The sequence below is a fragment of the Palaemon carinicauda genome, chromosome 11 (genome assembly GCF_036898095.1).
Source record: "Palaemon carinicauda isolate YSFRI2023 chromosome 11, ASM3689809v2, whole genome shotgun sequence".
In the NCBI taxonomy this organism is placed as follows: domain Eukaryota; kingdom Metazoa; phylum Arthropoda; class Malacostraca; order Decapoda; family Palaemonidae; genus Palaemon; species Palaemon carinicauda.
Genome location: NC_090735.1, coordinates 34,091,169 through 34,161,985, shown reverse-complemented (window position 1 = coordinate 34,161,985; position 70,817 = coordinate 34,091,169). Strand labels below are relative to the sequence as shown.

The following is a 70,817-nucleotide window of genomic DNA, read 5'->3' as shown; positions in this document are numbered from 1 at the left end:
CAACTTGTAACATCGGTATCTCATCTTGTAGCATCTATAAAAATTGTGCAATATAGGCATCATGCAACATTATGCAACATCAGCATCTTGCAACATTATGCAACATCAGCATCTTGCAACATTATGCAACATCCAAAGCTTGCAACATTCTGCAACATCAGCTGTTTTTAATAATCTGAGACATCAGCATCTTGCAACATTATCTTGCAGCATTTTGAAAATGAGCAACACTAACGTCAGCATCTTGCAACATCATCTTGGAACATTCCACAACATCAGCCTCTTACAACATTCTGCACCATCCACATCTTGTAACCTTCTGCAACATCCACATCGCAACTTTCTGCCACATAGGCATCTTGCAATATTAACACCTTGCGACATCGGTATATTATCTTGCAGCATCTTGAAAAATCTTGCAACAATCTTGCAACATTACCATCATGCAACATTCTGCAACAACAGCATCTTGTATGCAACATTCTGCAACATCAGCATCTTGCAACATATTGCAGCATGCCGATACATCTGCAGATTGTAACATTCTGCACCACCTGTAGCTTGTAAGATTCTGCAACATCTGCATCTTGCAACATTTTGCAACATCGGCATCTTGCAACATCGGCATCTTGCTACATTGGCATCTTATCTTCCACCATCTTGAAAAATCTTGTAACATTCTGTAACATCAGCATCTTGCAACATCGGCATCTTATCTTGCAGCATATTTAATTGAAACATAATCTTGCAACATTATGTAGCTTGCAACAATCTGCAGCTTGCAACAATCCGCAACATCAGCATCTTGCAACATTCTGCAGCATCAGCATCTTATCTTCCAGCATCTTGAAAAATCTTGCAACATCATCATGCAACACTTTGTAACATCCGCATCTTGCAACATCCTGTAACATCAGCATCTTGCAACATTGGCATCTTATCTTAGTGTATTTAATTGCAACATCAGCATCTTGCAACATTTTGCAGCTTGTAACATTCTGCAACATCAGCATCTTACAACATTCTGCAACATCAACATCTTATCTTGCAGCATCTTGAATAAGTGTAACAGCATCTTGCAACATCAGCACCTTGCAACATACTCATCGTAACATTCTGCATTGGTATGTCAGTCATCTTGTAAAATTTGCAACGTCAGTCATCTTGCAAAATTTGCAACGTCAGTCATCTTGCATGTGCAATTTATTCTGCAACTTTAGCCACCTTGCATTTGCAACCATAGCCAACTTGCATTTGCAACATTCTGCATCACCCATCTTGCATCTGCAACTCGCAACATCAGCCATCTTGCATCTGCAACTCCCAACATTAGCCATCTTGCATCTGCAACTCCCAACATTAGCCATCTTGCATCTGCAACCATAGCCAACTTGCATTTGCAACATTGCATCACCCATCTTGCATTTGCAACATTCTGCATCACCCATCTTGCATCTGCAACTCGCAACATCAGCCATCTTGCATCTGCAACTCGCAACATTAGCCATCTTGCATCTGCAACTCGCAACATTAGCCATCTTGCATCTGCAACCATAGCCAACTTGCATTTGCAACATTCTGCATCACCCATCTTGCATCTGCAACTCGCAACATTAGGCATCTTGCATCTGCAACTCGCAACATTAGGCATCTTGCATCTGCAACTCGCAACATTAACCCTCTTGCATCTGCAACTCGCAACATTAACCCTCTTGCATCTGCAACTCGCAACATTAGGCATCTTGCATCTGCAACTCGCAACATTAACCCTCTTGCATCTGCAACTCGCAACATTAACCCTCTTGCATCTGCAACTCGCAACATTAACCCTCTTGCATCTGCAACTCGCAACATTAGGCATCTTGCATCTGCAACTCGCAACATTAGGCATCTTGCATCTGCAACTCGCAACATTAACCCTCTTGCATCTGCAACTCGCAACATTAGGCATCTTGCATCTGCAACTCGCAACATTAGGCATCTTGCATCTGCAACTCGCAACATTAGGCATCTTGCATCTGCAACTCGCAACATTAACCATCTTGCAGAATTTCTGCAATGTCAGCCATCTTGCAGCATTTCGGCAATGTCAGCCATCTTGCAGCATTTCGGCAATGTCAGCCATTTTGCAGCATTTCGGCAATGGCAGCCATCTTGCAGCATTTCGGCAATGGCAGCCATCTTGCAGCATTTCGGCAATGGCAGCCATCTTGCAGCATTTCGGGAATGGCAGCCATCTTGCAGCATTTCGGGAATGGCAGCCATCTTGCAGCATTTCGGCAATGGCAGCCATCTTGCAGCATTTCGGCTATTTCAGTCATCTTGCAGCATTTCGGCAATGGCAGCCATCTTGCAGCATTTCGGCAATGGCAGCCATCTTGCAGCATTTCGGCTATTTCAGCCATCTTGCAGCATTTCAGCTATTTCAGCCATCTTGCAGCATTCTGCATTAACGTCGGCCCTCTTGCAATGTCAGCCATTTTGCATTTGCAATATCAGCCAATTGTAATCTGCAACATCCACACCTTTTATCTTTGCAACATTGAGCAACGTCAGTCACCTCTCACCTCTTTAATACTGTGGAACGTCAGTCACCTTGAATCTCTGCAACATTGTACAATGAGCCTACAACTAGGACAATTATTTATTAGCTTTTTAAACTAAAAAAACATAACTGCTAATTCGAATGCTGTATTTCGAAAATATCCCTCTGGGTGGATAATGTTATGAATTAATCTATTGTCAAGAATATTAAAACCATTGGTAAAATAAAATTCAAAAAATTCTCAAAAAGATTCATTTAAGAGTTTTTCTTTGGCATCCAAAATCGAACGCCATTTAACGCTGATTGTGAAAAAAGTCAAGGTTAAATAGATTTATGTAAAATTCCTAATAAAAAAGTCAGATTCTCTTAGGTTAACTCGATCTATTTTTTTTACCAGTACCACAGCATTTTTTTTAACTTATAAGTGGAAAATGCCTGTTAATTTATCAAACTGTTCATTAAAAAAAAAATATTCTAATTTCTTGCAATTACGAGACAATACCACTTTTTTCAAGTGATTTTTCAAATCACCAGGTAGGGCAGAATTTTTTGGCACTATTGCTATAAATGCATTACGCCTCTATAACAGTTTATTTACACCAAGCTATATTAGTACTCAAAATAATCACAGACAATAGTTGCATAGTAAAATTTCTTATTTCTTCATAAAGTAACAAGTAACTCCCCAAATAATAGTTTAAAGATACACAAATCTATTAAAGCGTCATTGGTCAACGCTGATAGTAACAGTTAGTCATTTATTTTTATAACAAGAATCCAGCACATTACTATCTACTGTCAAGACCTCGACGTATCCACCTGACACTAGGTGTTACCATTAAAATAGTTGGGTAATATACTAAGATCATGTTTGGTTACGTAAGTAACTACTTATGTCAACATGCTGAACGGATTAGAGAAAAAATAGGTTCTGAAGCTTCACAAACTCCTATCTAATCGAGTTAACATTGTGCAATATTCTGAGCTTTACGGAAAAAAAAGCATGGCTATTGTAAATAACTCAGCATCGTAATTAATTTATTTTTTAATTTTATTTGTAAATAAAGAGGATTAATGAATGGGATTAATGCCTGATTTAAATTTAAGAATTTAGGCTATTCGACTGGCGCTCAGGCATTGCCATTTCAATATACAGTAGATTGACTTGGCAATGACTGAAATGGAGAATCCATCAAAGTGCTTATTGTATAATGAAGTAAAATAGTGATGTTGTACAGTAAGACAAGCCAGTGGAAAATACCTAGTACTGCAAGTAGATTCCAAGCCTTATTAGGATGTAAATACAAAGAATGTTTATAATTATGAAAAATCATATAAAACATACAAGAAGAGCTAATGGGATGACCATTTTTGCAGCAAAAAATATTGAAAATTTGTACATGTTAGACGGGACACTCTCTACTCCTAAATCTTAAAAGCGTTTTTCAATATATCCATTTTCATGCAATAAAGAGGAGAAAAATCAGATAAAGGAGAGAGATCAGATAAATTTCATTGAAGTTAATTTTAAATCTATAATCATGACTAGAATTTCAAATATGATTCTTTAACTGAAGGAAACTATCGAAGCAAAATTTAAGTAAAGAACAAACTTGGTCCTTGACCTACTAAAATTCATACTTCTGAGTTTTAATTAAAATTTCAAACCCATTATTTGCACAATACACTACGTATAACTAGATTTTTTTTTCAGGGTATTCAGACATACCTTGGAAACTTATTTTTTCAAAGAATTCCGTTTTCACCATTTGGAAAAAAGTTGGAAAGATGAAATGTCTACGAAGAGTTAACCAGAAGTGTCTGAAAAATAAGACCAAAATTAAGAAATTTCAAACCTACACATTTCCACACAAAAAAAGGAAGATTCTAGAAAGAGAATAGAACATATTGCTGGTATCCCACCAGTCTCGGGCAATTTTCTGTTGTTCAAGCTAATAATAGTGGATTTACAGGCTCGACATTTATTTGAAGAGCTTTTACAACAATAAAAATAACTTCATCCTTCTTTATTACATGTCGACAAGAAAAGTACAAGAGTATAACGGAACCCTTTAGTTCCATGGACTTTCAAGGTTGTCAACAGACTTACGAAATGTTTGTCCAGAAATATTCTTTTACTCGCGTCTATTAGGATTGCCGGTGTACCGATTGGCGCTGGCTAGTAGTCTAAAATTCTAGAGCCTCAAGATTCGTTTGGTTATAAAAAGTTTAATTTCATTAAATCCCTATTTCTCATAATAATTTTTTTAGTGTGTACAATAAACTAAATTATTATATACCAAGCTAGATTTTTTTACACTATAGACATTGTTGAAAATTAAAATGATTTACATCCTAATATATCTATGCAACCAAGATAGATGCCACTAGCTCAGAAAGTGACCAGAAAATACATTAATCTTCATAAATTCTAGAACAAAGCCTAGATGAAATTAATAAGATTTGGGAACAAAACTGCAGTATCTGTACACATTTTTAACCAAAGATTGGGTAAACATTACTTCCTATATAGAAATATGAAGATATAAAGCGCAAGTTACCCTTTGGTAATGAAAACAGCTAAGATCACAGAATTTTCAAAGCCCATAATAGCTATTCATCTTGTAACATACTATTGATACATATCACAGTACAATATGGGGCAATGCCTATATGTTAATGTATGATGTCCTCTCAGAATTTAATATATTTCAATGAGATTTAGATATGCTTACCTTTTATCTTAGCATCACAAAAAGAATTATTATTACTAGCCAAGCTACAACCCTGGTTGGAAACGCAGAATGCTACAAACCCACGGCCTCCAACAGGGAAAGAAGCCTAGTGAGGAGACGTAATAAGGAACTAGAAAATAAACTATTTAAGTAATGAATAAACAAATGAGATATTATACATGATCATTAACAGCGTCAAAATAAGTTACTCTTATATAATCCATAGAAAGAGACAATGAAAAAAAATTGTGGAATAGATTAACATAAGTTTGAACTTCGGAAGCTGGCAAGATCATGCCAAACACAATATGATCTCAACTAGAATAAAAAACTAATAGAATAAAGAGTAGCATTTGTGCCTCATGATGGAGAATTAACTGTATACTTAGTATTACGTAAAGTCTCGAGGATTGGAATTCCAAGGATGATCTGAATTATGAAATATTGAGCTACAAGCTTAAATAAATAACTGAACGACTGTGCTAGAAATTAAAATCCCGATTAGGACTAAGGTACTGAGTAGACCAAGTTTTATTCAACAAATTAAGGCTATAAAGTCACCAGCTGAAAACCAGACAGTAGAAAAATATTCAAAACAAGGTATTAGTGAAAAAACTAATATTACTTTAGGATAGACTGGTAGACAAAAACCTATAGTCTTGATTAATAATTAAATTCTTTATGCAATTGAAGAAGAAAAAGTGCGTTTCTCGATGTGCATGTTTGTTCAACATAATTCTTGCAGCATTGCACCTTTTTATCCTCAAATCCATGCCAAGTTGGATTTAGTGAAAGCTAAAAGGTGTTGAATCATCCATACTCTTAGGAGTCTAAACCTTTGGTTCTTTGCTTGATACTTCAAGGAGAAAACCATCACATGCAAATTAATGTTAATCGATATAAAGATAATCAACATACTAGGATCATGCTAAAGTACGTACCAGACTATTATTGTCTACTAATGTCAATCCGTTGAACATAGATTAGAAAGAAAATGAGCTTCTGAAGGTACACCATCTAATTATGATAAAGTAATTGTAAACACATAGTAAATATTGAGATTTGACAATAAAATACAAGGCTGTTTGGAATAAGTGCATACGTGCTATTGAAATTTGAATCAATTTGATTTGCCAATGAACAGAATTAAAGAAGGAATTGAATTTAGGCTAGTGGACTAGGGCTCGAGTACTGCCGTCTCTATACACTAGACCGACATTGGATGGAGTTGGGCACCCATTCAAGTGTCAATGTGTAACAGAGGAGAATCCCAAAATTTCATAATTAAGTAAAATCTGCATGTTGTACAGTAAGACATGTGGAAAATATCTAGTACTGTAAGCATATGTGATCTATGCTAGGTTGAATTTAATACAAAATGTTTATGATCATGAAAATTCTTAAAGAACATGCAGAAAAAGCTAATGAAAGGACCAGTTACTGAAAAATCCTACATGGTATAAAAATTCTGATACAATATTTTCTATAGGGTAACATTTAACTATTCACAACAAGGCAGTATTTCCAACAAGGCAGAAAACTAAATTTGTACATGTTAAACGGGACTCTCAAAATCTTGGTCTTCCTCGGTATATGAAATATTTGTGTAATAATATATCCTGATAAATATGATATAAGTGAATATACAATCAATAATAAATTCTAGAATTCCAAATGTGATGCTGTAACTTGTGAAAACTTTTGTCAATGAAAATTCTAAGTAGGGGACACGCTTAGACCTTGACCTACTAAAAATCCTACCATTGAGTTTTGCTAAGTAGTTTCATACCCCATTATTTGCACAATTTACTGATTATACCTTTGTCTTTCAATATAGTCAGTCATCAATTAGGAACTTACTTTTTCAAAGAATCACATTGTCACCATTTGGAAGCAAGTTGGAAAAAGGAAATACAGACTAGAGAGTGTTTAAATAGTGGAGTCTGAAATGTAATAAGAAAATAAAGCAATTAAAAACAGAAATTTTGAGAATAAGGAATTAATTTCGAAAGAATGGAATAAACTCCATGTTGTGGATTCTAGGGAGAAAAAAAAAGGCATATCGTTGGGATCCCACTACCAATCCGACCAGTCTCTGACAACTTTGTTGTTCAAATTAATAATTGTGTGTTTACAGGCTTGCCATTGATTTCAAAAGAATCCTTAAATAAAAACAAAAAAGAATTTAGCTCTTCTTTATCAAGATCTGTCTACACGGAAAGTAGACTAGTAAAATAGAAACTTTTAATAACAAGGCTTTCCAAGGTATACAACAGGTTGTTATGAGAAGTCGATCCAGACAACTTTCACTACCCTGTTAATTAAGAATGCCGGTAAACCCATGGGATCTGGATACAGCTTAGAATTCTGGAGCCTCGGGATGCTTTTAGTTATAAAAGTTTTAATTCCATTAGATCCTCGTAGTTCATTACTAAACCTGTCTAAGGTAACATTCACTACTAAAAACACGAAAATACTACGTAATAAGATTAAATTTTAAGACAAAATTCATAAACATTATTGAAACCTGAAATAATTTACATCCTAAATATATCTATGTAACCAAGATGTCATTGTTTCTGAAAATGACCTGAAACTACATTAATTTTCACTAATTTCAGAACATTCAACTTTTATGAAATTAAAAATTTTCTGTGAACAAAATTTCAGTATGTATACATATTGCCAACTAAAAATTAGACATCCCTCATCTCATCCGATAAAATTTTGAAGAGAAGAAGAGAAAGTTACACACTTTGGTAAAGAAAAAGTATAATAAGGAAATTAACAATTTCCAAAGATCGTAATACCTGTAGAATTTATAAAATACTATACTGTACATTATTGGGAGACTTTGGAGTTTATATGCTGTGGTTCTGATAAAGAAATAAAAACCGAATGAAAAGATGCCCAGAATGTGAAGGATTAGCTTTCAAATATCCATATACAAAGAATAACTTTATATAAAAAAATTTCAATAGTTATAGTACAATCAAACTCTTTCCACATACTGTGAAGCTTTGGGAAAGGATTATAGAGCATAGGATAAGGGAAGAGACCGAGTTTGGAGACGAGCAATTTGGATTTATGCCCAGTAGAAGCAATTTTTGTACAAAGGCAGTTGATGGAAAGAATAAAGAAGGCCAAAAGAAATTACATAGTATTTATTGACTCAGAGAAAGCTTTTGATAAGAGTTCCACGGCAGGAGATATGGAGATGTCCGAAACAGAGGGGAACACCAAAGAACTATGTTAAGACGGATCAGAAGTATGTACGGAGGAGCAGGCACACAAATAAGAACGAGTGTATGAAGGAGCAGTGTTGGTTTGACCGAGACGTTTGAAGTAGGGGTTGGGGTATATGTAGTAAAGGATGTAATTACTGAAAAAGAGTGAAGGAACAATTACCATGGACAATGCTATTTGTATATGATATAGTTCTATGCGATGAAACCAGAAAAGGATTGGAGGTTAAGCTGGAGAGATGGAGAGAGGAATTGGTGAGCAGAGGTATAAAGGTCAGTAGAACAAAAACAGAGTGTGTTACACCCCGTAGAATCAATCAGGCGACATACATTTGCTGGGAGAAATAATAAGAACGACAAAAAAATTTAAGTACCTATGGTCATATGTTGAGGAAACAACAGAGACCCGAATGTTAGTAAACAGTAGAATTCAAGCAGGGTGGAATAAGCGGAAAAGAGTGTAAGGAGTATTGTGTGATCGAAGGATAAAAAAGTTGAAGGGAAAGTTTCATAAAACTATAGCGAAACCTGTCATAACATAGTGCAGAGACCTGGGCTATGAAAAGACCTTTAAGAAAATGGATATGCAGAGATGATGATGCCAAGATGGATGGCTGAGATCCAGAGACTGGATAGGGTTAGGAATGATTTCCTACGGGAAACAAGGTTACAGAGGTGTCAAAGAAAATCCAAGAAATGAGACTCCACTGGTTTGAGCATGTAATGAGGAGAGACCAGGGGTATGTTGGGAGGAGGTTGCTGGCGATGAAATGTGCCGGGTAGGAAGAAGATGGAGAGACCAAAGAGAAGGTGGATGAAGAGTGTAACAACAGATCTGGAGGGGAAGGATCTTGCATTGGAGGCCATCAAAGATAGAAGAAATTGGAAACTGCTTTCAAGAAATGGCGACCGTGCATAGCAAGAAAAGGTTAATACAAAGAAAAAAAAAAGAACTGTAGATAAACATTACAGTACAAAATGTAACAATACATATAAATATTAATTTGCAATATACTCCCTAAAAATAATTTTAATTAAAATTCAACTATGTTCAACTTTTATCTTCAAATCATAAAAAATATAATTATTACTAGCCAAGCTGTAACCCTGGTAAGGAAGGCACAAGGCTACAAACTCAATATACAAGGGATCCAACAGGGAAAGCAGTAAGAGTCAAGTGAATAAGGAATTGACGAATAAACTATATATAAAATTAATGAAAAAATTATATTTACCTGTAGGTTTTAAGATCAGTGACAACGTTAAAATATATCAGTCGTATATAATCTAAAGTATTAGACTTCTGTCAAACTTTTCAAGTTTTATTTTCTTACAAATTCTGAACATCGGAAGGTCAACCTACCGCACAGCCAAATTAGGAAGATTATACCATACACAATATAGTCACTGCCTTATGGTGAAGAGTTAACTGTATGCTTAGTATTACGTACAGAATAGTTGAGTCTTGGCAGATTTTATTTCAAAGGATGATTTGAATTATGAAATATTGTGCAACATGCATTAAAAGATAACTGAATGATTTTGCCAGTGATTAAAATTCAGATTAAGAATAATGAATCTAGCAGACTGCAAGTTTTAATCCACAAATTAAGGTTAGTCACCAGCTGAAGACCAGACAGTACAAAATAACTCAAAGCAAGGAAAAAGTGAAAAGATTATAGAAATTCTTTAGGATAGACTGACCGACGAAAATCTCAGATTTTATCAAAATCCTATTTTATGTGCAATTGAAAAAACTGTATGCTTCCCAATGTGCGGTTTTGTTCAATGAAATTCTTGAAGTATTCCCTATTTTTTCCTCAAGTCCACGCCAAGTTGCATTTAGTGAATTCGGGTGTTGAAACATCTAAACCTTTGGTTCTTTGCTTAATACTTGTGAATAGGGGTAGTTTACGTGACCTGCAAATTTATGTTGACTGATATAGAGATAATACAATAGGATCATGCTAACGTACGTAAGTAACAAACTATGAAATATTCCTTTTGGAATCTTGTGGAACAAAGATTAATTAGAAAAAAAAATATATCTTCCGAAGTTACACAAACTCTACTATTTAACTGATTGAGATCACAATAATCTTTAATTTCGTAAAGCTCAATATTCCACAGACCATTAGCAATAATTGCATGCCTAGTGATGAATTTAATTATTTGATTTGTGAATTACTAATATTAATGAGTAGATCAAATTTGTGAATTTAGGCTAGTCGACTGGCGCTCGAGCATTGTTATCTTTTTATATAGATTGGGAATTTGGGACGCCAACGGCTGTAGTGGGCAATACAGACAAGCACCTATGAGCAACAGAAGAAAATACCAAAATTGCACAATTAAGTAAAATTTAGATGCAAGACCAAGTGGAATTTACCTAGGACTGCAAATAGATGCTGTACTCCAGGAATATCTGAATACCAAGTGGTTTATAATTATGAAAAATCGTATAAAACATGTAAAAAGAGCGGAAGGAAAAACTGAAATTACTGAAAATCTTATATGATATAAAATGATGACACGAAGTTTCTAGAAGGTAACATTTAAAAGGAACGCTTTTCATAACATGGGAGAATATTTGAAATTTCTTTTTTAGACGGAACTCGAAATCTTAAAGCCTTCCTCAGTCTATCAATGTTTGTGCAATAATGAAGAGAGAGCCAATAAATTTCATAAAAGTGAATTCAAAATCTATATTATGTCTAGAATTTCATCTCCGATTCTTTTACTTGTGGAAACTTTCTGAATTAAAATTTCAGGTAGGGATTACACTTAGTCCGTGGAGTGCTAAAAATCACATTTTATTAGTTTACTCGAGTGTTTTACTAAAGTTACAATTAACAATTTAATTCCCTGTTATTTGAACAATACACTAATTATAGCTAAATTTCTTTAAGGGAATTTAGGAATAATTTAGGAATTTACTTTATCAAAGAATTCCCTTTCTACCCCTGGGAAACAAGTTCGAAAGAAGAAATTCAATCTACAAAAAGTTTAAACAGTAGAGTTTTAAATATAAGGTTAAAATAAAGAAACTTCAAACCTCGAGTTTTCACTAGAAGAAAATATTTGAAAGAGAATGGAATAAAGTCCATGTTCTTGATTCTAGGAAGATGATTAACACATAGTTGCCATCCAGCTAACAAACCCGCCAGGCTTGTGTAACTTTGTTGTTCTAATTAATAATGAAGTGTTTACAGGATCAACATTTATTTCAAACGCAGGATTTGTGGACAACAAAGTAACACACTACTAAAAATAGAAATACACTACATATCAAGACCGTTTTTAAAAGCACCCTTCATAGATTAATGAAATCTGAAATTATTTACACCCTCAATATATATATGCAACTAAGATAGAAGTCTAAAATTCCAAATGTGAAAAACCTGCCAATGAAAATCTCATGCAAGTATCACTTGTTCCTCCACCTATTAAAATCTTGCGTTTGACTTTTGCTAAAGCACAATTGCATACGCCATTATTTGCACAATCCAGTAATCATAGCGAGAATTCTTTCATAAAACTCACATACTTTTTCAAAGAATACCCTTTTCACCTTTTGGAAAAGTTGGAAAGAGCGAATTCAGTCTACAAAAAGTTTACCCAATAGAGTCAAAATGTAAGTTCAAAAGGAAATTTCTAACCCAATTTAGAATTTTCCCTGGAGGAAAATAATCAAGAGAACTGAATAAAATCAATGTTCTTGATTCTAGGAAGAAAACCAGAGCCCATTGCTGGCACCCTACTATTAATCCCCACCAGTCTCGGGTCCCTTTTTTTCTAACTAATAATGATGTATTTAAAGGCTTGAAATATATTCCAAACGTATTCTAAAAACAAAAAGAAACTGGCACCTTCATTATCGCAATACCTGTCGGCAGGGAAAGTACTTGACTACGATAGATCTTTCTACTTCTATGACTTTAAGGTTTACAAAAAGTAAAAAAACTGCTGGAAACTGCCTAGAATTCTAGAGCTCATGATGTTTTTAATTGTAAAAAGCTTAATTCCCTTCCCTTTGATCTCGTATCTCGTTATTACTACAACTTTGTCTTAATAGATACAGAAAATACAAATACTACATATTAAGCAAATTTCATGTAAGATACGCTTCACAGGCATTGCTGAAATCCAAATTATTTATACCCTTAATATATCCAGGAACCAATTTAGATATCAATAGCTCAGAAAATGACCGGAAAACTACACAAATCCTCACAAATTCCTGATTATTTAAACTTAATGAAGTAAAATTCATCTGATAAAATTTCAGTGTTTGTACCCTACTACTACTACCACTAATACTATTACTACTAACATTACTACTACTACTACTGTCCTGAGGCAGGTCCTTTTATGGATTAATTCTCTACCCATGGCCACCTCCTCCTCCTACCTCTAGGTGTTTGTCTTTAAAATTTACCTTCTATAATGTCCTTCAGTTACTTCTCCTCTCAAAGTGTATCTTATCCAATTTTTCTGCCTTCTATCTGTTGCTGTAATTATAGTTTTCTGTTCAACTATTCTTAGTATTTAATTTGTCTTGTGGTTTCTCCAACTTATTTTCAGCATCCTCCTTCATATCCACATTTCAAATGCTTACAGAAGTTTCTTGTCTGTTGCTTTTATAGTTCATGTTGAGAACCATTCATTGCTACACTGCTTATGAAACTTTAACAAATCTGTTCTTCAGTTCTATTTTAAGGTTTCCCCTTTAATAATCGTCCATCTCTATCTCTAAAAAGCTACCTTACCTTGAGCTATTTTGTTTTTCATCTTTTCATTACAGTTTTCTTCTCGAGTTTGTTATAATACTTCCCAAGTACTTCAAATGACTGACTTCCTTCACAGCATCATCTCTAATTTGCACATTTATTGGAGATCCTAGTCTTCTTGCAATTCTCATTATCCTGGTCTTGGATATCTATCATTCCATATTTTTGTGCTTACCTATTTATCATATTTGTCATCCTCTGTAAACCCTCTCTTGTGGTACAGACAATTGCCTTGTCATCAGTGAACCTCGGTTTTCACATTTTCTCCTCCCACCTTAATGCCATCTTCCGCATAGAGGTTGAACAGTATTGGTGATAGGAAACATCCCTATCTTAATCTTCTTCCAACAGTTCCTAGTTCAGAATCTTCACCTGCAGTGTGTACAGTTACAGATTGATTTAGATTAGGTATATATACACATTCCCAGCTAAAAATTAAGAAGCCTTTACTTGCCTTCTGGAAATATGAAGTGAAAAAGCAAAAGCTACACTTGTTAATGTAAACAGCTAAGGAAAATTACGGTTTCTAATGACCATAATAACCATTGATTTTATATCAGTGTTATACAGTGAAAACTATCTATGGTATCCATAGATTCTTTTTACAATACAATGTGGAGCAATGCCTTATAATGTTGATATTCAATATACTAGAAATTAAATTAAAAATCCAGATATGCGTTTCTATTACCTTCGTATCATAATGATAATGATTATTTTTAATACTACCCAAGCTACAGCACTGATTGGAAGGGCAGAATGCTACAAGTACAAGGGCTCCAACAAGGAATGCTATAATGAAGAAATTAAATAAGGAAACCGAATAAACTATATCAAAGTAATGAATAAAAAATATGAATAGTAATATCAGTGACATTAAAATATATCGATCATTTATAAAATATGCAACTTGATTTGTGTCATTCTGGTAAACAGACAGATTTTACAAAAAGTTTGGACTTGGAAGTTCAACCGATTCCACCGCCAGATTAGGAAGACTATTCATAATCTAGTCACAGCTGGAATTGAAACTAAAATTCTGTGTCGCATTGTGCCTTATTATGGGGGGAAGTCATTAATGATAGAATCAAATACACACCTAGTATGCAGATAGTGTAGTCTTGGAAGATCTGAAGGCAAAGAAAAATCTTGTGTATATTACGTGAACGACTGTGCCAGAGATTAAGGAATAAGTAAGTTACCAAACTAAAAGTTTCATCCAAGAAATAAGGATTAGGAGTTAATAGCTGAAGACCAGATAGATCAATACTCAAAAAAGTTAAAAGTTTAAGAATTAAAACATTTTTTTAGGAAAAACTGATCGCCGAAATTCTAAAAATACTTTCTCAATAAGCCATTTTTTTTTGCAATTGAATATGCAGCAGAAAGAGTTCTTGTTCAAGATTCTCGAAGCATTAATCATTTGGTCTTCAAATCCACTCACAGTTGCATCTAGTGAATTCTGAAAGTGTTGAATCATCCATACTCTTAACAGTCTAAACTTTTGCTTCGTTGCTCGATACTCCTGACAGAGGTAATCTGTGTCACCAACAAATTGATGTCGACTGAAAAATATTTTCTTTAGCACGAGTATAAACAAAAATTAACAGTCTAAATTATTTTATCAACATCATAAGCATTGTAAAAGACCCTTGTTTTTAAAAAATTCTAGAAAATATTTTAACATGAAAATGTATATTTTGAGAGTAGCTTTTGAGTATGTTTTCAATACATCCACATTTTCAATCCGATTATGAGAACCCTGGGTCAACATTATGTGTAAAGGATTCCTGGCCCTCTACGCGCCTCTTTAGAAAAGAAAAAGAAGACGGTAAAAAAATGCCCGCATACCTTTTATTTTCTTTCAATATATGATAATGTACCGAGAATTTAAAAACACCGTTGACAAAAAAAAAAAAAATTCTTGAATGGAATTTTGATTTTTTTTTTCTGTAAAGGACTTTGGAAAACCGAAATATATGGTCTAAATATGTCTGCATGGCTTCTTAGAAAAAGGAATCCATGTGGTTGAGGTCTCTTCCTCACCAGAAAATTAAATTTGAAGTCATCACAACACCTCCTTGTGAGCGCCCTAAATGAATGAAAAAGGCTATTTTTACTAACCCAAAATATGACAAATTCTTAGATAATTTGTATTTTTCCTAACGATACAAACCTTAGCTATTTACATGGGGGTAATTACTTTGGCAACAGCCGATGACGAGCCATAAAGTTTTAACGAGGGTTTCCTACCCCACTGTTAGTTAGCGGGGGGGTAGGGAGGGGTAGCTAGCTACCCCTCCCCCCTCACACACCGGTGAAGATCCACTTTACTTAGGAATAGGACTTATTTTGGGGGACAGGGCTGGCGGGCACATAACTGTAAATAGCTAAGGTTTGTATCGTTAGGAAAAATACAAATTATCTACGAATTTGTCATTTGTTCCGTAACTGAATACAAACAAACGCTATTTACATGGGGTGACTTAACCCTTAGGAAGGGAGGCAAGTCCCCTGCCATACTGGCTTTGGCTTGCCCGGGGGCTCCCAACCTGGGTTCATAAAGGAACTCGAAGGTTGGGGCCCCTGCGCCTCGCAGACAGCTGAGGGGCTGCTGCAGCCTATGTAAGTCGTGTGTGAAGGTGAGCAGTGACTTGTCCTAGGAAGTTGACCTGGAGTTCTCTAGAGGGAAATCTAGGCTAGGACTACCCAATACCACCTCGTTAGGGTATGGGGACATGACAGTATTACAAGTTAATACTAAGAACACAAGGGAGCATGGATTACCTGCAGAGGTTCGAGATCAGCTGTGCAAAGAACCCAGAATGCAGTTTTTCTCCAAGGGAGGACAGGATGAAGAAAAGAAAAGGGCCAGACAGATCTTTTCATTCACACAGACTAAAACAGGGTAACAATGCCCTCAACCCTCTGCTACTTGTCCAATTAGGAGCCCGAGGTTAGACCAGCTGTTGTGCAGCCACCACAGGGCCGATAGAAAACGTATCGAGCCGCCTGTGTGTCACGTCTTGCAGGTAGTGGGCCGTGAAGGTGGTACGACGCTTCCACACCCCAGCTTGCAGGACCTGCGTCACCGAAAAGTTCTTCTTGAAGGCCAGGGACGTAGCAACGCCCCTGACATCATGCGCTCTAGGGCGTCACGACGGAGGAGGGTCAGAACTCAAGGCCAGGAGGATCACTTTGCGGATCCAGGCCGAGATGGTATTTCTGGTAACCTTCCTCTTCGTTTCCTCGGTGCTAACGAACAAGTTCGACACCTGGGGGCGAGCTGCAGCTGTTCTTTTGAGATACAACCTCAGACTCCTGACTGGGCACAGTAGGAGATGGTCTGGGTCATCTGTTACAGAACGAAGACTCGAGACCTGGAAAGAGTCGAACCTAGGGTCCTGCACTCCCGGGTTCTGAGTCTAGCAACGAACTCGGGGACGAAGCCGAACATTACCTCCCCCCATCCCCTTGAATGGGCGACGTCGTAGGAGAGACCATGTAGTTCATTGACTCGCTTGGCCGAGGCTAAAGCTAGCAGGAACACCGTCTTCCAGGTAAGGTGGCGATCAGAAGCCTGGTGTAACGGTTCGTAGGGAGGCCTCTTAAGAGACCTTAGAACCCGACCCACGTTCCAAGGAGGAGGTCTCACTTCCGACTGAGGGCAGGTAAGTTCGTAACTCCGTATGAGAAGGGACAGTTCCAGCGAGGAGGAAATGTCCATTCCTTTGAGCCTGAAGGCAAGACTTAAGGCTGAGCGATAGCCTTTCACTGCCGAGACTGAAAGGCGCATTTCTTCCCGCAGATACTCAAGGAACTCGGCTATTGCTGGTGAAGTGGCATCGAGGGGAGAGATACCCCTTCCCCGGCACCAACCACAGAAAACTCTCCACTTTGCCTGGTAGACTCCTGCGGATGACCTGCGCAGGTGGGCAGACATCCTTTCCGCAACTTGTTGCAAAAATCCTCTCTCTTTGAGGAGATGCTGGATAGTCTCCAGGCGTGAAGTCGGAGCGAAGCTACGGCTTTGTGAAAGATGTTGGAGTGTGGTTGTTTGAGTAGCTCGCGACGTGGAGGGAGCTCCCTCGGGATCTCCGTGAGGAGCTGCAGAAGGTCCGGAAACCACTCTGCGTGATGCCATAGCGGAGCTATCAAGGTCATCGAGAGATTGACCGATGTTTTGGTCTTGTTGAGGACCCTCCTCATCGGGCAGAATGGGGGAAAGGCGTACACATCGACGTTGTCCCACCGTTGTTGGAAGGCTTCTTGCCAGAGGGCCTTGGCGTCCGGGACTGGAGAGCAGTATAGCGGAAGCTTGGTGTTCAATGCTGTAGCGAAAAGGTCCACGGTCGGGGAACCCCACAAAGTCAGGACTCTGCTGGCTATCCGAGGATCCAAAGACCACTCGGTACTCACTATCTGCGTCGCTCTGCTCAGACTGTCAGCGAGCACATTCCTCTTGCCCGGAATGAAGCGACCCGCAAGTGATATCGAGCGGGCTTCGGGCAATCTCAGGACCTCCACCGCAAGATGGGATAGCTGTTCCGAAAAGGTACCTCCCTGCTTGTTGATGTAAGCCACTACCGTAGTGTTGTCGCTCATCACCACGACAGAGTGGCCTGCCAGGACTTGGTGGAACTTTTGAAGGGCCAGGAAGACGGCCTTCATCTCTAGCAGGTTTATGTGAGGGTACTTTTCTGATTCTGACCACAGGCCTGAGGCCCTGTGGTTCAGAACGTGGGCACCCCACCCTTTCTTTGAGGCGTCCGAAAACAGCATCAAATCCGGGGGGAGGACGAAAAGATCCACTTCCTTTCGTAGGTTCTCGTCTGTCACCCACCACTGAAGGTCCATCCGTTCCGCAGGGCCCATAGGAACCCTGACGTCTGGGGAATCGTGTCCTTGATTCCACCGAGACTTGAGTCGCCATTGCAGGGATCTCATCCTGAGGAGACCGTTTGGAACTAGACGGGCCAGGGAAGAAAGGAGACCGAGGAGACATAACCACGATTGGACTGGGAGTTCTTCTTGTCTGAGGAAAGGATCTGCGACCCTCCTCAGCCTTGCTATCCTGTCGTCTGATGGGAAGGCTTTGTGGAGATTGGTGTCCAATATCATGCCTAGATATACCAGTCGCTGAGTTGGAAGCAAAGAAGACTTCTCGAGATTTACCATGATCCCTAGATCTTGGCAAAGTCCCAGAAGCTTGTCTCTGGTGTCGAAGAAGGGTCGACTCCGAGTCTGCTAGGATCAGCCCGTCGTCCAGATAACGGAGAAGATGCCGATCCTGTGTGCCCACGAAGAAATCAGGGTGAACACTCTGGTAAATACCTGAGGTACTATGGAGAGACCGAAACACAGCACCTTGAACTGGTAGATCTTGTTGTGTAGGCAAAATCTCAGGTACTTCCTTGAAGACGGATGGATTGGGATCTGGAAGTACGCGTCCTTCAGGTCCAGTGTGCACATAAAGTCTCGTGGTCTCACTGACAGTCTGACTGTGTCTGCCGTCTCCATACTGAATGGAGTTTGTTTGACAAACCCGTTCAGAGTCGAGAGGTCGATGACTGGTCTCCAGCCTCCAGATGCCTTTCTCACAAGAAAGAGTCGACTGTAGAAGCCTGGGGACCCGTCCACGACCTCCTGGAGAGTGTCCTTCTCCAACATGGTCTGGACTTCGGCCCTAAGGGCCTGCCCTTTAGCCGATCCCATGGCAAAAGAGCTCAACGACACTGGATTTGCTGTCAGGGGAGGGAGAGAAGCTGTGAACGGGACGCGATACCCTAAGGATATCACGGAGACCGTCCAGGCATCCGCTCCGAGTTGCTGCCACCTTGCTGCGCAACTCTGCAAGCATCCCCCCACTGGTGGACACGCGGGGGGAACGCCAACCCTAGCGCTTCCGGCCTCGGCTGGAGCCTCTAGGGCTTTTGCCTTCCCTGGAGGACTTTTTCCCCCTCCAGACCTTAGTAGGAAAGGGCTTAGACACATTGGGCTTCGCTGCTACGGTAGTCTTCTTCGTATCCTTTATGGGACGTGGCTGCTGAACCTCCAGAGGTTTATAGGGCCTCGATGTTAGGGCCCTATGGATGAGGGAATCCTGATTGGATTTCCTCCACCTCTCGGCAGAGAGCTCCACATCCTTAGGCTCAAACAAGCTCTTATCAAGGACGGAAGAGTGTCTGAGCCTGCACGACTCGGCACTGGGAACCTTATGATGGAACCTCTCGACAACAGCGTCCCTACGTTTGAGGATCGTGTTGGCCCACAAGCTTGAGACTTGGTGGGATAGGAACTCGATGGTCCGAGTACCCGAGAGGAGAAAAGTTTCCAGAGCCTTCCTGGTGCTTTCCTTGGAGAGATCCTCGGACCGCACCAGGATACCCAGAGACCCCAGCCAGATGTCGAGCCATGAAGTGGCTTGCATAGCGCACTTGATGACCTCCTTCTGGCTCTGGATCTCAGTGGCCGAGAAGGATACGTGCAGAGTGGAGAACCTCTCGAGAGGAACTCCCCCTGTGAGTCCTTCCACGGAATGGTTTCAAGGGAAGGCTCAGCGCAGACTCCTAAAGGACCTCAAAGTACCTCCTCTGATGGACACGAGGAGGAGGGAGGAGTTTGCTTCCGGCACCGGATCTACTGGAGGAGGCAAGCTCCACGAACTGGCCCTCGACTTCATATCTGTCGCTCTTCATCCCCTGGGACCATGGCAGTGCTGCGCTGGCCCTAGAGGGCTTTTGAGTGCCGAAAATGCGATCCAGGACCGTGTCCTTACCCTTACGAGGCGGGACTTCAGGGTCCGGGATCCCATTGAGGTACCTCATGAGAGTCAGGACCTGCCAGAACGCATGTTCTGAGTCCTGGTGCTCGCCTCCTGACGGACTTGCAGCGAAGTCTCCGGACCCCAGAGGCTCTTCCTGGGGGGAAATGGGGGCATCCTCTACGGCTCTGGGCTGCTACTGTCTGATCCTAGAAGACAATTTTGGGATCGTCTTAGAGTTCTTAGGTTCCCTCCTGGGAGGGATGCAGGACTCTAACAGCGAAGGGGGCAAGTCCTTCTCCACCTCGGGACGAGGAGACCTCTCGGGAAGAGGAGGAACATCCACCACTGGTGCGATGGGGGAGTATTCCTGCTCATCTTTTTCTCTTGAAGAGGGATACTCCTCCGCCGCAGGGGAGGGCGAGAAGGTCTGAGGGGGAGTAGGATCCTTGCGCAAGGATCGACGCGCGGGAAAGCACAAGCCTCCGAGGAGGCTCCACGGGAGAGACGCCTCTCTTCCTCTTCAGAGGGAAGGAAGCTGCCGCTGGTTCGCGACCCGAATCAGAGAGTGTTGGCTTAATAGCCCGCACAAGAGCTCTGAGAAGGGTGTCGAACCAGGCCTGCTGACTGACAGCAGCGCTGTCAGATACTCTCTCTGAAGGGAAAGGGATCGACGGATCCCTAGGAGGAGTCAACACAGAAGGGTTCGCCTGTCGGGCTGTAAGAGAAGAATCCCTAGACCTGTCCGAGGAGCGTTCCCCCTCTGGCGAGAGCGCTGGTCTGCGCTTGCGGGGAGGAGAACGCGACAGAGAGGAAACCGCCTGCCGGCGATCGCGCTGGGGCTTGTAAACCGAGCCCAGATCAGAGTCGCGCGCTAGAGAAGGGCGCGAGGCTGGAAAATTGCTCGCGCGCACATCCGCGCGAGGGGGGGGGGGGGGGGGGGCGCGATGGCGCGTAGGAGGATGGACGGGAGCGATGGCGCGCCGGCGACAGAGCAGGAGCGTGCCCGTGAGGGAGCGCGGAAGCCTGAGCAGGAACATGCCCGCTCGCGAGTGGGCGATGGCGTGGGTGTGCGGCGATCTGGGACTGGAGGAGGCCGAACGCATGGGCGCGCAGTGAGTAGGTGAATCCCCGGAGGGCGAGCGATGACAGAAGCATCCGACCGGGAGTTTTGGAAGGACTGGCCGAGGAAGCGATAGCGCAGGAGCAGGGTCGTGAGCGACCTGAGAGCTTTGATGGCAGTCTGACTGGACCGGTTTACTAGCCTGTGCAACCGCTAGGTGCGCTGGCAATCGTGGCGCGTATCAGGAACAGGTCGCGTTGTAGTCGGCTGCTTCTGAGGTCGCGAGGTGCGAGCCACGTGTGGGCATGCCACCCCTGTTGTCTTAAAGACAGGCACAGGGCGTGAAGCAGGAACAGGAAGTGACAGGGGCGCGTCGGGCGCGATTGTGTCAGCAACAGATTCGCGCGGTTCCAGAAGTGGCCGGGATCGCCCGTGCGCGGGCTTGGCAACCTCCGGGGCGACGACTTGAGTCGTCGCTACGTGCGGTAGCGTTAGAGCTTCCACAGGAACTGCGCGCTTGCGCGCATCGTGAATCTCTCTCGTACTACGAGACTCCCTTGTATCGCGCGCCTCCTTAGATGGGCGCGATGTCCCCGAAGCAGCGCGTGGGCGTGTTGGGGTGCGCGTGGGCGTGTTGGGGTGCGCGTGTGCGCTGGAGCTGGGATCGTGCGTGGACGCGTGTCGTGTTTTTCCCCCGCAGGACGCAACGCGTCCGAAGGAACCTGTGAGCGCCTGTGCGCCAACTCAGGAACCTCCTGGATCGCGCGCGGCGAAACAGGAACCGGGGGCCCTCGAGATGCCGGAGGACGCTTGAGCGCTGAAGGCCACTGGGGCACCGGTGGACACGTGGGCGCCTTAACAGGAATTGCCTGCAAGTGTGCAGGAGAGCGTGGTGGCTTTACAACAGAAACAGGGCGCGTTTGCGCAGTTGAGCGCTTACGCGCAACATCAGGAGCTGCAGGTGGGTGATGAGGGCGCGCAGGGGAACCCTGGCGCGCAACAGGAGCAGTGGCGCGAACGGCCACAGGTGACCGCCGAGGTGCCTTGTCAGGAACGGCAGGAACAGCGGCAACAGAGGGCGTAGGCAGAGCCTTACGCTTAGGGACGGGCTGCGCAGTTGCGCGCTCAAGTCCCAGAGACCCCGAAGGGTCAGGAGGTTGCACAGTGGCAGTCTCCGGTGCGTAAAGCTCATCAGCAGCTTTAGATGTGGATGGTTGAGGAGACAGCTCACATTGTCCCGAAGGACGACCATCCTCCGACGGAGATCGCGAACGATCCCTGGAGAGGTCAAGGGTGGTAGCAGGAAGCTCAGTAGAACGGCGAGTCGTCTCCTCCGCAGAGGACTGTTTTGACGACGAGCCGAAGAGGCACCTCTTAACCCCTTTAACCCTGGATAGGTACGCTCCTCAGACACCCCTTTAAGGGTATACTCGGACGCGAACGACACCGACGCCAAAAAAAATTCTTGAAAAATCAGTTTTTGCAGTAACCTCCTTTTTTCTTTTGCCAAAAAAAACTTCAATGAATGCTTAAAACAACTGTAAAGATAAATACTACTCATCCGCAGAAAAACTATTTATTATAAATATTTTAAAAAATTAAGTAGAAAAAAAAAAGACCTGACATAAAAATTCATAAAAAAAAAGTTTATACATATATACACAAATCCTTTTAGGAATTGATTCTTGAATGTTTCGGACACATCTTGATGTATTTTGGATGAAGTCAGACCCATGGAGGTGAAGATCTGAAATGAGAAAAAAAGGGTAACTTTTTATGGCCAAAAAAATTTGTCCAAATTTCATGAATTTTTTTGGGTACCCAAATGAAATAGGAAGTGGCTAATTTTTTTAGGGAATAAACATATGTTATCCTAAAATAGAAATATGTAAAAAAATCTTCATTATTTTGTAAATTACATTTATATCAGGGGCCATATCTAAAGGTAATTTTTTGAGTACTTAGAAATTTCGTAAAAAAATACATATATCTAATATATAATATGATATTTATGCAGGTAAAAATATACCAAAATATCACAAATTCTATAGGGAACAAGAATATATATAGATAGGGCAGCTTACGCTTCGGATATGTCCACAAAATGGCCGCCAACCACACTGACTCAGACTCCCTAATCTGCCACTTGAAATGTAGGAAGGGTATGTCAATTTCAAGGTGTTATTTACTAATCTAATTATTATTGGATATGCATAAAAATTGTATGGTGGGTTGCTGGATAATTGTCGATTATTTTACGACTATAAAATTAAAATTCTGACCCAAAAAAATTTTTTTGAAGGGAAATAAAATCGAAAAAAAAAATGTAAAACAATATAATATTTTAGCTAAAAAAATTTGATGATATTCAATCAAAAAAAAAGTAAACAAAATTTTCCGACAAATAAACATCTAGAGGAATCATTACTCTGTGATAGTTCCTTAGTACGTAGTAATTTTGAAAGAATTGTGAAAAAACGAAAAAATGGCAATCACCGGAAAATCGAACACATACCTATATATACGCCATATCTGGCTAAAAAAAAGATAGGCATGGGTAGCCAGATCATCTAGAAACACTTTCCAACACTATAAAAATATAAGTTTTGCGACACTACTTGCCAATTCCTTACGGTAACATGACTAAGCGAAAAAATGCAAAACAAATAAAAAGGGGCACTCGCGGAAAAATGGCTAACATTCTAATATACGGCATTTCAGAAAAAAAAAATTCAGCCACGTGCTAGGCAAACCATCAAGGCACATTTTCCGACAAATAAACATATAAATGAATCATTACTCTGTGATAGTTCCTTAGTACGTAGTAATTTTGAAAGAAATGGGAAAAAACGAAAAAATGGCAATCACAGGAAAATCGAACACATACCTATATATACGCCATATCTGGCTAAAAAAAAAAGATAGGCATGGGTAGCCAGATCATCTAGAAACACTTTCCAACACTATAAAATTATAAGTTTTGCGACACTACTTGCCAATTCCTTACGGTAACATGACTAAGCAAAAAAATGCAAAACAAATAAAAAGGGGCACTCGTGGAAAAATGGCCATTCTAATATACGGCATTTCAGAAAAAAAAAATTTCAGCCACGTGCTAGGCAAACCATCAAGGCACATTTTCCGACAAATAAACATATAAATGAATCATTACTCTGTGATAGTTCCTTAGTACGTAGTAATTTTGAAAGAATTGTGAAAAAACGAAAAAATGGCAATCACCGGAAAATCGAACATATACCTATATATACGCCATATCTGGCTAAAAAAAAGATAGGCATGGGTAGCCAGATCATCTAGAAACACTTTCCAACACTATAAAAATATAAGTTTTGCGACACTACTTGCCAATTCCTTACGGTAACATGACTAAGCGAAAAAATGCAAAACAAATAAAAAGGGGCACTCGCGGAAAAATGGCTAACATTCTAATATACGGCATTTCAGAAAAAAAAAATTCAGCCACGTGCTAGGCAAACCATCAAGGCACATTTTCCGACAAATAAACATATAAATGAATCATTACTCTGTGATAGTTCCTTAGTACGTAGTAATTTTGAAAGAAATGGGAAAAAACGAAAAAATGGCAATCACAGGAAAATCGAACACATACCTATATATACGCCATATCTGGCTAAAAAAAAAAGATAGGCATGGGTAGCCAGATCATCTAGAAACACTTTCCAACACTATAAAATTATAAGTTTTGAGACACTACTTGCCAATTCCTTACGGTAACATGACTAAGCAAAAAAATGCAAAACAAATAAAAAGGGGCACTCGTGGAAAAATGGCCATTCTAATATACGGCATTTCAGAAAAAAAAAATTTCAGCCACGTGCTAGGCAAACCATCAAGGCACATTTTCCGACAAATAAACATATAAATGAATCATTACTCTGTGATAGTTCCTTAGTACGTAGTAATTTTGAAAGAAATGGGAAAAAACGAAAAAATGGCAATCACAGGAAAATCGAACACATACTTATATATACGCCATATCTGGCTAAAAAAAAATAGGCATGGGTAGCCAGATCATCTAGAAACACTTTCCAACACTATAAAAATATAAGTTTTGCGACACTACTTGCCAATTCCTTACGGTAACATGACTAAGCAAAAAAATGCAAAACAAATAAAAAGGGGCACTCGCGGAAAAATGCCCAACATTCTAATATACGGCATCTCAGATAAAAAAAAAGACATGCACGTGTTAGCCCAACCATCAAGGCACACTTTCTAACACATAAACATGAAAAAAAAATCAATAATATACGGCAATTCCTTACTACGTAGTAAATTTTTACAAATATTGAAAAAAAAACAGAAATTGGCAACCGCAGTTAAATACCCAATATACCAATAACTACGTCGTATCTGACAAAAACAAAATCACGCATGGGTAGCCAGATCATCTAGACACACTTTCCAACACTAAAAAAGCAAAAGTTTTACGACACTATTTCGCAATATCTTACGGAAAAATGACTTGGCAAAAAAATGAAAAAAAATGAAAAAGGGGTACTCGCGGTAAAATGCCCGACATTCTAATATACGGCATCTCAGATAAAAAAAAGACATGCACGTGTTAGCCCAACCATCAAGGCACACTTTCTAACACATAAACATGAAAAAAAAATGAATAATATACGGCAATTCCTTACTACGTAGTAATTTTTACAAATATTGAAAAAAAACAGAAATTGGTAACCGCAGTTAAATACCCAATATACCAATAACTACGTCGTATATGACAAAAACAAAGTCATGCATGGGTAGCCAGATCATCTAGACACACTTTCCAACACTAAACAAGCAAAAGTTTTACGACACTATTTGGCAATATCTTACGGAAAAATGACTTGGCAAAAAAATGAAAAAAAATGAAAAAGGGGCAATCGCGGTAAAATGGTCCTCGTGGTGATGAACGACATTTTAACTAAAAAAAAAATCATGCACATGGTAGCCAAACAATCCACCAAGACTTTCTACAACTGATAACCTATACAAGTTGCACCATTCTACGACAATTTCATAATACGTAATAACTTTGATAATTATGCAAACTACCTTAGAAGGGTAAACTCAGTCGCGAACGACCCCGACTCGTCTCAGAAATCGGGGAAGGAGTACAGCTACAGCAATGCACATCTGGACACTACTAGAGCGTGTAGGGGAGACACCTCCTGCAGGTCGATCACCCACAAATTCAGTCACGGGGCTGAGTCACGTGAGAAAAACCTGTTTTTTTTTGACGCACGGGGTCGCGAACGACCCACCGTACCTATCCAGGGTTAAAAGGGGAAGGAAGGCCTCTGCGGCGAAGGGGAGGGCGAGCCTTCCGCCTTATACACCCACGAGGGGCCGTGGGATCAGCAGGCTGACCATCAACAGGCCTCCGAAGAGGCGTCTCTACCAGAGAACTCCCCCGAGAGGGAGTCTCAGCGGAAGGAGAGACCGTAGGACTAAGCTCCTCCCCCGAAGTATATTCAGAGGGAGAGTCAGAGCCTTCAGCTACCACAGCCACAGGAACAGGAGTTTGGTCAGACCCACGGGATGTTTCCGAGTCAAAGCGAGGGAGAGCACAGACAGGTCTGTTCTCTACCCGAGCCAAAAGTAAAGTGGATCTTCACCAGTGTGTGTGAGGGGGGAGGGGTAGCTAGCTACCCCTCCCTACCCCTGCTAACTAGCGGTGGGGTAGGAAACCCTCGTTAAAACTTTATGGCTCGTCATCGGCTGTCGCCAAAGTAATTACCACCATGTATATAGCGTTGGTTTGTATTCAGTTACGGAACAAATAGATATATTATAGGCCTATCGTATAAAACCTACTCATACTTACCATAAACCTATCTTGATTACCCTAAGCATTTATTATACAGTCCTGTATCATAAAATAGTACAAATATTCATACAGTTTAATTTAATCGGTATGATTTTAAATTTTTTATTCGCCTATCAACTATGGGAACAAATATATAAGGAGAAACCTAAACCAACCTTTTTTTATCTAACCTGAAATCCCTTTGATTTACATCCCAATGAATTAAATGTTTGAAGGTCTGGATCTGAAACAAATTTTCATATGGTGGTCAGCTGAAGTAGGAATTTGGTTTTAGCTTTATATCAATTAGTTGCCCTTTAATAGGGTTGGGATATCTCCTTAATAAAAGGAACCGTATTGATAGAGGTTTTTAGTTGCGTTCTATTGTGCCTTTACCTAAAAATACTTCCAGTAAAAGAGCTAAAAGTATGAACAAGATCACACCGGAAAAGTGCCAAACTACAAACATATACAGATATTTTGTTGTAAGCATAGAAGGCCCCTTTATTTCTGGTGAATAGCAGTGAAACTATGAAGCTAAGACTTGGTAAGAAATACAGACTACTAAGAAGAGAATGTCAAAGGGAGCCTCTGGTTGGAAATAAAGGGACTTTGTTAGTACATTGTGGATGGTTAAATTAGAATAACAAAAAAACAAAAAAAAAAACTTTTTGTCTTAATTTTTGGCAAATTTTAAGTGGTTAGTCTAAGGAGTGGTAAACTTAAGGGGCAATATTTTGATACTTTGAGATTTCATGCCAAATGCATGAACCATATATTTTTTTCGCCGTTTTTTTTTATGAATTTCCGAAAATTTTCTGCAATCTACTTTTTGTACCCTTTTATATAACAATGGGTTCTTAGGGGGGGGGGAGTAAGCTTATTACACTATTCTCTATTATGAGTTGCAATAATCCAATTCAAAACCAGTTGGACATGGAACGAAGGAAAAACTAGGATGCATTCTGACCTAAGGACAACCATCTAAAATAATCTAGGGGTCTAAGTCCTCATCCTTAATTACAGATTGGAGGGGAAGACTGCAACCACCTTGCCAATGTTCACCATTTTCAATACAAACAAAGCATGCCAAAATGGTTGGCACTCACCCTGTCCTTATAGTGAATTTCTTCTTTACAATAAATTCCTATTAGGCTGAATTACAGTTAACACTATCTCGTCTTTCTTGCATTTTATTTTACCGTTCTTACCGAGGACAATCATCGTTTTTTATATCTTAAAAAACTACTCACCTGGGTACATTCCTAACATTCATGTTACGGTGTATCAAACTCAAAAATCCCACCTTGCAATCTTGGTATCCTCATAATTTCATAATTTTTAGATTTAGTGATAATGGAAACAAAAGGCGGTTTTAAAACAACACTTAGTCCAGGTGAAGCAAAATATAAGCTAAAAATTATTTTGATCTATAAAATGAAAATCTATGAAGACCATAAACAAAAATAGGAAGGATGGCTGGCTGGGCGAGCTTCAATCCTCGAAAAAACCAAGTATGGATGTTCTCTTTGCCAAAGGACCTGCATTTGGCCCGCACTATTATTGCTCATTATTTATCGAGACAACCGAGGGATCTGTCATTCGTTACACGAAATAAATTATAAATTTAAATGAATGGGGTTATATACATACATACACACTAATCTTTATACTGATTTGGCTCGGCAAGTCTCCTAATTTTTATTTCATGAAGTTTAGCAAATGTTTCCTCTGCCTCTTCTTTGGAAGACAATAGTTTAGTTTCACCAAACTTACCTTTTTTATTAGGGCACATGAATTACACACACTGTACTCGTGCATGTTGATATAATACTATTATCTTCCTCCATTGGTTGGAGGATTCACCCGACGTAAATTTCGTCCTGTCACTGTCTGACAAACTTCACTCTGTTAATCCACTTCTAGCACCTGGAAAAGAAATTTTAAGTAGAATCAGATAATTTAAATTATATGATTTGATATCAAGGGTAAACTTTCTGTTCCTTAGAATGAAGGTGAAAAGGGGCGTAAAGAAATATCACAGTCATAAAAATGTGAGTTTTTTCAAATGAAACCTCAATTTTCCTAAAAATGGTCGGTGATGGGCGACTAAACTGTTCACACATGGATTCCTTAACCTAAAAATACCTACATTTAAATACCAAATAATGATTATGATACTTAGAACCAGAGATATTATGACAGTCAGACCACCTTATTCGCAGGGGTTAGGCAACACACCAGCAAAAAGTGAGAATCCACGAATACTTGCTCCTCTTGGTGGGTTAACTCTTAACCTAACAACTAGCTGCCTATTGCTTACTCGCATTTACCACATTTCACTAGGTATACGAATAGCCCACAGTACATGTAAATTCTTTTACTATATACAGAATAAGACTAGGGTACACATCAAGAGTCATTGCCCCACTATCACTGTAATATATGTAGAGTATCATCACTGCAGTACAGCTTAATTAGCAAACGTGACACTAAAGTGTTTGCCATTTTAGTCAGGCTGACTCGCACCATTTGACAAGTCATCATACTGTAGTCTAAATTACAAGTTGCGTATGGTTTTCTTGCATTTATCGTCAATAGTACAGTACTGTACAGAAGTTAATATAATACTGTAATACATTATGTACTATACTAACTGAAAAGAAAAACAGATACAGTCAGTGGAATTAATGCAAATTCAAAAATGCAAAGGTATGGTACATACTGATCATGTATGTACGTACTGTATCCCTTTAAATACACAAGTATAGTACATACTGATCATGTATGTATGTACTGTACTGTACTCCTGTAAATACAAAGGTACTTTACAACACTAGTAACTGAACTCTACAAGTGGAAAATTAAAAAAAAAATACAAAGGTACTTTACAACTCTAGTAACTGAACTATACAAGTGGAAAATTAAAAAAAATAGAAACTATCTTACCATTCTGCAAGGGGAGGAGGATCATTTACATCATCAACGAGCTCCATCATGGTTTGAAGAAGAGGGGTTGCCAGAGAAGTGGTTTCCGGATCAGGAAATTCCTGAGTTGGAGTAGGTGATGGTGATGACCAAGGCTTAGGCTTGACGGGTGGCAGAGGTGATGGTAGCCATATCTCGAGAGGAAAATTGTTATAGGCAGCTTCTTCGCCAACTCCATGTCTTACTTACTTTGATGGCTGCTTTTCCAGTCCCATACAGCAGGGGAACCCCGCTCTCTACGGGACCTCCACTGTTGTTTTACCTTGTTCATTCAGAGTATTTAAACATTAATTCTTTTCAACGTTTTGAGATTTTAGTGACTTTCATGAATAAAGAGTCAGACACCTCCACCAGACCTACCTTCTCTCGGTATGTGAAAGAAGGCATGTGTGGGGGGGGGGGGGTGTCATTTCAGTGTCTTTGCCTTGTCAAAGTTATTCAACCATGTTTCAGATAATGGTAGCATATCTAAATATTTCTCGTTTATCAATTCTCGAATTTGAATAGTCTTATTACCTACAGATTGTATATTTACATAGCCACAGTTTATGACATCCCTGGTAACCATGATCAGTATTTTCCGATAGTCTTTTCAATTTAAAGTCAAAAGCATTGCAGTCTCTAGAATTTACTGTGTGGTCACTTAGTCTGTTTAACTTTGTGCAGTTTATACACTTTGACACTTGCGAATCACACTCCCTGGTGGAATGTCTCCCTGAACATTAACCGCAGACTTTATCTCCATTCTTAGACTTGCAATCTTTTTCGAAATGTCCATACCTCTGACAGTGGTAACAGGTGATCACGTGGTACTTATCACGTATGTTATAGATACCCCATCGTAACGAAACTTTGTCCCCATTATCATGAATAGCCCTCCGAACTTCAGGATCATATTTCAGCACATGGTGGGTGGCGTCACTGCACAATCAACGTACACCTGGGGAGAAAAAAAAAGCTCAATTACTTGAAAAGGGGCTTTTATGTAACAATTCATATAAAATCTAATTCAATGCGTGATAAATAACAGATAATACTGCACTTGTACCATATAAATTTTTAACATGACACCCAAAATGAAATGAAATGGTCAAAGGAAATAAAAGTAATTTTACTGAACACTCAACTTAAGGAGAAACATGGTAAAATTTTATACTGTTACCCTTTGTCCTTTGCTGCCTTAAAACCGGGAGCACAGCATTCCTCCTTGGCAATGAATTTTCATGCGGGCTTCTTCCAAAACAAAAGTGTATAGAAATAAAGAAAAAAAATATTTATTTTGTACAGTATGTTATGGTTATAGTAAATTTAAGAAATATTACATAATGCTTATCAACATTTATGTTAATTGAGTATACCTACACAAAATAATAATCAAGTGTACCCACACTCAAAACAATAATTAAGTGTACCCACACTCAAAAAAATAATTAAGTGTACCCACACTCAAAATAATAATTAAGTGTACCCACACTCAAAATAATAATTAAGTGTACCTACACTCAAAATAATAATTAAGTGTACCCACACTCAAAATAATAATTAAGTGTACCCACACTCAAAATAATAATTAAGTGTACCTACACTCAAAATAATAATTAAGTGTACCTACACTCAAAATAATAATTAAGTGTACCTACACTCAAAATAATAATTAAGTGTACCTACACTCAAAATAATAATTAAGTGTACCTACACTTAAAAAAGATAAAAAATAAAGAATAAATCAAATATTACAAGTACTGCAGGTTGGTGTATACTAGGTCCACGCCATTACTAAACCCAAAGTAGTTTCACTATCATTTGCTGCTTACAGCCTGATTCAGGGCCAAAGTCCAAAGGTTTTAAGCCATGGCAATCGGTACGAGATACAGAATTTAACCACTCCCTGTGGTGAGCGAATCGTCAACATAAACAAGAGGGGCCTCTTATCAATTTATATCTTGGTAAGAAGACAGGAGCTAAAATAATCCCAGTCTGGATTCCAATAGATTGAACAAAAATAAGTTTTAAGCTAGCTCAAACTTTTATGACCATGAATCTCAAGATATCCGCATTTATAGGAGGACTCATGAGATCCTGGGCACTCCGTCTTAATATATACAGCCCTTCTCCCTGCCTTAGGAATGGTATATCGTTTCAAAATTACTGGTTTTTTAACACCTGTAATAAGGAGCTCAGAAACTAATTTCCGTGCATAATCTAATATACTTTTATTACTTTAATCTCATGACAACCGCATTAATTTGACGACAAAAGAGAAGCAAGGTACGCTGTCCTAATAAACACTACCATTCCCCTTGCCCTAGGAATAGCTTGAAGTTTCAAAATTACTGGTTTTCCAAAATCTGTAATAAGGACCTGAAAAACTAAAGTTTCCGAACGTAATAGAATATACTCTTATTTCTTTGGTCTCGTGATGTCCACATTCACACGACTACTTAAAAGAAACAGGTTACTCTATCATCATTTATACCGCCATTTCCTTGCCTTCGTCAATGGTATCCAGTTTCCAAATTACTAGTTTCTTAAAACCGGTAATAAGGAATTAAAAACCAAGGTTTCCAAGCCTTAAAAAGATATACAGACAGACAAAGACAGACTAGTAGACACATATTCCTTATGGTTAACTTAACTGTAGCTAAAATTATACAAAGCAAATATAATACATGTACAGATTACAAAACCTTACCTCAACTAACAGTTAGCGCTGTAGGTCCATATTAAAAGCAGTAACGAAGGAAGCAGCGATTTTGATTAATCGATTCGATTATACGACTTCGTGATTAGTATCTGAAGCTGACATGCATCCAAGAGAGGTGACGTCCAGAGCCACGGTTCTTCAGTTAATGTGTGCCAGTCATTGTCTCACGGCTGGAATAAATTTAATTAATTCCGGAGAAGACTGCTGTGTTGCTTCATCTGCTGAACTCTCCGTATTGCCTAATGTCACTCTAGACCGATAACACTTCATAATCCTGAGAGTTGAGTAGCAAAGAGCCTGATAAAATTAATAAATCGTTCAAGAATGCTTTGCTTTACATAAATCTGTGTTTAGAGGCAACTGGAATAGCATGCAATAGAAGGGATTTATTAAGTGTTGAAAAAAGAGGAACAAACTTATAGAGTCAAGCTGTAATTATATATATATATTTTACAGCTATTAAACTAATATTTATACACATAAATTTACACATACAAAGATATATATTTATACACATATTTACACATACACAAGTATATATTTATATACACATACACAAATACTCACATGGACATGGACATACATGGACATGGACATTCACGTACAAAACACGTTCACAAAAATACACATCGACCAAAAATGTGTAATAAGGTGCTTTTTCTATGAATGTTCACGAAAGCTATCGACTCTATTTCGATTATTTAGATTTGCTCGTAATGGAAACAAAGATTTACAACTACAGTAATTTTATATAAAAAGCATAAATTTCAAAATAATCTACAAGATACAAGATTCATATACCTTCATAAATTACAACGTAAGGGAAAAACTATCCTAACTACATAATTTGCCCGAATTAAAATATTATAAAGAATTTTGAAGACATTTAATTGGAATTCTAGATACTCTGGAATGATACCAATCTTGTGCTTATGGATAAATCTCAAGAGATTGAGATTCCGCTAGTAAATTTCCCCTATGAACCTATAGTAATAGTGTTTCGAGGTCATTATCAGCATGTTAAGGGAAAATTCATTAGTTACATCACTTAAATGGTAGATTTACCCATTACGCCCATTTTCCTCAAAGTAACTTAATCTAAATTACCACATTTAAAAAAAAAAATTGAGGTATTGGTGCAAAGGAATCCTCCCTAACGGAACCTGACACGACTTTACAGATTTAATCTTTCTTGCTGGTGCCTAATCTATGATACCGGTTCATAATTGCCTGGAAGACTTCAACCCTTCTTGATACTTTCAATCTGCTTTTAGTGGCCGTATATAATAATTTCCCACCCATCGGTATGCCAGTTGGAAAACCTCTCCTGCCCTTTCAACTCAATCGGACCTTAAGAGCATGAAATACTAGTTTCCAATGTGATCTAAATTGATTATTAAACTCATTATGATTCACATTGAAACTAGCAAAAATCACAATAAACATTGGAAATAACGTCTTTCCTTTTTGAGCTTCCGGGCCCGGCAACTTTTACAATTTAAGATTCAATAGATAGATATATATTCGTTAGCTAATGTAACAGAGCATTGGGTAATTCTTTTTGAAGACTATACATGGTAATATTATTCAAAATGCTGTTAAAACTTTGTGGTTAAATTTCTAAATGAAGCCGAATTTGTACAGAACTATAACCTAAAAAATATAGGCCTCTTAGTGGCCGAGTCATTGTAACTTCACAGTTTAACTGCAGACTAGAAGAAATGGTAAATGTTATCACAAACACTTTCACATATACATACGACGATTTATGTCTTCATATATTCGGTGCCACTATAGTGCGATTGCTACCATCAGGATTCTACTAGTGTGTAATTCCTATACTATTTTTCGGGTATGAGGCGATTCCTACAAAAGTAGGATAGATAAAACATACTTCTTGACACTATTTTAATCTATTCTTTTCTATGAATCATGATGAAAAATCCATACAACGCACTTTAGGTTAGGTAAAATGGTCGTTTTGTTTACACTATTTGCTTGTTTAGTTTGTTTGATAACGCTAATTGAGGTGTTACTCTTGTAATAACACGTTGGAAGGGGAATATTACATAATTTGGTTGTTTTCTTGGTAGGAATCCCCTTATAGTAGATTTGAGTACCCAGAAAATGGGGGTAAGAATCGCGATATAGTAGCATCATACATTCTCAACGCTGGTCTTACCGAATTTCGAAATGTATACGAACAGTTTTTACCCTTAAAATAATTTTTCTTAGAATCTTTTCATTAACTTTTGAATGTGGCTGCCATTTGCAATTCTAGACATTTTTATACCTGAAAAACGCTTCACTAGAAAAACAACGTATAATACGACCTAACCTAGCGATTTTGATATTCCACATCATTTGTTATCACCTTCATCCCTATCCCAGTTGGCAAACATATCCACCCTTATGCTTATGGATAAATCTTTCTAAGATTTTTATATTATATTGGTAAATTTTCCCTTTTAGCCTGTAGTAAGTGTTCCGTAAGGGTATTTCGAGAACATCCACAGCAAGCCCATTGCAAGTTCATTAATTAAATGTCTCCTAAATGGTTGATTAACCTGTTACGCACATTTTTTCTTAAAATAACCTAAACTAGATTACCATATTCTATAAGACTTGAGGGATTGGTGCAAAGGAATCCTCCCTAAATGAACCTGACACGACTTTATTGATTTAATCTTCGTTGCTGTTTTCTGATATACGACACTAATTCCTGATCACCTGAGAGATCTTTATACTTTCAATGTGCTCAGTGACCATATATAATAGTTTACACTTTAGCCTATTTTCCTATTTTACAAACTTCATCCGTATGCCAAATGGATAACATTTCCCTTACCCTTCCAACCTAATCCGACATCATTATTATTATTATTATTATTATTATTATTATTATATCAATACGATAGCGTGTCTTATTTGTTTTGTGTCATGCTTTAAAGAAAACTGAAATAATTTCATGGTATACTCTTACAAATTCACATTGGACTTTGATTACTTAACCAAAGCACATTTTATATAGTTTCCCCAATTTTGTCTTTAGCACCCGACTCAATTTTTTTTAGATATTAGACAAATAATTGAGTTCTATCAATTTCCATAACCTAGATTATAGAATTCATCTCGGGCCTTTTCGTTTAACGACTAATCCGTTCTTATTTTAAAAGATTTCTCATAATTCTGATCACCCTTTGCTTCAAATCTTCCTAGACATTACTCAATTTCCCGTCCGCCTATCATATTCAATGACCATTAATGAAGCTTAAGGACACACTTTCGATAAGGTTGGGATCTACCTGCCACAACCTTGCTTTACTCATGGACAACCTTATGTAGCCTTCTCAAGAGCAAGGAGTAGGAAGTGTAAGGGTGAAAATTTGTCCTCAGAATAATTCTACTTATGGCCAGAGAAGAGGAACTACCTTCACTAGAAATATTTTATATAAAGAAGTTTTGTAAATAGTTTCATGTATTGCTCATTTTTAAAAATAAATATGAAAGTCAAATCTTATCACATTTTATTCAAACATGTATAGGTTGGGAACAAGATAATTAGTATTGAAAATATAATTTCGTGTAATTTACACGGGCTCCGCTAGTTATTATTTTTACAAGCAAACCCACAACTCTAGTTGTAAAAGCAAGATGCTATAAGCCCAAGAGCTCCAACAAGGAAAAATAGCCCAGTGAGGAAAGGAAACTAGGAAATAAATAAACTACAGAGAAGGAATGAAGTCAATAAAATATTTTAAGAACAGTAACAATATTAAATTAGATCTTTCATATATAAACTATAAAGAGCTTAACAAAACAAGAGAAAGAAACCAAGATAGAATAGCGTGCCCGAGCATAAAATACTAGTTTCCGGTGTGATCTTTGTTGTTTTAAAGGCACTTTGAAGTATAAGGATCGTTCAACTCACTAACATAACAATGTAACTAGCGAAATATATTAGTCACATTAAAAATAACATGGAAGTTTTGAAAACTGTCTCTCAGTTTGAGCTTTCTTGCAGCTTTTACCATTTAAAATAAAAAAAGACAAAAAAAATCGTGAACTAACGTAGCACATCAGTAAAGTTTATCTTTGAAGACTGTACATGGTAACATTATTCAATATGTTGTTGAAACTTGGTGGTTCAGTGCCTAAATGAAGCAAAAATTGTATGGAACTATGACCTACCAAAAATAGAGCGTAAGTGGCAGAATCATTGAAACTTTCCAGTGAAATTCTTACTTTACTTTACTTTACTTTGATGGCTGCTTTTCCAGTCCCATACATCAGGGGAACTCCACTCTCTACCGGACCTTCACTGTCGTTTAACCTTGTTAGTTCCGAGTATTTAAAGTTTCATATCGCGTATTGTTCTTGACAACTAAGGATGGTAAATGTTAATACAAACACTCACGAATACGACAACTCATGCACTGTATTCATATCCTCTCAACCCTTTTCTTACCTAATCGCCCAAATGTATACGAAAAAAATTTTCCCGTTAAAATAAATTTTCTTAGAATCCAATTTTTCAGCCTTGAAAACTGGCTGTCCATACACCTCTGAATTCTTCATACCTGGAAAAAAAATATCGAATAAACAATGATGCGACCTAACCTAGTGATTGCGACTGATGTGAAAAAGTTCATAACTGGTGAACGTCAGACTGGGGTTCGAGTCCTGCTCAAACATGACAAATTCGGAGATGACAAACTATACAAACCTTAGCTATTTACATTGGCTTTACCTTTCAGCGTAGCTGAAATGACGAGCCAATAGTTTTTTAACGAGGGTCAACTACCCCCGCGCTAGTTAGCGGGGGTAGGGGAAGGGGTAGCTTGCTACCCCTCCCCCCCCACACACCGGTGATTTGCTTCACTTCACTTAGAGGTAGGACTTGACTTGGGGGCCAGGCTGGCGAGCAAATATATGTAAATAGCTGAGGTTTGTATGGTTAGGAAAAATACAAATTATCTCCGAATTTGTAATTTGTTCCGTAACCGAAATACAAACCACGGTATTTACATTGGGTTACTTACCCCCTAGGAAGGGTGGAAAGTCCCCAGCCTTACTGACTTTGGCTTTGCCCGGGGGCTCCGCCTCCCGGTGAGTAGCACTTGAGAAAAGGAGCCCCTGCACCTCACAAGTTCCTTGCTTCGCTAGGAACAAGTGGCCTACATAAGTTGTGTGTGGAGGAAAGCGTGACTCGTCCTATGAAGTTGACCTTGAGACCTTTAGATAGGAATCTAGGATAGGACGTTCCCAATACCACCTCGTCAGGGTATGGGGGACGCGACAGTATTAAACTAGGAGCACAAGGAAGCATGGGTTACCTACAGAGGTCGAGGTCAGCTATGCGAAGACCAGGATGCTGCTTCCCCAAGAGAGGGGAGAATGAAGAAAGTAGTAAGGGTCAGACATACTTTCATTCACGCAGACTAAAACCGGGTAACAACGCCCTCAACCTACTGCTACTTGTCCATAAAGGAGCCTGAGGTTAGACCAGCTGTTGTGCAGCCACCACAGTGCCGATAGAAAACGTATCGAGGCTCCTGTGGGTCACGTCCTGCAGGTAGTGGGCTGTGAAGGTTGTTTGACGCTTCCAGATCCCAGCTTAAAGCACCTGCGTCATAGAGAAGTTTCTCTTGAAGGCCATGGACGTAGCAACGCCCCTGACGTCATGTGCCCTAGGGCGACGTGATGGAGGAGGGTCTGGATTCAAGGCGTGGTAGATAACCCTTCGAATCTAAGCCGAGATGGTATTCTTGGTGACCCTCCTCTTCGTCCTGCCTGTGCTTACAAACAATGCCCGCACTTGGGGACGAACTGCAGCTGTTCTCTTCAAGTAATACCTCAGACACCTCACTGGACATAGTAGCAGCTGGTCTGGGTCGCTTGTTACAGAATGGAGACTCGCGATCCTGAAAGAGTTGAACCGTGGATCCGGCACTCCAGGATTCCGAGTCTTGGCAACAAACTCAGGGACGAACCTGAACGTTACCTCCCCCCATCCCCTTGAATGGGCGATGTCGTACGAGAGACCATGAAGTTCACTAACTCACTTGCCCAAAGCCATAGCGAGCAGGAAAGCAGTCTTCCAAGACAGGTGGCGATCAGAGGCCTGGCATTATGGTTCGAAGGGAGGTCTCTTAAGAGCCCTGAGAACCCGAACCATGTTCCAAGGAGGAGGTCTCACTTCCGACTGGGGGCAGGAAAGCTCATAGCTACGTATGAGTAGAGAGAGTTCTAGCGAGGAAGAAATGTCCACACCTTTCAGCCTGAAAGCCAAGCTCAAGGCTGAGCGATGGCCTTTCACTGCAGAGACAGAAAGGCGCATTTCCTCCCGCAGATATAAGAGGAACTCCGCTATTGCTGGAATAGTGGCATCGAGTGGAGAGATACCCCTCCCACGACACCAACCACAAAAGACTCTCCACTTCGCCTGGTAGACTCCCTCAGAGAACTTTCGCAGGTGCAGAGACATTCTCTCCGCAACCTGTTGCGAAAAGCCTTTCTCCGTGAGGAGACGCTGGACAGTCTCCAGGCGTGAAGCCGAAGCGAGGCCACGGCCTTGTGAGGGATGTTGGAGTGGGGTTGTCCGAGTAGCTTGCGTCATTGGGAAAGTTCTCTTGGGAGCTCCGTCAGGAGCTGCAAAAGGTCCGGGAACCATTCCGCGTGATGCCATAGCGGAGCTATAAGAGTCATTGAACAGTTGACCGATAGTCTGGTCCTGTTGAGCACCCTTCTCATCAGACAGAACGGTGGGAAGGCGTACACGTCGATGTGGTCCCACCGTTGCTGGAAAGCATCTTGCCAGAGAGCCTTGGGGTCCGGGACTGGGGAGCAGTACAGAGGCAGCTTGAAATTCAACGCTGACGCGAACAGATCCACGGTCGGGGAACCCCACAAAGTCAAGACTTTGTTGGCTATCTGAGGATCCAAAGACCACTCGGTACTCACTATTTGCGAAGCCCTGCTCAGACTGTCGGCGAGCACATTCCTCTTGCCAGGAATGAAGCGAGCTGATAGTGTTATCGAGTGGACTTCGGTCCACCTCAGAATCTCTACTGCAAGATGGGATAGCTGCTGCGAAAAAGTACCTCCCTGCTTGTTGATATAAGCCACTACCGTGGTGTTGTCGCTCATCACTACCACGGAGTGACCCGCCAGAGTCCGTTGGAACTGTTGAAGAGCCAGAAAGACGGCCTTCAACTCAAACAGGTTGATGTGCAGGTACTTTTCTGATTCTGACCAAAAGCCTGAGGTCCTCTGGTTCAGAACGTGCGCCCACCCCCCCCCCCCCTCCCTTCTTTTGATGTGTCCGAAAACAGTGTCAATTCCGGGGGGAGGACAAGAAGATCCACTCCCTTTCGCAGGTTCTCGTCGACCAGCCACCACCGCAGGTCCATCTGTTCCAAAGATCCTATCGGGACCTGTACGTACGGGGAATCGGATCCTCGATTCCACCGGGACTTGAGCCGCCACTGCAGGGATCTCATCCTGAGGCGGCCGTTTGGAACCAGACGAGCCAGGGAGGACAGGTGACCTAAGAGACGCAACCACGATTGGGCGGGAAGCTCTTCTAGCCTGAGGAAGGGTTCCGCCACCCTCCTCAGCCTTGCTATCCTGTCGTCTGATGGAAAGGTTTTGTGGAGATTGGTGTCTAACAACATGCCTAGATAAACCAGTCGTAGGGATGGCTGCAGAGAGGACTTCTCGAGGTTTACCACGATCCCCAGATCCTGGCAAAGACTCAGAAGCCTGTCTCGGTGTCGAAGAAGGGTCGACTCCGAGTGTGCTACGATCAGCCAGTCGTCCAGATAACAAAGGAGACTGATGCCGTTCCTGTGCGCCCAAGATGAAATCAGGGTGAACACACTGGTGAACACCTGAGGTGCTGTGGAGAGACCGAAACGCAGCACCGTGAATTGGTAGGTCTTGCCGTCTAGGCCGAATCTCAAGTACTTCCTGGAAGACGGATGGATTGAGATCTTGAAGTACGCGTCTTTTAGATTCAGTGTGCACATGAAGTCTTGAGGTCTCACCGCAAGTCTGACCGTGTCCGCGGTCTCCATGCTGAACCGAGTTTGCTTGGCAAACTCGTTCAGAGCCGAGAGGTCGATGACAGGTCTCCAGCCTCCAGACGCCTTCTTTACAAGAAAGAGTTAACTAAAGAAGCCTGGGGAGCCGTCGACGACCTCCTGGAGAGCATCCTTCTTGAGCATTGTCTCGACTTCTGCCCTAAGGGCTAACCCCTTTACCGATCCCATGGCATAGGAGCTCAACGACACTGGATTCGCTGTCAGGGGAGGTCGAGATGTTATGAACGGGACGCGATAGCCTTGGCCGATCACAGAAATTGTCCAAGCATGGGCACCGTGTTGCTGCCACCTGTGCACGCAACGTCGAAGTCATCCCCCCACAGGTAGACACGCGGGGGGACTGCCACTCCTAGTGTTTGTGGCCGCGGCCGCTCTCTCTAAGAGTCTTGCCTCCCCTGAAGGACTTACCGCCCCTTTTGACCTTGGCTGGAAAGGGCTGGGGCTTAGATACCACTTTTTTAGCTGCCGGTGCCTCCTTTGGTGTCTTGTGAGGCTGCTGCTGCTGTTGCTGCGGAGCTGGAGGCTTATATGGCCGAGCTGTAAGGGCCTATGGAGGAGGGAGTCCTGGCTAGACTTCCTACATCTCTCAGCCGTTCGTTCAGCCGTTCGTTCATTATCCTGGGGCTCCAACAGATTCTCCCCAAGGAGGGAAGCATGTCTGAGCCTACAGACATCCACGGCGGGATCCTTCGGGTGGAACTTCTCGATCACCGCATCACGCCGCTTCAATAACGAGTTGGCCCACAGGGTGGTAACCTGGTGTGAGAGGAACTCGATGGAGCGGGTGCCCGAGAATAGGAAGGTCTCCAGGGCCTTCCTTCTGGTCTCCTTAGAAAAGTCCTCGGAGCGCAATAGGATGCCCAGAGACCCTAGCCATATATCCAGTCACGAAGTGGCCTGCATGGCGCACTTCGCGACCTTCTCATGGCTCAGGATCTCCGACGCCGAGAACGTCACCTGCCGGGTGGAGAGCTTCTCCAGAGGAACTCCCTTAGCAAGCTCTTCTACGGAATGATGGAGAGGAAGAGCGAGATTAGACTCCCTCAAGATCTCAAAATACCTCCTCTGCTGGAGACGAGGAGGTGGGAGGAGTTTGTTCCTGGCAGAGGAACAACTGGAGGACGCAAGAGTTGCGAGTTGGGCATTGGCCCTGGCTCTGGCACTCTTCAACCCCTGAGACCAGGGCAGAGCCACACTGGTCTTGGGGGGGCTTCTGAGTACCGAACACCTGGTCCAGGACCGTGTCCTTGCCTTCTCAGGGGGCGATCACGGTGTCCATGAACCCGTTGAGTTGCCTCATCACGCTCAGGACCTGCCAGAAGGCATGCTCAGACTCCTGCTGGTCTCCTCCTTGCGGACTGGCAGCTAAGTCTCCCGTCCCCGGAATATCTTCCTGGGGAGATGAGTGGACGTTCTCCCGGGGCACAGCTGGTTCCTGACGAATCCTAGAAGACGACTTCGGGATTGTCTTGGAGTCCTTGGGTTCCCTCCTGGGCGGGATACACGACCCCAATAAAGAGGTTCGGAAAGCGCCCTCCGCGCGAGACGATTCTCCTCCATGAGGAGACGACTCCCCCCTTGGTGCCGAGGGGAAGACTATCACCTCACTGGATTCACCCGAGGACGGAAAAGCCTCGTCCTCGGGAGAAGAAGAAAGCGCCTGCGAAGGGGATGGAGCCTTCCTGACAGACCTCTTAGGAACCAACTTCTCCCTTGGGGAAGTCACCACGAAGTCCACTCCTCTCCTTCTCTTCAGCGGGGGCAAGGCAGCCGTTGACTTGTGTCCTTGATCGGCGAGTGCCGGCTTCATAGCCTTCACCAACGCCCGCATCAGAGGACCAAACCAAGTCTGCCGAGACACGGACACAGAGTCCGAAATTCCCGCTGGAGGGAAGGGGATCGGGCGATCCTTCGGAGTGGACACCACTGGACCTGCCTGAAAAGGAAGGGGGGAAGAAAGTTGTACAGACCTCTCTGATGTGTCTTCCCTATCCTGCACAAGAGTCCTGCGCTTGGGTGGAGGCGATCCTGAGTGCGGTCTGGCGACACGCGTCCCTGCTGCTGTCGCGGGCTGCGAAACCCAACGCGAACGGCGATCGCGCGCAGGCGAGCAGTCGCGCAGGCGACTGGGCGCGAGGGCGCACAGGCGAACGAGCGCGTGGGCGAGCTGGCGATCGAGCACGTTGGCGCGTCGGCGAGGGAGCGCGTAGAAGCGTGGGCGAACGAGATCGCTCCGATGACCGCTGACAATGTTGTTCAGGAGACCTGTAGCATGTGGGAGAGCGATGGCGAGCAGGCGATCGGCGGCGCGCTGGTGAACGCTGGCGCGTAGGCGAGCGATGGCGCGCTGGCGCATGGTGGCGCGTTGGGGAGCGATAGCGCGTAGACCGCGTAAGCAAACGAATGCGCGAGGGCGAGCTGACAGAAGGCAACCCATGTCCCTCCAGATCCTCTGGGCGACGGCGCGTTGGAGAATGCTTGCGCGCTGGCGATAGGTCACGCGGGCGGTCTGGAGATCGCCGATGTTCAGGTGATCGCTGACGCGCTGGGGACTGTTGACGCGCAGGAGATCGCTGACGAGCAGGCGAATGTTGATGCGTCTGTGATCGCTGGCGAGCAAGAGGGCGAAGCGTGGAATCCTGTGAGGAACTGCCGGGGTGGGGCGTAGAGGCGAACGCTCACGAACGGGCTGAGGAGGCGCGTGGGCGCACAGGCATTTTGGAAGTACGTGCTGGAGACCGCGAACGTTGTTGCGCTGGAACAGGCTGACGAGCAGGATCACGAGGGCGAGGAGAAGAGTCCTGGGCCAAGACCTGAACCGAAGTTCTAGGTCGCGCGGGCGAACGTGGGCGCGTATCAGGAACTGGAAGCGCAGGTGCGCTCTGACGGGCAGGAGAACTAGAGTGCTCAGGAGACCGATGGCGCGCAGGGCGCACAACAGTAACAGCAGGATGTTCGGAGTCCTCAGGAGAGCGCTGGCGAGCAGTGGGGCGATGGTCATCAGAAGCACGCTGACAAACAGGAGAGCGCTGACGATCAGGAGAGCGCTGACAAGGAGGGGAGCGCCTGTGCGCTAACACTGCAGAAGGGCGCGCAGGGGAATGCTGGTGCACTGGGCGCTCAACAGGAACAACAGGCTGAAGGATGTCCTCAGGAGCGCGCTGGCGAAAAGAGGGGCGATCATCAGGAGAGCGCTGGCGAACAGGAGAACGCTGACGATCAGGAGAGCGCTGACGAGCAGGGGAGCGCCTGTGCGCTAACACTGTAGAAGGGCGCGCAGGGGAACCCTGACGCGCAAGGGAAGAATCCCTTTGCCCCGAAGGATCCGTTGCCCGTCGGGTGACGAGGTCAGGCTGCTGGACATCTGCACCAAAAGCTGAAGGTCTGGAAGGCGTAGGAGACCGATCCCCAGAGAGGTCTAAGGAAGCTGGAGCTGCAGGCTGCTCACGGCAAGGAGATCCCCCTCGAAGGAAGGAGGCGAAGATTCAAAAAGGCGCCTCTTAGCCCCCTTATATGGAGACGGGAGGCCCTTGCGGCGCAGCGGACGGTGAGCCTTACGGTGAAGGCGGCCACGAAGAAGATCGTCAGGACCATCAGTCCTCCGAAGGGGAGTCTCAGTCAAAGCACTCCCCTTAGAGGGAGGCTTGGCAGCAGAAGAGCCCACGGGACTCCCTTCCCCCTTCAAAGGATGTACGGAAGGGGGAGGAGAGCCTTCAGCACCATCATCCACAACAGTACCTGCAGAGAATTGACCCGACCTGTCGGAAGCCTCTGCCACCACGACGTCGACGATAGACAGAGGATCTACCTCTGCTATCACTGGCGACTGCTTAACAGCGGCCCCTAACTGGACAAGGTCAATCAGGGCTTCCCTGGAGGGCAGGCCTTTAAGCCCCAAGGAAGCCCAAATCTGAAAAAGATCATCATTAGACAAGGAGTCATTAGCAACAACCTCCCCAGAGGAGGAGGAGGAACCGCCCCGCTATGGAAGGCGACGCCCTCTCCCCCAATCCAAGGTCGGGAAACAGAACTAGGGCCTGCGCTTCCACTCGGCGGTCTCTCCTTAGGAGCCGAACGAGGGGGAGCTTCGGAGGAGGTTTGGGCGGCGAAAGGAAAGTCCCGAGAGCCTTCCTCCTTCAAGGCATTCCTGGAAGGAGAACAGTCTCTCTTGGACTTCTTCTTATGCCGGCGGCCAAACCTCTCCCACTGGGAGGCAGACCACTCCCTGCACTCACTACACGTATTCTCTGTCACACCGTCGGCCTCGACACTGCGGGCAAAGGGTGTGAGGATCTGTGTCCACCACAGACATAAAAGTACCACAAGGGCGACCGGCAATACCAGGGCACTTGCGCATGGTGAAAAATAAAGGGTGAGGCCACCTTCAAAACACGCACAAACAAACTGGAAGAAAAAGCAAAAAAAGATTAAGGCTGTCAACGAGGACGATGGACAGAAAAGTCTGTTCATCGCCGGAGCCAAAAGTGAAGTGAAGCAAATCACCGGTGTGTGGGGGGGAGGGGTAGCAAGCTACCCCTTCCCCTACCCCCGCTAACTAGTGCGGGGGTAGTTAACCCTCGTTAAAAACTATTGGCTCGTCATTTCAGCTTACGCCAAAAGGTAAACCCAATGTATATAGCGTGGTTTGTATTTCGGTTACGGAACAATGTATAGTTTCTTTCGTCACTGCAACCTTACAATCGTTGTGAGGTAAGGATGGGAGGTTTGGGAGAGCGTATAGGTATATTTGCTGAGTTATCAGCAGCCATTACAAGGCCTTCATCAGTCCTAGCTTGGGTGGAGAGGTGGCTTGGGCGCTGACTATATGAAAATATGGTCAGTCTCTTATATTATTGTCCCTTGCCTTTGCCAGTCATAAGCGGCCTTTTAACCATTTAAACCTTTAAAACCTTACTTAGTAAGCCGTGTCTTTGACACCTTGAATGCAGCATCCTTATTTTAGTATAACCACCTAGAATGCAGTGTCCTCATTTTAATCTAACCCTCCTTGAACGCAGCATCCTTATTTTAATCTAACCCCCTAGAAGGCAGCGTCCTTATCTTAAACTAACCCCCTTGAATGCAACGTCCTTATCTTAAACTAACCCCCTTGAATGCAGCGTCCTTATCTTAATCTCTGCCCCTTGAATGCAGAGTCCTTATCTTAATCTATCCCCCTTGAATGCAGCGTCCTATTTTAATCTATCCTACTTGAATGGAGTGTCATTATTTTAATCTATCCCCCGTGAATGCAGCGTCCTTATTTGAATCTATTCCCCTTGGATGTAGTGTCCTTATTTTAATCTAACCCCCTTGAATGGAGCGGCCTTATTTTAATCTATCACCCTTGAATGCAGCGTCCCTATTGTAATCTATTTCCCTTGAATGCAGCGTCCCTATTTTATCTATTCCCTTTGAATGCAGTGTTCTTATTTTAATATATCCGCCTTGAATGCAGTTTCGTTATCTTAATCTATCCCCCTTGAATGCAGCGTCCTTATTTTAATCTATCCCCCTTGAATGCAGTGTCCTTATCTTAATCTATCCCCCTCGAATGCAGCGTCCTTATTTTGATTTATCCTCTATGAATGCAGTGTCCTTATTTTAATTTATCCCCCTTGAATGCAGCATCCTTATTTCAATCTACCTCTCTGGAATACAGTATCCTCATTTTAATCTAACTCCATAGTATGCAGTGGCCTTATTTTGATCTAACCCCCCTAGAATGCAGTGTCCTTTATTTTAATCTAACTCCCTGGAATGCAGTCCTTATTTTAATCTAACTCTATAGAATGCAGTGTCCTTCTCTTAATCTAACCCTCTTGAATGCAGCGTCCTTATTTTAATCTAACGCCCTTGAATGCAGCTTCCTTATTTACATCTATCCCCCTTGAATGCAGCGTCCTTATTTTAATCTAACGCCCTTGAATACAGCTTCCTTATTTACATCTATCCCCCTTGAATGCTGCGTCCTTATTTTGATCTAACCCTCTGGAATGCAGTGTCTAATCCCCTGGAATATATTGTTCTTATTTCAATCTAACCTCGTAGAATGCAGTGTCCTTATCTTAATCTATTCCCCTTGAATGCAGAGTCCTTATTTTGATCTATCCCCCTTTAATGCAGCATCCTATTTTAATCTATCCCACTTGAATAGTGTGTCCTTATTTTAATCTATCCACCTTGAACGCAGCATCCTTATTTTAATCTATCCCCCTTGAATGCAGCGTCCTTATCTTATTCTGACCCCTTGAATGCAGCCTCCTATCTTAATCTAACCCCCTTGAATGCAGCGTCCTATTTTAATCTATCTCACTTGAATGGAGTGTCCTTATTTTAATTTATCCCCCTTGAATGCAGCGTCCTTATTTTAATAAATCCCCCTTGAATGCAGCATCCTTATTTTAATCTAACCCCCTTGAATGCAGCTTCCCTATTTTAATCTAATCCCCTTGAATGCAGTTTCCCTATTTTAATCTAATCCCCTTGAATGCAGCTTCCCTATTTTAATCTAATCCCCTTGATTGCAGCTTCCCTATTTTAATCTAATCCCCTTGAATGCAGCGTCCTATTTTAATCTATCCCACTTGAATGGAGTGTCCTTATTTTAATCTACCCGCCTTGAATGCAGCGTCCGATTTTAATCTATCCCACTTGAATGCCGTGTCCTTCTCTTAATGTATCCCCCTTGAATGGAGTGGCCTCATTTTAATCTATCACCCTTGAATGTAGCGTCCCTATTTTAATCTAACCCCCTTGAATGCAGCGTCCCTCTTTTAATCTATTCCACTTGAATGCAGCGTCCTTATTCTAATCTATCCCCTTTAAATGCAGCGGCCTCATTCTAATCTATCCCCTTGAATGCAGTGTCCTTATTTTAATTTATCCCCCTTGAATGCAGCGTCCTTATTTTAATCTAATTGTCCGGGATGCTGTCTCCTTATTTTAATCTAACTCCATAGTATGCAGTGGCCTTATTTTGATCTAACCTCCTAGAATGCAGTGTCCTTTATTTTAATCTAGCTCCCTGGATTGCAGCGTTCTTGTTTTAATCTAACTCCCTGGAATGCAGTCCTTATTTTAATCTAACTCCCTGGAATGCAGTCCTTCTCTTGATCTAACCCCCTTGAATGCAGCGTCCTTATTTTAATCTAACCCCCTTGAATGCAGCGTCCTTATTTTAATCCAACCCCCAAGAACGCAGTGTCCTTATTTCAATATAATCCCCTAGAATGCAGTGTCATTATTTTAATCTAACCCCCTAGAACACAGTCATTTTAATCTAACCCCCTAGAATGCAGTGTCCTTATCCAGTCCACGCCCTAGAATGCAGTCTCCTTATTTTAATCTAACCCTTCAAAAGGCTGTGTCCTTATTTTCATTCAACCCTGTAGAAAGCAGTATCCCTATTCAAACAAACCCTCTAGAATGCCGTGTCCTTATTTCAATTTAATCACCTGAAATGCAGTGTCCTTATTTTAATCTAACTCCCTAGAATGCCATGTCCTTATTTCAAACTAACACCCTAGAATACAGTGTCCTTATATCAACAAAAAACCCCAGAATGCTGTGTCCTTATATCAATATAACTCCCTAGAATGTAGTGTCCTTATTTCAATCCAATCACCTAATAAGCACCTAAAATGCAGTGTCCTTACTTCAATCTACGCACATAAAATGCAGTGTCCTTGTTTTAATATTACCCCTTAGAGTGCAGTATCGTTATTTTGATCTAACCCCCTAAAATGTAGTGTCCTTATCTTAAAATAACCCCCTAGAATGCAGTGTCCTTATTTCAATCTAAGCACCTAAAATGCAGTGGCCTTATTTCAAGCTATGCACCGAAAATGCAATGTCCTTGTTTCAATCTAAGCACCTAGAATACAGTGTTCTTATTTTTTTAACCCTTTAGAATACAGTGTCCTTATTCTAATTTAACCCCATAGAATGCTGTGTCTTTATTTCCATCTAACTCCCTAAATGCCGTGTCCTTATTCTAGTCTAAGGCCATAGAATGCTGTGTCCACATTTTAATCTAAGCACTTAGAATACAGTGTCCTTATTTCAATATCAGCACCTAAAATGCAGTGTCCTTATTTCAATCTAAGCACCTAAAATGCAGTGTCCTTATTTTAATTTTACCCTTTAGAATGCAGTGTCGTTGTTCTGATCTAACCCCCTAGAATGCAGTGTCCTTATTTTAGAATAATCCCCTACAATGCAGAGTCCTTATTTCAGTCTGAGCACCTAAAATGCAGTTGCCCTATTTAAATCTAAGCAACTAAAATGCAATGCCCTTGTTTCAATCTAAGCACCCAAAATGCAGTGTTCTTATTCTTATTTAACCCCTTAAAATGCAGTGTCCTTATATTAATTTAACCGCATAGAATGCAGTGTCTTTATTTAAATCTAATTCCCTAAATGTTGTGTCCTTATTTTAATCTTTCCCCATAGAATGCTGTGTCCACATTCTAATCTAAGCACTTAGAATACAGTGTCCTTATTTCAATCTCTGCACCTAAAATGCAGGGTCCTTGTTTCAATATAAGCACCTAAAATGCAGTGTCCTTATTTCAATTTAACCCCCTAGAATGCAGTGTACTTATTTTATTCTAACCTCCTGGAATAGTGTCCTTATTTTAAAATAACCCTTAAGAATGCCGGGTCCTAATTTTAATCTAAGCACCTAGAATGCAGTGTCCATATTTTAATTTAACCCCATGGAATGACGTGTCTTTATTTCCACCTAACCCCCTAGAATGCCGTGTCTTTAATTTAATCTAACCCCCTAGAATGCAGTATCCTTATTAAATCTAACCCCCTAAAATGCAGTATCCTTAATTTTCATCTAACCCCCTAAATGCCGTAACCTTATTCAATCTAACTCCCTAGAATGCCGTGTCCTTATTTTAATCTAACCCCCTAAATGCAGTGTCCTTATTCAATCTAACCCCGTAGAATGCAGTGTCCTTATTTTAATCTAACCCCCTAAATGCAGTGTCCTTATTCAATCTAACCCCGTAGAATGCAGTGTCCTTATTTTAATCTAACCCCCTACGATACATTGACCTTATTTTAATCTAAACCCGTAGGATGTAGTCTTTTTTAATCAAGGTGTCTTACAATAGCTTGTTTAGGTACAAGCATTGGTAACCCAGTACAAGTCCGATGGTCTCAATTGTGGTATAAAAAGTAATTATTAAAGTACTATTTTCCGTGGCTAATGATTTACCTATAAAAAAAATAGTAAAAAAAAAAAAAGAAAAAAAAAGCCAGTTATTTGTCTATGAAATAGGAAATATCTTGAGGCACCTAAAATCCTAATATGGTCCCCTTCTAACCCCTTAACTTACAGCAGCTACGTCAGTTAATGCTCTACACAATTTGCAACTATTCAGATTATCAGTAGTTTCTTTATGTTAAAAATGGGGAAATCGACTATATAATTAGAATATTGGCAGCTGTGGGTCAAACTTCCTACAGAAACAAGATCTTAAAATAACTACATAAAATGTGTTGAAATAAGGTACGCGAGTTGTCCAAAAAGGCGTCACGTGATAATAAAGGAAGTGATTGGTCCTTCATTCACTGATAACGAAGGTAGCCCGGGTCTAGTAATGAAAAACCTTAATATAAATATTATTACGTAAAATCTTAATTTAAAAAAAAATACAGTAAAGTGATTCGTCAAGAACGACATGAGAATAACAGTTTAGTCATATAGGCAGACGGTGTTTGTGGTATTATAAACCGTAAACTAACTCCCCCCCTTAAAAAAAAAAAAAAAGGCTGGGGGGGGGGGGCAATCAAAAGTAGTTTTAATTTAAGGGAAATTTTTCTAAAAAGTATCAAATTCTGTTCAAGGAAGTCATGGTCTAACTAGACTAGTACTTGCTAAACATTATTACTATTTATATTTTGAAGTACTTTAGTAATAAAAAATATATATTTTTTTCCAATTAAGCAGTCGTTATCATAGTATTTCTCTGGTCAAACACGAACCAAGATAACCAAAGTTTCCAGATATAAAATAGATTCCTAAAATCCTCATGATATTACATGTAGGTTACAAGATTCCACATCTCATATAATAAAGACTTACTGTACTGGAATAAAAAATTGTACAGTACAACAGTCTTAACAGAAATTACGTTAACAAACTATTGTATAACAATCTATACACCTTTGAAAAATACATTACGAATACAAAAGAACAAACAATCATTATCCTCAAAATATGCTGTTAAAAAAAAAAATTCTGCCACCAGTAGAATTCTCCCAAATTAATCCAGGTATTTTTTAGATTCGTTAAAGGACAACTATCAATTTTATAGTGAGGCTTTAATGAAGATGTTTGTTTACAGTAAAGATGGGAGGGGGCACAAAATTTTTCGAAACCTTAAAACAACTAGCTATATAATAAAATTTAATCTTAAAACCGAAAGGCCTCAAACAAAAAAAAAAATGATGGTATTAAACCAATGTAACATTAAATTTCAAGTCTCCCTACTAAATTTAAAAATGTTATAAAGCAAATATTTGAAAATAAATAATCAGAAATTAAAAAAACTGTCTAAATATGTAAAAATAAATATAAGCGATGAAATACAAGCACAAATAAAATAACTGATGTAGATTATAGCATATTTACCAAAACCCTTTAATTTCCAAAGTCAAGTACGTAGGCCCAATTCGGTGCTTCAATACTTTAAAACAATATGTTTTAGCTTTGTCAAATATTCACGACACACTTCGGTTTAAGAATAAGACAACGATCCTCAAGTTTAACGCTAGGACGTCAAATAACGAATGAATAGTTCATTGAAAAGGAAACAAAAGAAAACCAAAACCAAAATAAGAAACGAGATAGTTTATCATTTACTACTTTCGTTATCCTTGGAAAGTGAAGTGCCATCTATAGTCACTTTTGGAATCTTAGTACTTAAGAAAGTTTTCTAATCAAATTCTTTTCATAGAGATATACTATAATTCATACCTACAAGATTCGTATATTATCAAAGCATTATTATGTGAATTATTAGAATATTTAAATTATTGCAACAATTTTCTCATATATTACTTGGTTGAAATTTACGATGATTCAACCTTGGTTAACTATAATATTATTATTATTATTATTATTATTATTATTATTATTATTATTATTATTATTATTATTATTATTATTATTATTATCAAATGATACAACCATAGTTGGAAAAGCAGAATATTATAAACCCAAGGTCTCCAACAGAGAAACTAGCCCAGTCCGGAAAGGAAATAAGGAAATATATAAACAACATAAGAAGTATTGAATAATTATTATAAAAATATATATTCCAAGCTTAGTAACAGCGTTAACATAAATGTCATCTATAAATTATGAGGAGACACTCATGGTAGACTGTTCAACATAAAATTATTCCCTGCAAGTTTGAGCTTCTGAAGTTCTAACTATTCAACTGCCCGATTAGGAAAATCATTCCACAGTTTAGTCATAGCTGGAATAAAAATTCTAAAAATAACTACTGTTTAGTATTGATTCTTGTGATGGAGAAGGCAGGATTGTTGGAATTAACTGCATACCTAGTATTACGTGCAAGATGGTGCTGTCTGGTGAGATCTGAATGCAAAGGATGGCCAGAGTTACAGTATGAAAAATCTTATGCAATATGAATAAAGAACTAAATGAACGATGGTGCAAGTGATTAACATCTTGATCAGGAATAAGAAATTTAATAGACTACAAGATTGAGAATATACTAAGAAATCCTTTCAGATATCTAAATAGTTACAGACAAATGTCACAAAGAAAAAAATTATTTAAAACTATACATTCAAAGTAGGATAAAGATATACATATCTCAGAACAATGTGATTGATATCCAGGTAATGAATAAGGGGAACCATACAAAAAAAAAAAAAAAAAAGAACCCTCAAATAGAAATATACCTTCATTTTAAAATACCCGGACAGATAGACAACTTTTGGGGAAAAAATCCCCCAAGACTATGCAATTTTCCCTCGTAATTCACAGGCAAGAGAAACGGGATTTTGCTGCCTCATAACCCTTCTTCTCAGCGCAAACAATCTGAGTTAAAACTAATATGATGTCGTGTTGCCTCAGCAGATGCTTTTATGGAGCGAAAACACGGACAAGGTAAACACAGCACCTGAGGCGTAAGCCTACTTAATGGCCATAATGGAAATATCACAAAGTAATAATAATAATAATAATAATAATAATAATAATAATAATAATGATAGTAATGATCATACTACTACTACTACTACTACTACTACTACTACTACTACTACTACTACTACTACTACTAATAATAATAATAATAATAATAATAATACTAATAATTTTTGATGATGCAAAGGACAATCATGCGGTTTGTCTCTCTCTCTCTCTCTCTCTCTCTCTCTCTCTCTCTCTCTCTTCTCTCTCTCTCTCTCTCTCTCTCTCTGTATGAGGTTTCAAATATATAGACAATTTTTATATTACATTCCTCCTGTAAATAATTATAATTATAAGGATCAAAATGTCCTATTTATAAGTAATGAGATCACGGAGATCCCAGACACAAAAGAGAAACGACTCTCATGGATACATAAACCCAAGAAACTTTCTCTAATAATCTGTCTCATATAAACCTCACACCATAAACGTAGGTGATAGGCCTAAGCCTTTCTGAATGTGAATATTGGCCTAAACAGTAATAGGGATATTCATATCAAGCAGGATTTTCTCTTAAAAGATAAACTATTCCTACTTTTTAAAGATAACTGCATATTAAAATTATTATTAAACATCAAAGATAAGCTTCAAAGGCCTTGAAAAAGAACTATAAACTATAAACATATCTCAATACTTTATTGACACCATAGTCATTTAATTAAGAACGGTAATTTATGTCGATACGTATTTTGGTCTAACAAATATACTGAGACTATACTTCAATAAGAGTAAATTTCCTTTGTTCCACATATTCACAAAATATCTTTCGCTTAAACAATACTTCATCTCACAGTTCCCCCCCCCCCCCATGATATACATCATATTTTCCCCATTTTTTATATAAACGTCCCTTTTAAAGTTCCTGCTCCCTTTCACCTTCGTTAAGTGATTTCCTTTATAAAACAAAATTCAAAACCGTTCAGTGCACCAACGATTGAAGCTGAAGCTGGTCGAACCATTTTATAAAAGCCAACTTAACTCCTACACAATTTTCTCTACTGCCAGCTCCAGCGCCATAGCGGATATGCGCCTTTTGTAATTGCGGGAGGCCTTCTCGCTATTGCAAATCAAAGGCTTTCTTTTTTCTATTACAAATGGAAATTTCCTCGTGATTTGTCTTTCCTCCTTTTTATTCGAATCTAGAATTAAGATTCTATATAACTTGATTTCATCTCAATGTTATTGCTTCTACTGCGAGAGGCGACATTTTTGCTCAAGAAAATACAAAGGAATACACCAACATTAAACTTGCCTCATTGGATTATAATTGTCAACAAAATAGTAGTTTTTGGTTTTTATTTGTCAATATCCCCCACTTTATTGCTTTAACATTCAAAGAAATTACCACGAATACACAGAAAAATAAACATACAAAATAAACTCTACATCGTATGAAACGTTGAAAATGAAGGCGAAATTAAACATTTGGATTTATCTGATTGGCCGATCGCTCTCTCAGGGGTGACAGAGCTGGAAAGAGGAGTGCATAGCTTTACCTTGGACTCTGATGGACGTTGATGCATAAGGACACTCCAACAAATTCAGAGAAAGGAGCACTTAGTGTTATATGGATGAGACAAGTGAGAGGGAATGAACGAAAATCATAGTTCATGTTGTTAAAATTCCTTAATTACTTTCGATACTATGGTGCAGATCATGTTTTGCGAATAGAACTAAAGTTTTATTAAGACTATGTATTCAAGGTATCCCAAAGCTTGATAGAAAAGAGATGAGAATGTCGAGACGGATTATGGGAATATCACTGCTTGAAAGATTGGAAAATGGTGAAATAAGAATGGCAGGCCTAGTGAAGATTACAGAGGGGGTGAATAGTGTCACAGCTGAGATGGTGTGGGAATATGTTGAGGAGGGCTTGAGAAGAACTTGTTGGGGGGAGAAGATCAAGAGAGGGGCAGAGAATTACATGTCGAGATAAAGGGGAGGGTGAAATGGAGAAAAGAGGATAGGTGGTAGAGGAGGCCGTTAATAGAAGGACGCATTAAGACAACCGACCCCTTAATGTAGGGATAACGGTGGGGAAGAAACAAATTTGAAGGTTTCGCTATCGGAATGTTTTTCATGTAGAAAAAAATTTATTCATCGTTTACGATAATATTGCTGCATATGAAATAATACTAAACTTGTATAAATAAAACCAAAGATACGAATCTCTTTCTTATTCTGAAGATCGTATTAGCTCATTAAACATCCATTTAAGAAAAAAAATCACTATTGTAAGGAAATCTGAACTTCAAATATCTACATAAACTAACTCCAAATCTTTTGAATAACAAAATAATATAAAGAAAGATTCTAATAGATGATATTAACAATTTATGTTATCGATGACAGTATCAAATGATACTGCTAGAATATTTGCCGACATATATGTTTGGTCTAACTAAGTTTTATAAAAAGGCATTAGACATTTTTTAAATAGATTGTAACACAGGGGAAAAAATTGTGGTACATAATTTTCAGGCTTTCAACAATTACATTAAGTAGAATGCTTTCAAAACAAGTACGTTTATTTCACTATTTTTTTAAAGAAAAGTTCTAATGCTCATTGTACAATATTAAAGTTTCGATGAAGATAGTCTTCAATTTTTTTATTTTATTATATTGTGTGTCCCTGATATACACTAACATTTAGTAGCCGATCTAAAGTATTTGTTATGAGGAAGTGTAAATGATTTATCCGAAGAAATATCTATTAAAAGAGAGAGAGAGAGAGAGAGAGAGAGAGAGAGAGAGAGAGAGAGAGAGAGAGAGAGAGAGAGAGAGAGAGAGAGAGTATTCCAACTTCTTGAATATAGTGTATACATAGCTACTTGTACTTGCAACACAAGTGGTAAAAATAAATTTATGAAGAATATCTTACTAACTTGCTAGGTAATAATTATCTCTAAATGACACATCAGTTCAAGGCTCTACTTGGGGGTGAACGACTTCCATGAATTCCCCCAATCCCGAGAGTCAAATTCTGCACAACGAAATTAAATTTCGCTGAAAGCTGTGAGGGAAGAGGCGAAATTTACGCTTCATTCCCTAATCACAGAGAAAACGAGACAGGACTGCTACATAAACTGTAGTTTGGAACGGAAGTTAGAGTGAATGAACCCCAAAAATGACATGGGTGTTAAATCGTGGGAAGGGAATCTTATAAATAAAGCTAAACTGTCTGCGATTGAGGTATTTGATGTCGAATTTCATCATAAGAGGATTAGCTTCTACAGTGTTTCAAGAGAAGCGTCGGTATCAACATGAGTCACTAACCTTTAACTGATGAGATCCAAGTTGTTAACGAGGACGTCAAAATTAAAGGTCAAGGTAAAAAAGACCAAATATGTATATGTATGGCTACATAGCGATATTCCTGACTTCAGTAATTATAATAAAAATTGAGAGAGAGAGAAAGAGAGAGAGAGAGAGAGAGAGAGAAAGAGAGAGAGAGAGAGAGAGAGAGAGAGAGAGAGAGAGAGAGAGAGAGAGAGAGAGAGAGAGAGAGAGTGTGTGTTTATGCGTGTCTGCATGTTAGTGTTTGCAACTGTTTTGGTCAGTGAGTACATAGATAACCACTGATAAAGAAAAAGAAAGTGATTTACTTATTTAACAGAAAAAGAGAGAGAGAGAGAGAGAGAGAGAGAGAGAGAGAGAGAGAGAGAGAGAGAGAGAGAGAGAGAGAGAGAGTTTTCTACTTCTTGAACAAAGTGTATACATAGCCTCTAATAAAGAGAAAAGATCTATCTATCTACATACCAAGGAATCTCCCCCAATTTTTGGGAGGTAGCTGACAAATGAAAAAAAGGGGACCTTTCCTCTCTACGCTCCTCCCAGCCTGACGAGGGACTCAAACGAGTTTGTTTGCTACTGCTAGGGTGCCACAGCCAACTCTCCCCAATAATTAACCACAGATGAAGCTTCATAACACTGAATCCTCTATTGCTGCTACCTCCGCCGTCATCCAAGGTGACTAGAGGAAGTAGCAGGGCCTACCGGAAGTGCATCACAATCGCTCGTCATTCATTCCTATTTCTAGCAGGCTCTCTTGCCTCTCTCACATCTATACACCTATCACCCAGAGCTTTCTTCAATCCATCAATCCACCCAAACTTTGGCCTTTCTCTTGTACTTCTCCCATCAACTCTTGCATTCATCACATTCTTAAGCAGACAGCCATTTTCCATTTCTCAACATGCCCTAACCACCTCAACACATTCATATCCACTCTAGCTGCTAAATCATTTCTTACACCCGTTCTCACCCTCACTATTTCATTCCTAACCCTATCACTATCTACTCGAGATGCACCAGCCATACTTCTCAGACACTTCATCTCAAACACATTCAATTTCTGTTTCTCTGTCACTTTCATTCACCACAACTCCGATCCATACATCACAGTTGTTACAATCACTTTCTCATACATAACTCTCTTTACATTTATGCCTAACCCTTTAGTCTTTACCACTCCCTTCACTGTCCCCAACACCTTGCATCCTTCATTCACTCTCTGACGTACATCTGCTTCCCACTCCACCAATTGCTGCAACAACAGACCTCAAGTAAATAAACTGATCTACTTCCTCAAGTAACTCTCCATTCAACATGACATTCAATCTTGCACCACCTTCCCTTCTCGTATAACTCATAACCTTACTCATACCCACATTAACTCTCAACTTTCTTCTCTCACATATCCTTCCAAATTCTGTCACTAATCAGCCAAGCTGCTCTTCCGAGTCTGCAACCAGTACTGTATCATCCGCAAACCGCAAACAACGACTGATTTACCTTCCATTCATGATCATTCTTGTCCATCAGTTTCACTCTTCATCCAAGCACTCGAGCATTCACCTCTCTCACCACTCCATCAACATAAAAGTTAAACAACCATTAGTGAGAAGATAAATTACCTTATTTAAGTCCGAGGCACTGCTTGGTGTGAACGACTTCCCAGAGTTCCCTCAATCCAGAGAATCGAAGTCTGCAAAACGGTTTCGGAGAGGTTGAATCACACAACGAAATAAAACGTCATGGATGATTGTAAAGGAAGAGGCAAAATTTGCGCTTGATTCGCTGATCACAGAGAAAACGGGACAGAACTGCTACATAAACTGGAGTTTGGAACGGAAATTGGAGTGAATGAACTCCAAAAACGACATGTGTTTCAAATCGGGGAAATGGAGTCTTAAATAAAACCAAACTGTTTGCAAGTGAGGTTTCTGATGTCGAATTTAATCCGATGATGATTAACTTCTGCAGAGTTTCAAGATTAGTGTTGATATCAATACGAGTCATTGACCTTTAACTGATAAGAGCCAAGTTGTTAACGAGGAAGTCAGAATTAAAGGTCAAGGTCAAAAAGACCAAATATGTATATGTATGGCTATATCCATAGCGATATTCCTAACTTCCGTAATTATAATATAAATTGAGCTCTCAGGGTTGCCAGGTTTTCTAAGTGAGAAAAGACCAACTTCTGATCAACTGCAGCTCTAAAATTCCAACCCATTAGTAAAAAAAAAAAAAAGGCCAAAAGTATAGAATTTAGGGCCAACCTTTTTTTTTTATAATGCTAAAGAGTAGCCAATTTCAAAAAAGGCCAAATTTGAAGTTTTTAGCCTGAAAAAGGCCAACATAGCAACACTGAGAGAGAGAGAGAGAGAGAGAGAGGAGAGAGAGAGAGAGAGAGAGAGAGAGAGAGAGAGAGATATTCCAACTGCGTGGGTGACTAAGTGGGAGCGTCGCCACTCATAAAAGAAAATAATTATTCAATTTCTGGAGAGAGAGAGAGAGAGAGAGAGAGAGAGAGAGAGAGAGAGAGAGAGAGAGAGATTCCAACTTCTTGAACAAATTGTATACAAAGCCTCTGATACGGGATAAGATAAATTATCTTATCTAATTTACAGGAAAGGAGATAAATTAATGCGTGCAATACAACTGGAAAAAGAAATTTATAGAGCATAACTTTTTAAATTGTTAAGGAACCATTACCTCTATATATAGACTCATTTAATGTATATTCAAAGAGAAATGACATATTAGTGCAAGGCACTGCTTGGGGTGAACGACTTCCCACAGTTCCCCCAATCCCGAGACTCAGCAAAACGATTTCGGAGAGGTTCAATCACACAACGAAATGGAACTTTGCTGAAAGTTGTAAGGGAAGAGGAGAAATTTGCGTTTGATTCGCTGATCACAGAGAAAACGAGACAGAACTGCTACATAAACTGAAGTTTGGGACGGAAATTGGAGTGAATGAACAAAAACGACAATGGTGTTAAATGGTGGGAAGGGAGTCTTTTAAATAAAGGCAAAGTGTCTGCGAGTAAGTTATTTGATGTAGAATTTCTTCAAAAGAGGATTTGCTTCTGCAGTTCTTCAAGAGACCTTCAACTGATGAGAGCCAAGTTGTTAAAGAAGACGTTAATATGAAAGGTCAAGGTAAAAAAGACCATATATGTAAATGTATGGCTCTGTATCCATAACGATATTCCCAAGTTCCGTAATGAAAATATAAATTGAGAGAGAGAGAGAGAGAGAGGAGAGAGAGAGAGAGAGGAGAGAGAGAGAGAGAGAGAGAGAGAAAAAAAAAAAAACTCCATTTGAGTGGATAATGAGAACATGAATAGCCAATGAATAAAGAAATCTATTCGAAAAACTCACTACGATAATTAGCCATTGCCTCTTAATAGAATGTTTTAATTAACAGTGTACCCCACGAAAAAGAATTGGAAATGTTTGGTTTACACTTCGCATTTTACAGAAGTATTTTACCAAGTGGCCTTTACTGTTATATCAACTTCAATTACAAAGGAGAGAGGTCACAGACATATAAACCTTAAAACTCTTTCGGTGGAGGCTTGGAACAATATCCCGCTTGAAGTCATTCAAAGGGACACTGGAAGTTGTATAGAATTTTCTCTTTTTGGTGGACACACTGTAGATTAAGGGAAATTATTTACTGGCCTTATGCAATGCTCTGGCTGAACAACTCTTCTGAATAATCTAATCACGAGCATCAATGACCAATTGCTTTTTCCTTTTCTTTTTCATATTATTTTTTAATGTCTCTAGACATTTGTAAATAGAAATCAAATTAAGCTAACTGGAACTTCCATGTCTTGGAAAATGATTCTGCAGAGGTTCAATCATAAAACGATATTAAACTTTCCGGAATATTGTAACGGTGGATTAAAAGTTTTGTTTAATTCGTTTATCTAGAAACGACGTGGGCGTTTGAGAATGAGATATTTCGAGTTTAATTTCATCATAAGACAATGATTTGTAGAAGTGTTTCAAAGAAAGCATTGGCATTAACTCACGTCATTAACGTTGGAGAGCCGTGAACAAAGAAGCTCTTGATGAATATTAGAAAATTCAAGTATTTTAGCCTAATTTCAAGGCCACAATATACATATATATATATATATATATATATATATATATATATATATATATATATATATATATATATATATATATATATATATATATATATATATATATATTTGTTCTGTTATCATAATGATATTACTTGGTTCAATCGGGGAATGAAAATGGAAATTGAGAGAGAGAGAGAGAGAGAGAGAGAGAGAGAGAGAGAGAGAGAGAGAGAGAGAGAGAGACTCTAAACTACGTGAATATGTTTGGTCACTCATAGCCATTGGCATGATGTAATCTATATGAAAAACATACACAAATTTTCAGCAGCAAATACATCTGTAGATAACACGAGTTTATCTAGATTCAAGAGAATGTGATGGTATTGACGATATGATTGTGTATTATATAAGCGTATCAGCATTTACTTATTTTTATCATATGATACTTTGTGTAAAAATTTTCCAGATTTTAAACCGCACGGTTTTCTACTCTGTAATATTTCCTCGTGGTCTTCGCTCTTAAGAGATTACTCAATGACCTAATATTTATCTTTGCACTCTTTTTCGAAACCTCTCTCGGCTCCTGTAGTGGTGAAACTGGACACATCTCGTTTCTGGTCCCAGGTGAAGTAGGATTTCTGTCTTCCACGATCAGTATATTGTGGTGTGACTTTAATTAATGTATTTTCTTCTTCAAAACGTGTTTATCTCAGTCATATTTTTTATTTGGTAATTAAAGATGATTTTATCATCATCATCATTATCATCATCATCATCTCCACCTACGCGTATTGATGCAGAAAGCCTTGGTTAGATTTCGCCATTCGTCTCTATGTTGAGCTTTGAGATCAATACTTCTCCATTCATTATCTCCTACTTCACGCTTCATAGTCCTCAGTCATGCAGGCCTGGGTCTTCCAACTCTATTAGTGCCATGTGGAGCCTAGTTGAAAATTTGGTAAACTAATCTTTCTTAGGGAGCGCGAAGAACATGACCAAATATATTTAAGACAATAGATAAGATGTCTTTTCGGCTTTTACTCCTGATGCCTGGCGGATGATCTTACTGAAAAAAAAAAAAAACTACATAGTGAAAATAATCTAATTGGTTCGATATTGATATGAATAGACGAATTACTTATCATATAATTGCGGATCTTCACTTTTTTAAACTAATACTAGTTACAATTAATATTTCATTAATAAAAATAGTTCCATATATCTCGATTATACTTGGTCTTACGGTTAAGTAATGGAATGAATAAAGTATCCATACATCGTTACTTGCAACATTAAAGGAGATTTTTTTTTTTTATCGAAAAAGCCTCAATGCGATAATCATTGTACATGTAATATTCATATATCAAGTGAAAAAAAAAAAACAGGATATATGCACATATAATACCCGTAAGAGGTCTCTCCATTAAAGCATGCTTGAAGACTCACTGCTTTCCCCAAAATCAAGGATGTCACAAGTTAATGATTAAATGAATAAATCGGAGTTTAGACTAATTCTATGTGGCCGTTTAGTGGGTTAACTAATGTGTCTCCAAATTCCTGGGTTGTGAGAAAGTCAGTTTGGACCAATTTCTTGCTAGCGTTAGCTATTCGTTGACCAAGCACACGTATACTGAAACTGATTCCAGGTCAACAGGTACAGTTGGCTTCATTAATTTCGGTATAATGTTGTCTCCTTAGTCTCCCGTGAAGTGTACTGGAATTAATGAAGCCAACTGTACACCGGGGAGAGGGGACGTAAGGCGAGAAATAGCCAGGTGTGGTCGCCACTGCCACCCAGAGGTGAGGCAAGCCCTCATACTCCCTCAGCAATGGTGTGCCAATAAGAACAGCTGAGAAGACAAGTGTATAGTTAGTGCATGAGCCCGTGTCTTGCTATATGCAAGGCAACCTAAAAACAACAACAAACAAGTGTATGGAATAGTGAGTGGGCAGTCGTGAGTTGGCCCAGAAGCCATGGCAGACTTCTCTCAGCCATGGCTGGAGTCGACAGTCAACAAGACGTCCAATATATATCATTTTATATTGTAGTAGTCTTATTCATATAGCCGTTCCCCTTTGTGTCCTTTCTACCCGAGTGTGTCATGTTAAATTATAAAGTTGATCAATTGTTACCTACAACTTGTGAGTACCTACAGTAGAATAATATCCAAGTAATTTGAAAGTCAACGAGACACTTAGAGATCAATTGATTATATAATTGAAGATATTCATCCATTCACTTTGAAGAAGATTTATGCTGATTTTGTGTCGATTACTTTAGACAATAAATCCTAATTACAATTTAAAAGTCATCTTTTTCCCCCCGCCTCTCATTATTTATTATTCAATTGCCACTAAAGACAGTGAGAAAGATTTTGCGATGGGTATTTATTCACCCCTGTCTGTTTCTTAGTTTATCTGTTTGTGAACACCTTTACACAAAAACTTCTTTACCGATTTTGACCAAACTTATTAGTCAAGTTGAGAACGACCCAATGATGAATATGACATTTTGGATGAAGCACATCAAACTGCAAGTGCGCAGCAGTACTTTGTAAATAATCGCAATGTTAAGTAAATGGCAAATATTTTGTTTGTGAAACATCATTGCGCAAAAACTATTGAAACAATTTCAACGAAACTTGGTAGACATGTGGGGTATGATCCAAGACAAATCCAATACATTTTGAGGAAATATATCGAAGTACAAGTACGTAGTGGAGTTAAGAGTAAGTTCACATTGCTTTTTTTATCAACATTATGCAAAAGCTACGGAACCAATTTCAACGAAACTTTGTGGACATATCGGATATGACCCAAGGACAAATAAAATAAATTTTGAAGAAAATTGATCAAAGTACATGTATGCAGTGTAGTTAAGAGTAGAATGAGACTTCTTGGGGGTGACGAAGGCGTGCTCTCTACCAAGTGTCCTTCTAATTGTATTTTTGTTGGTGGCATGCACTGTACTTTCGAAAGTGGTTGGTATTTTTTAATGTCAACTGAAAACTTCACTTGGTTGTGAGTTTATATATTACAGTGTGCAATTAGGTTGTTAGGTGCTAACATAGACGAAGTTACTGCAAGTAAAATTTAACCAATAGATAAGCTTATATACAAGTGGTTGCGAGCAAGAATGTCACAAAAATTCCAACAAACTAAATCATGCGATGGCAAGCTTAAACAGGTTGTTCTACTATCAGTGTGGGAGAGAGTAGGAGTAGGAAAAAAAAAAACAATAGCATGTACCATGGTCTTCCACTGTCTTGGGTTGGAGTTCTCTTGCTTGAGGGTACACTCAGGCACACTATTCTATCTTATTTTTTTTTCTTCCTCTTGTTTTTTTGAAATGGTGTGTTGGGCAGGCTTAATAGAAGGGCCTTGGATGCCTGGTGGTTTATCAAGAGGTTGTCTTTTCCTTTTTCTGATTCTTTTTCTTCTCAAAACCATCCTTACTGTCCTCCCTTCAGTTGAAGTGGCTATCCTGGAGGGTATTTAGCCTTGCATGGTGTATCGGCTCCTCCATGTTGACCAGTTTTTCCGACTTTTTACTATAGTCTATGGGTATCATCAATCACTTTGTTTATAATTCTGTACGTATTGTTTTTGTTATAATTCTTGTTAATCTAGTTTTTTAAGTATGTCTCTTTTTTATTTCTATTAATTCTTATGCTGTCTGGAGACATTGAGCGAAATCCTGGACCAGTACGTCCTAGATTTCGTCAATGTCGTCTTCTGTATTGCAATATTCGTGGTCTTCATGCAAATATCCAAGACCTTACAGTTGCGTCCAGACAGTATGATATTCTTTTGTGCTCAGAAACTTTGGTTTCTAATATGAGGCACTCATCTGAGCTCCTTATAACTGGTTTCAAGAAGCCAATAATGTTGAAACGTGATGCCATCCCTAGGGCCAGGGGAATGGCGGTGTATATTAGGACGAGTACCCTGCTTCTCATAAGTCCTGCTATCAATGTGGATGTCATGAGATTTCAGGTAATAAAAGTTTGTGGCAGGCATAACAACTTTTATTTATGTTCGATCTACCGGAACCCAGATATGGATGATTCTATCTTCGATTGTCTTCTTACCATTATGGCTAAGATACAAGAAGATGATAGAAAGGCTTCTTTTGTCTTTGTTGGTGATTTTAATGCTCACCATAGGGAGTGGTTAAGTTCTATCTCTCCTACCGATCGCCATGGCTTAAGAGCTTTAGACTTTGCCTCTGAATCAGGCTGTGAGCAAATCATAAATGAAGCTACTCACAGGTCTGGTAATTGCTTGGACCTTGTATACACTGACTCCCCTGGCGTTATAACTGGTAAGGTTGGTTCTCCAGTCGGGACATCTGATCGTGCCTTGATTTCATTATTAGTGAAGACTGAGCAGCCTGTCCCTGATATATCATATTCTTGTGAAATTCATATGAAATCCCAAGCAGACTGGAATGGGATTTTACATGATCTTTTGTGCTTGAATTGGTCACAATTATATAATAGTGTAGATCCGGTTGTCCCCTTTGAATGAGAATCTAGTCAACATAATTGATAGGCGTATCCCTTCTCGTGTGCTAAGGTACCGAGTGAAGGACAAACCGTGGTTCAATAATGATTGTAGACGTGCTTTTTTGGAGAAGCAGGAGGCCTATCAACTTTGGAAGGGTAACAGATCAGATTTGACCTGGAACAACTATACTCAGCTTCGAGCTTTTGCTCAGAGAGTTTATGCCTCAACTGAAAAGGAGTACAATTTAACCATAAAAGAAACACTTTCTGGTACAACTCAGGAACATAAATGGTGGTCTACCCTTAAATCTGCACTCTTTGGTGTAGATGCAACAGTTCCTCCTTTACTTAAACCAGATGGCTCAGTCACTCACTGTCCAAAGGAAAAGGCAACCCTTTTGGCTGATGTTTTTGACAGTAAACAGAGTAATGAAAAACTTGAACTTCCCCATTCCTGTTTTCCTGAGGCTAAACTAACTAGTTTAGCTTTTCGATCTCGTGAGATTAAAGCTCTGTTGATGGACCTTGATGCTTATGGAGGTGTAGACCCAAATGGTATTTTTCCTTTGTTTTTTATAAAGACAGCAGATTTCTTAGCTCCAAAGTTATCTGTTATTTTGCGCAAGTTAGCAAGAAGAGGAGCTTTTAGCACTAGTTGGAGGATTGGTAATGTTACTCCTCTATGTAAATGTGTTTGTGGTAGCTCAAGTCCCACTGATTACCGCCCAATTTCCATAACTCCCATATTATCTAAAGTTTTTGAACGTCTTCTGGCAAAACGTCTTAATAGGTTTGCTGAAGGTAATCATCTACTCCCTAGTTTGCAATTTGGTTTTCGTAAAGGCCTTGGAGCATGTGATGCCCTGCTTACAATCTCCAATGCTGTACAGAAATCCCTTGATTGTGGTCGGGAAGTTCGTATGATTGGCCTTGATTTTAGTGCTGCCTTTGACCGTGTTAATCATGAGGCCCTTGTTTTCAAACTGAAACAGTTGGGAGTGGGTGGGTCCTTTCTTAGCATTATTATTGATTTTTTAAGTAATAGATCTCAAAGAGTTGTTGTTGATGGGCACCATAGTGATTATAGGAATGTGATATCTGGTGTTCCACAGGGTAGTGTTCTTGGCCCATTACTTTTCATACTATATACACATGACATGTGGTTTGGCCTAGAAAACAAGCTTGTTGCATATGCAGATGATGCTACTCTCTTTGCATCAATTCCATCCCCTGAATGTAGATCTAGGGTTGGTGAATCCCTTAATAGAGATTTAGCTAGAATTAGTGCATGGTGCAAATTATGGGTATGAAGTTGAATCCTAACAAAACTCAAAGTATGATTGTAAGTAGGTCAAGGACGGTGGTTCCTCAACATCCGGATCTCAGTATTGATAATGTTTCTTTAAATATGTATGACTCTTTCAAAATTTTAGGTGTGATTCTCGACAGTAAATTTACTTTTGAGAAACATATAAGGTCTGTGTCTTCTTCAATTTCACAAAAAAATAGGCTTATTGAGAAAGTCTTTCAAGATTTTCGGTGATCAATCTATTCTGAAGAAGTGTTTTAATTCTTTCATTCTACCTTGTTTTGAGTATTGTTCTCCTGTCTGGTCTTCAGCTGCTGATTCTCATCTTAATTTGTTGGACAGAAACTTACGGTCTATTAAATTTCTTATTCCTGATCTAGATATTAATCTCTGGCACCGTCGTTCAATTAGTTCATTATGTATGTTGCATAAGATTTTTCACAACTCTGACCATCCTTTACATTCAGATCTCCCTGGACAATTCTATCCTGTTCGTAATACTAGGCAGGCAGTTAATTCTAATAGCCAGGCCTTCTCCATCACGAGGCTCAATACTACGCAGTACTCTAGAAGTTTATTCCAGCTGTGACCAAGTTGTGGAATGATCTTCCTAATCGGGTGGTTGAATCAGTAGAACTTCAAAAGTTCAAAGTTGGAGCAAATGCTTTTTTGTTGACCAGGCGGACATAGTCTTTTTATAGTTTATTTATGACATATTTGTTTTTGATGTTGTTGATAGTTTATTATATGACATGTCTGTTTGACGTTGTTTCTTATTTTAGAATGATTTATTGTTAATTTTTTCTCTTCATTATTTATTTCCTTATTTCCTTTCCTCACTGAGCTATTTTTCCCTGTTGGAGCCCCTGGGCTTATAGCATCTTGCTTTTCAACTAGGGTTGTAGCTTGGATAGTAATAATAATAATAATAATAGTATGAGCGTGTATGGAATACGTGCTGTACAGCACATCTATTTTAAGGCTGTTACTGATCCTAGATTCATTATTCATTACTTATCATATACTTACTATTTTTTTTAATTTCCTTTCCTCACTGGGCTACTATTTCCTGTTCGAGCCCTTGGGATTGCAGCATCCAGCTTCTCCAAGTGCCGTTGCAGCATAGTTAATAATAATAATAATAATAATAATAATAATAATTTATTTTGATCACAGATAATATCTGAACCAATTTTGTCCATTGATTTTGTGATTGAACAAAAAGTAAGGATAGCACAGAAGCAATGTGATTCATGCGTAATCAAAATGAGGTTTAACGCGTTAATGGTGTAATTTGCGTAAAGATATGGATCATTGTATCATGAACGTATCACTAACCAATTGCCTGTAACATTTTCGACCCACAGTTAGTGGAGGACAGCTTATTATTGAAGCCTACACCTACACATATACGTAGGCTCGTGAGTACGCACGCACATACACACCCATACTTATATATATATATATATATATGTACACATATATATAAATAAATATATATACATATTATATATATATATATGTATATATTATATATATATATATATGTGTGTGTGTGTGTATACAAACGACGTACGAACGCACACGATAGATACAGTATATATATATATATATATATATATAAATATATATATATATATATATATAAATATATATATATATATATATATATGTAAATATATATATATATATATATATACTGTATATATATATATATATATATATGAGAGAGAGAGAGAGAGAGGAGAGAGAGAGAGAGAGAGAGAGAGAGAGCTCTTCTAATTAATACTGAAGCAGCCCTTCTCAAAATTGTGCCTGGCTTAATTAGGGTTATGCAAAATTTTGCAGTATCATATTCATCTAACAAGTGCTCTTGGAGACAGAGCACCGATTTACATTAAAAAATTAGAATTTTGGTGAGTTATTTATATGAAATTATGATAATCACGTTAGCCTTATCTTTATATATTATGTTGCATTTCGCATTTATGATAATATTAAATAGTAATCGAGTCAAAAAATTATTTTAATCAAATCAATCTGATTTCCTGAGTTGGAAAGAATTAAGAATCCCTTACTCTCTCTCTCTCCTCTCTCTCTCTCTCTCTCTCTCTCTCTCTCTCTCTCTTCCATCCGCAGGGACACATGCACATACACATACACACGAAATCGTCCATTTTCATTGTGTGGGTATAAAAATTAGCTTTCTGTGACTTTGATATTTCCGGATTGAAATATTAATTTGAAGATTTTTAATATTAATGGAATTCATAATGAAAATTAATTATAAATTTTGGTCTTAAGAATATAGAATATTGATAAATAATTATCTATGCAATTATATCTAACCATTTTAGTTTCCGGAAACATCCAGAAAATACAGACATTTATGAACTAGAATAAACAATTTGCAAGATTAAAAGGGAGGTTATCTGAATATGAACGAACGAGTAAAATGTGATTCTATTACGATTACTATTACGAGTTGGAAGACGCAGGTTTACATGGCTGAGTACAATGAAGTGTGCAATAGGAGATGATAAATGGAGAAGTATTGATTTAAAAGCTGAAGATAGAGACGATTGGCAAAATCTAACTGAGGCCTTTTTCGTCAATAGGCGTATGAGATGATAATGGTAATGATTATGATCACATCTCTTAGTAAAATAATAAGTTTATCGATACTATAACTGGTACAAATATTATACACCCGCTAGTTAATATAAGAATTGATGCCAATGACAAGGATACGTAGAAATAAACAAAATCTCAATTTTAAGTATTCCAAAAAATAACTAAAATAAAAAACGAACTAACAATACATATTAATGTCGTGTCAAGTCCCAGTGAAAATTAAACAATATCTTTAAACACTACCTTCAGTTTATGACTTGGATTCTAGTACTTTAATGGCCGAGGTCCAAAGTTATTCTTTAGGAAATAAAATTCGAAATCAATCTACATTAGTATCCAACAGACAGGAAATTTCTTGAAGACAGTTTCCGAGACGCTTCAGGAAGAAATAACTTAATGACTTGAAGAGTGTGGGCTGACATAAACAGAAAACAAATGGGTGTATCAGTAAAAACAGAAAAAAAACATCGTATAAATTTCGATTATGAATTATAAAGATATTTATTATTTCTATAAATATTATTCTGACTATTTTCCAGACAGTAAATTCAATTTCTTTTAAAGTACAGTTCGACACAATAGTCCCTGGCACACCTCGCTCCGAAGTGCAATTTGTCACACCCCTACTTCTCGGCGAGTAAGCAAACAGATAGTGTAATGAGATTTTTTTAGCCCCGTCCACAACCTTTCTGCGCAGTAAGGGTGTAGCTGAGTTCACTTTTTCAGAACGAGGTGCAGCAGAAATTCCTGTGTTCAACTGTACATACATGGCATTAATGTTTTTTTTTTATTTTATTTTATTTTATTTTTTTTTTATATAAAAGTTAGGGAAAATCTGGAGAAGTTAGAGGTTGAAGGTAAGAAATAATGAATAAAAATTACAATAAAGCAAAATTTTGAAAATCTATATCGCAGCATAGGTAAAAAATTGATAGGAAATTTATATAAACAATCAGCATGAAATGCTTCAAGTTACTGAGAGTAGGCCCAAGGGCCTTCGCATATTACCAACATAACGTTTGGATAGGAAAATTTAATTAGGATAATGTAAGAAGAAGGAAGCAATATATAAAGTCCATTAATTTTGAGACTATTTGTATGAATTCTTGTTGGTTGATCTATCAGGAAATGTTTTCGATTTCATGAACATTGGTAGTTGAATAAAAAATATTTATTACTTCAAGGTACGATACATTGAGAACTAGAGGGGCACTCAGTAGAGCGCAGACCTCCGCTGCGGCAGCTTATTTCTCAACCTTTTCCTCGACCTTGACCTTGACCTTTGACCTTAACATGTATTAATTTCGTGGGTTTTCATACACTGAAATCTGAACCAATTTTGAAGTCTCTGTGACAATCATGTCCAAACGCTGCTGATTAAGTGAAGTCGATATTTTGCTTAACCATGGCCTTGAACTTTGACCTTGACCTTCCTAAATTTAATCATTTCCAGCTTTTAACATATCATTTAATCCGTGCAAGTTTCATTACTCTACGGTAAAAATTGTGGTCAGGAAGCTAGTCACAATTAAGCACACGCACTCAAACACAAACATTGATGAAAACATAACCTCCTTCCAACTTGGTGGGTAGAAGTAAGTATTTCGAATATATATTCATGCATAGAGTGAATTATCAAATGTGGGATTTCTATAATAATTGTTAAAAATATATCTCATTACTGTAGTTATAAACCGATCTTGCGTTAGACTTTTCTTTCAATATCATTAATGGCAACATGAGAAAATCTTTTTTCCAATGGAACCCAATTTTACTGATATCTAATGTTCTTACAATTTCTAGTTCTTATTCTGTGATTTTGTATTCAACGTTTGAACACGAAGTCATGATAGTAAAACATTAAAGCTTTCTCTCCCCCATTCAGACGAATAGGCAAATTCTTTCAGCCCTTTTCCTACTGGCTATAAATTTAAAATCATACTGATAGGGATCA

At 39.6% G+C, this 70,817-nt stretch overlaps 1 long non-coding RNA gene across 3 annotated transcripts; it reads right to left on the bottom strand.

The window, feature by feature from the left end:
• Nucleotides 1–12,076: 12,076 nt before the first annotated feature.
• LOC137649668 (uncharacterized) lies at nt 12,077–51,569 on the bottom strand. Of its 3 annotated transcripts, XR_011045814.1 has the most exons (6): nt 51,432–51,569; nt 32,664–32,845; nt 31,134–31,204; nt 29,933–30,911; nt 28,760–28,912; nt 12,077–13,687 (listed from the first exon to the last, which is right to left on the bottom strand). It is a non-coding gene; the product is annotated as an uncharacterized lncRNA (long non-coding RNA). The 3 variants fall into 3 exon arrangements; XR_011045813.1 differs by lacking the exon at nt 12,077–13,687 and having other exon boundaries at nt 28,193–28,912; XR_011045815.1 differs by lacking the exons at nt 12,077–13,687; nt 29,933–30,911; nt 31,134–31,204 and having other exon boundaries at nt 28,193–28,912.
• Between the last annotated feature and the right edge of the window lie 19,248 nt (nt 51,570–70,817).